General features: G+C 41.2%; 4 protein-coding genes across 10 annotated transcripts; 2 read left to right on the top strand and 2 right to left on the bottom strand.

The window, feature by feature from the left end:
- Positions 1–15,863: 15,863 nt before the first annotated feature.
- On the bottom strand, positions 15,864–29,095 carry ldlrap1a (low density lipoprotein receptor adaptor protein 1a). Of its 7 annotated transcripts, none has more exons than XM_038724221.1 (9): positions 28,910–29,089; positions 22,386–22,528; positions 21,765–21,877; positions 21,486–21,600; positions 20,701–20,773; positions 20,449–20,544; positions 19,531–19,658; positions 19,121–19,155; positions 15,864–16,785 (listed from the first exon to the last, which is right to left on the bottom strand). In XM_038724221.1, the coding sequence occupies exons 1-9, from the start codon at positions 28,992–28,994 to the stop codon at positions 16,641–16,643; spliced, it is 933 nt and encodes a 310-aa protein (XP_038580149.1). In that variant the 5' UTR covers positions 28,995–29,089; the 3' UTR covers positions 15,864–16,640. The 7 variants fall into 7 exon arrangements, with proteins under 7 accessions (XP_038580149.1, XP_038580148.1, XP_038580150.1 ...); XM_038724220.1 differs by having other exon boundaries at positions 19,531–19,661; positions 28,910–29,088; XM_038724222.1 differs by lacking the exon at positions 15,864–16,785 and adding an exon at positions 16,914–18,256 and having other exon boundaries at positions 19,531–19,661; positions 28,910–29,091.
- A 1,117-nt stretch (positions 29,096–30,212) lies between these two features.
- On the bottom strand, positions 30,213–42,668 carry maco1a (macoilin 1a). Its single transcript, XM_038724214.1, has 11 exons — positions 42,589–42,668; positions 41,401–41,542; positions 40,840–40,966; positions 40,553–40,676; positions 40,245–40,423; positions 37,790–38,327; positions 37,336–37,494; positions 36,300–36,482; positions 35,980–36,100; positions 35,445–35,619; positions 30,213–32,387 (listed from the first exon to the last, which is right to left on the bottom strand). Exons 1-11 carry the CDS (start codon positions 42,666–42,668, stop codon positions 32,185–32,187), a joined length of 2,031 nt encoding a protein of 676 aa, XP_038580142.1. The 3' UTR covers positions 30,213–32,184.
- Positions 42,669–42,849: 181 nt separating this feature from the next.
- On the top strand, positions 42,850–46,077 carry srfbp1 (serum response factor binding protein 1). Its single transcript, XM_038724215.1, has 3 exons — positions 42,850–42,971; positions 43,632–44,036; positions 44,202–46,077. Exons 2-3 carry the CDS (start codon positions 43,632–43,634, stop codon positions 45,471–45,473), a joined length of 1,677 nt encoding a protein of 558 aa, XP_038580143.1. The 5' UTR covers positions 42,850–42,971; the 3' UTR covers positions 45,474–46,077.
- A 1,553-nt stretch (positions 46,078–47,630) lies between these two features.
- e2f3 (E2F transcription factor 3) lies at positions 47,631–52,119 on the top strand. The gene is made up of 8 exons (XM_038724288.1): positions 47,631–47,645; positions 47,894–47,938; positions 48,213–48,324; positions 49,172–49,412; positions 49,677–49,808; positions 50,042–50,156; positions 50,383–50,569; positions 50,773–52,119. The coding sequence occupies exons 1-8, from the start codon at positions 47,631–47,633 to the stop codon at positions 51,039–51,041; spliced, it is 1,116 nt and encodes a 371-aa protein (XP_038580216.1). The 3' UTR covers positions 51,042–52,119.
- The last annotated feature ends 19,342 nt before the right edge of the window (positions 52,120–71,461 follow it).

Below are 71,461 nucleotides of genomic sequence, written 5' to 3'. Positions count from 1 at the left end.
TATTTTATACATGAATTTCGTTAGACTCATAACATGAACGTTGTTTTGCATGTTAGAGCTTCCATGGTGACAGCATTATTGTCTCTGATGAAGACTGCACCCCAGAGCCAAGCACAGACCGGGACAGGCCCGGGGGTGAAGCGAAGCAGAGGAGGGAGGGCTGCTGGGGTCCGAGGAAGAAGAGGCAGGACAGGGAGGACCAGGTACAAGCCGAGCGGCACATACCTGCGTCAAGCTGCTTCACATTCCAACAATGGCATATGAACAGGTATATATATTTTAATATTAGTCTATTGTCTCCCAGTGTTATAGCAACAGTGTGTCCTGAAACCTATGCCATTGGTTGTGCTAATGTCTGTGGTGTCCAATATATGTGCATTTGACTCATAACAGTTTAAAATAGCATTATAGCAGCAGGACAGAGGGTCAGTGACCTCCTAAGGGGAGAGCAGTGATTGGTGGTTATGTAGGGACTCAACGCTTCTATAGAATTTGACCTCTAACCCCTTGTTTTGTTACCTCAGAATAGTACTGTACCCTTCTATGAGTTGGAGCTTTATTTTGCAGACTCAAACCCTTCTATGGTACCTAACAGATACCTACACATATCCTATATTAGCTATGTTTGATGTACAGAGAGACAGAGTGGTCATCTGGCTGGGTCACTCTCTAAGCTGCTGCAGAGCTTGTAATTGATGCTGAACTCCTTGATTTAATAAACTTTTATGATCAAGAACAGTGTCAAGCGGATTTCTTCTCAACACATCATCGCAGCATTATTGTTCGACACCACATGTCCATTCAAAAAGCCAAAGCCTAACACTGGGGCAGGATTTGTGAAGCACATCCTAAGGGTTAGCGCAAGTGCCTCAGACATCAAAACAATAATTAGTAACTTGCGTTCTATATAGCCAGTGCAAAAGCAAAATATTTCAGTCAAACAAATGTACTTTTCATGGAGACATTTTCAGTCTTCTCTTCAAAACATACACTTTCTTTTTTATTGTTGCTTCATTAAATCTAGATAATTGTATGGTATCAACAATTATATGGTTATCTAATCAGGATTGCTCTTTTTCAAATAATTCCATTGTCCATGTTTAGATTGATGCCAGTACCATACAACTGATGACAGATGAAGACTTAAAGACTTATTTGCCATCATATGGTGATCGCCTAGCAGCGTTGGAATTTTGTAGGTGGAAGGAAAACAGCCACAACAACACTCGAAAAGCTTTTTGAGTGCCTGAAGACAAAATTGGCCAAAAGAAAACCTTGTGATAAAGCAGGCAGCAGCCCAGACCAAGAGGAGCATGCCCAACCAACTCTGAAAAAATGCGAAAAATGTGATAAATAGAAATTGGATGGATGCATGATGAGAGCTAAATGAGGATGGGGGACAAGAAAAGTCAAAAAAGTAATCTCAAAGGATGCTCAGAAAAAAGATTTGATACAGGAAGCAATTGGCCTGTTCTTTCCAGATGGGAGAAATAATCAGGGACACATAACAGATTTTGATCTAGATCTCAAAGATTATCAAGAGGTTGCAGTTGACAATGTAATCACAGCTGGACAATTGTACACTGACACAAAACTTGCTCTTCTTAGGTTTTATTTAGCCAGACAGAGAAGAAAAGACAGTCCACACAGTCACAGCGCAGGTTTGACTCCATCTTTGGAGAGACAAGAAAGATCTCAGAATCAGCCTTCCACTTCTCCTCTTAGTGTTGCTACATCACAGCCACCTGCTACATTTGAAACAGTCAGCCCTGATGGGATATTTCTTGGGACTTCTCTGAAAATGAGCAACCAAATTTGGATGATCCACTGCCTGTTTCACCACAAACCATGCCATCCAGTGAGAGAGTGAAGAGAATATTAGTTGTTCATAGAGGGCAGGTACTGCCTGAGCTCATAGCACATTTCTGTGATGATGGAATTCACGAGGTTGACATCAAAATTCAGCTTGTACTGCCAGATGGAACATCTGAGATGGGTTATGATGATGGAGGAGTTGTGAGAGACTGTCTCTCAGAATTTTGGAATGAATTCCACGACCACAGAATGACAGGAAATTTTTTCAAAGTGCCTTTCCTAAGGCATGATTTTGGACAGCAGGAGTGGGAGAGTGTAGGACGAATTATTGCATTTGGATGGTCAAAGGAGAAATATCTTCCTCTGAAGAGCGCACCTGTCATATTAGAGCAAGCTTCCTTGGGATATGTGAAGAGCGATGTAGAGGAGATTTTCCTCAAATACATGCCTGAATCTGAGCGTACAGTGTTTGAAGAATGGCGATCAGATTTTAACAGCGTTGAACAAGAAGAATTAATTGAGATCCTTGATAACCACAGCTGCAGAAGGATACCAATAGCCAGCAATGTCAACGAAATCCTTCAGGAGCTTGCCCACAAAACACTCGTCCAAGAGCCTGCCTACGTAATTGAACAATGGGCAAAAATACTCCAGCCTTCAGGACCTCACAGCAGTATGCAAAACCCTGAAGCCAACTGTGAGAAAGGTTGTGAAGTCCCTCACATTCCCAGAAACAATTAATGTCAACTCACAATTCCTCCAAATGAAATTTATGACTGGAAGCATTTTTTTTTTGTTTTGCATGAGAAATGTTACCATATTGTTGCTGTACCTGTTACCATTACAACGTTACCACTTACTGTGTAGTCATGTTCTTTCATTGACAACGTATTGAACAATGTAGCACTGTACTGTTACTGTGTATATGGTGCACACTGTTACAGATGCATCTCTACAAACAGGACATGTGGAAGGCAATCTGGCACTCTGGAAAAAAGCAATTGAAGCAATTGAAAGTAAGATACTTTGTTGGGTTGTATAAGGCTAAATAGACAGAGGGCTACGAAAACATAAGTTTGAGAAACTAGCAAGGAACCGCTGGATTTTGAAACAGAGAAACATCCATGGTGACAGCATTATTGTCTCTGATGAGGACTGCACTCCAGAGCCGAGCACAGACCGGGACAGGACCGGGGTCGAAGCAGAGGAGGGAGGGCTGCCGGGGTCCGAGGAAGAAGAGGCAGGACGGAAAGAATGAGGTGCAAGCCAAGGAGCACATCTTCTAGGACCTGCGTCAAGATTCACACTCCAACAAAGGCATATGAACAGGTATATATATATATATATATATATATATATAAACACATACATATTTTAACACAGTGTACTTGTCTCAAAGTTTCTCTGGTGTTTCCCCCTAAGTCCTTTGAGTGTCAAAAATAAAGTGCTATATAAATGTAATCCATCACTCTTGTTATTACTTTTTTATTATTGTTTACTGATTACAACAACTAACTACAGCTCTGCTTCAGCCATCGGCTCATCTGTGTCATGTACATTGACCTGGTGTGTATTATAGACACAGAAGTCCTGTTAGAGAACAACAAACCCCTGTTCAATAAAAAATATCTGATGTTGAGGAATGTTCTTTCCAATTACACCGATCTTTCCAGTTTGGGGTTTTAACAACTATGTATTCCTTTACAGGCCAGAATCTGAGGACTGTGGACAACATCCAGACTACTGTGTTTCCATGCACCACACATGGCTGACCTTCCAGACCCAGGACAGAGTAACAGGCAGTTCAGTCAGGCAGCATACAGACAGTTTGTAGTGTGGCAGTGTGGAGCACTTGGCCACAGAGTTGTAATACTGAGTTGCTGTGTCTGGAAGATGTGCAACTGTTCTCCTGATCCATTAGGACAATACAGAGGTTTAATCCTAGCAGGAAGTAAGATCTAGTGTCGCTAACTGACACACAAATAATTCCCTCCACTGTGTCGATGAATACCTGTACATTGTTTTTGTTTTATGCCCAGGAGGGTAGAGAAAATACAAAGTATATTTTTCCCTGTTCTGGATAATATTTTCATTCTTTTTTAAATAAAACATTGAAAATGATAAATGCCTTTTCTTTGCACTTGCAGAATAAACAATCAAGCACTACATGTATGTCTTATGTCTGAAATAATGACATCCAAATGTGGTATAACACTTGTTTATTATTAAATACTACTAAAACTACAACCTATATCACAAATAGATATTTTTTAAACATCAATATAAATAAGTATATACAGGAAGAAAGACAAGGTGTGTCCAACTGTATCTTGACTGATTATGAAGACAGTTCAGACTTTACACGTAGCATCGTATCGCTGCTGTGGAGATGATTAAATATATCACAATCACCTCTCTGACATGATTACCACATTTCAAAACCAACCATATTACAACATACTTTTTGATTTATATTTTGTATCTAGCAACACAGTTGGGGAAGGGACACCTGACTGAACCCCATGTTGACGGGGATCATCAGGTCTCCTGGTTCTGCTTCTAGGCCTCTCCTCCGGTCTCCGGAGGAGAGGCCTAGGAGGAGGAGGATGGCACTCTGGAGGTCTGCAATGTAACTGTAGTCCTTCTCCACCTTCAGTGAGTACAAGCTCCACTTCCTGGACTTTTTGTTGTACATCTTGCTGTACCTGATAATACAGAAAGGAGTATCAGCTTAGTGAAAAGTTTCTAACATCTGACGTTGTTCTCTTATAGGGTAGTTAGCATTTCCAATAAAATCAATAACAATAAATCAGCACCATCTATCTGTATTCCTCATACCGTTTAATATTTTGACTCATCACCTATAAATGTATTGAGTAAAACGCACAAGAGTACTCATAATGCAACATAATGAACTGTGTCATCAGCTTTTCTCCTGGCTGGACTGTGGACATTGTGGTTGTAATCCAGTCCAGCCAGCGTGGTCCAATCAGCGCTAGTGAGAAGCACAGGGTTATGGAGGACTCCAAATCTGCAGGTGACCTGAGGGCACAGTATAAATAAAACATACAGGATCTTTTACTTCTGGTAAAATAAGTGATGGTATAACAGCACCAATTACAGTAAAAGGTTTTCACACATTAGGTTCACATTACAGGTAGCTTATATACCAGAAACACAGATATTTGGGAACTTTAGCCATCATTGTTTATGTACCTTGTATGTAACGTTAAAATGTCTTTCTCATAAGGCAAGGCAAGTTTATTTTTGTTTAGCACATTTCAACAACAAGGTAATTCAAAGTGCTTTTCATAAAATATAAGAGCAACAGGGAAATATAAAAAAGTTTAAAAGCAACATAGGGAAATTGAAAAAATACACAATATAAAAATGGTAAAAATAAAAAATAATAAAAGTTACAGTGCAATGTACAGTCAGGGTTAAAAGCAATGGTAAAAAGCTAAAAACAAAGAAAAAGAAAACAGGTCAGTAAAAGTAACAGTGCAGTGTAAGTTATCAATCTACTAGTTAAAGGCAGACGTAAAAAGAAAAATCTTCATTCTTAATTTAAAAGAAGTGACAGTTTCAGCAGACCTGCAGTTATCTGGGAGTTTGTTCCAGATATGCGCAGCATAGTAACTGAACGCTGCTTCTCCTTGTTTAGATTTGAGACCTGCTCCAGACGATCTGAGAGGTCTGAATAATTTGTAACGAAGCAGAAGATCAGAAATGTATTTTGGCCCTAAACCATTTAGTGCTTTATAAACTAACAGCAGGATTTTTAAATCAATTCTTTGACATACAGGAAGCCAATGTAAAGACCTCAGAACTGGAGTGATGTGATCCACCTTTTTGGTCTTAGTGAGCACTCGAGCAGCAGCGTTCTGAATCAGCTGCAGCTGTCTGATGGATTTCTTAGGGAGCCCTGTAAGGACGCTGTTACAGTAGTTGAGTCGACTGAAGATAAATACATGGATAAGTTTTTCCAGGACTTGCTGAGACATAAGTCCTTTAATTCATGATATATTCTTCAGCTGATAGTAGGCTGACTTTGTAATTGTCTTAATGTGGCTCCTCAAATTCAGGTCCGAATCCATGACTACACCAAGATTTCTGGCTTGATTTGTGGTTCTTAACATTACAGATTGAAGTCGAGCACTGACTTTCAATCGTTCCTCCCTGGCTCCAAAAACAAGAACTTCAGTTTTATCTTTGTTCAGTTGAAGAAAGTTCTGGCACATCCAGCCATTGACCTACAGATACTCAGCACTCGTATGGGATCATAGTCCCCTGGTGAAATGGCTATGTAAATCTGTGTGTCATCTGCATAATTATGGTAACATATTTTGTTGTTTTTCATAATCTGAGCCAGCCCCAGAATGGAGCCTTGGGGAACTCCACATGTAATTTTTGTCAGCTCAGATGTGCGATTACCTATAGACACAAAGTAGTCCCTGTCCTTTAAGTAGGATTCAAACCATTTTAGTACTGTGCCAGAAAGTCCAACCCAGTTTTCAAGTCAGTCTAGTAATATTCGACCATGTCAAATGCAGCACTGAGATCCAATAATACTAAGACTGAAATTCTGCCACTGTCAGTGTTTAAATGGATGTCATAAAGAGCCGTCTCAGTGCTGTGGTGTGGTCGAAAACGTGACTGGAAGACACAAACAAACAAACAGTTATTTAGTGCCAAGAAAGCACTAAGCAGTTGAAAAACAGCCTTTTCAATGATTTTACTTAAAAATGGGAGATTTGATATGGGCCTGTAATTTCTCATTAGTGACCTGTCTAGATTGCTCTTTTTTGAGAGTGGCTTAATGACTGCAGTTTTCAGGGCCTGTGGGAAAAAACCTGAGAGGAGAGACATGTTGACAATTTGTAGTAGATCTGAGGCCATGCATTTAAAAAACATTTTTGAAAAATTCTTTTGTCAGAATATCAAGGCAGCATGAGGAGGATTTCAGATGTTGTATTATGTCCTCCAGGTTTTTATGGTTAATAGAATCAAATTGTCTCATGCTATATGAATTGTTTTTAAGTGGACACAGGGACAAGACATATCCTGTTACTGACATGGAGGCACTGATTGCTTGTCTAATTGTTTGAATTTTGTCTGTGAAGAAGGAAGCAAATTCATTGCAGGCCCTGGTGGATAGAAGTTCAGAGGCTACAGACACAGGAGGGTTGGTTATCCTGTCGACAGCAGCAAACAGGGCACGTGCATTATTAGTGTTTTTGGTGATGATGTCAGAGCAGAACAGCCTTGCATTTCTCAGTTCTAAATTATAAATGCGAAGTCTCTCTTTATAGATGTCACAATGAACCTGGAGATTTGTTTTCCGCCACCTGCATTCAGCTTTTCGACACTCTCTTTTTTGAGTTCTAACCAGCGTGGCATGTCTCCATGGACAGCTTCTCTTACCAGAGACCACCTTCACCTTGGCTGGTGCAATGGCATCAATAACATTTGTAATTTTACAACTGAAATTATCTACAAGCTCATTCACTGAGACCCGTGAGAGGGCAGGTGTTGAGGAGAAATCCTCAATAAATTTTTCACTAGTCTTTTCAGTGATATCCCGTTTTGTTATTACCTCTGTTTGTACATTTGTGTGCACGCAGATAGCACTCTCAAAGAAAACACAGGAATGATCAGAGAAAGCAACATCAGTCACCACAACCTTGAAAATGTCCAGACCCTTGGAGATGACTAAGTCCAAAGTGTGCCCCTTATTGTGTGTGGGCTCCGTCACATGTTGGGTCAGTCCATAATTATCAAGAACACAAAACAGTTCTTTAGTCCCTCTGTCCTGGGGGTTGTCAACATGGATGTTAAAATCACCAACAATAATCACACAGTCAAAGTCAACATAGATAATAGACAGCAGTTCACCAAAGTCATCAAAAATGTTTGCACAGTATTTAGGGGGCCTGTAGATATTTAGAAAAATAGCTCGAGAAGAGGAATTCAGCTGAAGAGCCACATATTCAAAAGAAGCTACATTCCCATAAGACATCTTTGCATTGGAGGGAGTCATTAAACAAAATGGCAACTCCACCTCCTCTCTTATGCACTCTAGCTTCACTCATGAAACTGAAGTTGGGAGGGGTAGACTCGATAAGGACAGCTGCACTGTTATCTTGGTCCAACCAAGTTTCAGTTAAAAACATGAAATTAAGATCGTGAGTGATTATAAAATCAGTGATTAAAAATGTTTTTCCTGCCAAAGACCTAATGTTTAACAAAGCTAAATTTAGTGTGTTAAAAACATTATATGGTCCACTTTTTTCGACAGGCTGTGGCTGATGAGGAATTAATACTAAATTTGCAGGATCTGTTGAGTGCTTCCTGTTTCTTAACACATTGACCATGCTTTTTCTGTTACCTATCAAGACAGGGATGGAGAAGACTACCAGCACATTGGGCCCCGGCTTGTCCTGGGAAGAGTCATGAGTGCTATTTTCCTTGTAGCCTGGACCCGGCACATATCAGACAGAGCTTACTGGGCTTTTTCGCCATTGTGGAGCGGTAAGGCAGGTTGTGCGCTGTATTTGTGACACGTGTCAAACCTGGAGGACTTAGAAGCAGTGGTGGAGGTGGACGGTGAGGGGGGTTTAGGGTAGAGAAAATGGGAGTGGAGCGAGGGAAGGTGCGGGGAGTAAATTTGGTCCCAGCTCTAACCAGGTCTTCCATGTGATCAGTGAAGTCCAACAGGCGGGAGAGGGGAGAAAGGGTGTCTGGAGATAAGGGTGACCTAGATGGGGATTGTCTCTTGTCCTTGGCAGAGGGAACAGATGAGTGACGCAGAAAGTAAAACTTACTACTGACTTGTTAAGGCGAAGTCCATCTGCCTTAAAAAGATGTCTGCGGTCCCACAGAAAGTAAAAGTTTTCGATGAAATGCACTGAATGGACAGTACATGCCGTTGAGAGCCACGTGTTCAATGCCATCAATCTGCTGAATCTCTCAGCTCCTCTTCGGACTGGCGGTATAGGGCCACTGATAAACACCTCAGCATTCAAAGAGCTGACTGTGTTCAACAGATTATTAAAGTCCTCTTTCAACACTTCAGACTGTTGCTTCACAACATCATTGGTCCCGATGTGCAGTATGATGTTTTTCACAGTAGGATGTTCAGCCACGATATGCAGGATTCTTTCTGCCAAGTCAGACACCGTATCCTTCGGGAAGCAAAGAAGAGTATTTTGGTGTTCATACTGCACATGTTTCTTACATTGTTTACAGCAGAGTCACCCACAATCACAGTTTGAGGCCCAGTCGTTAGCTTTCCCTGCAGCCTTTTACTTTATGATTTACTCTCAGTCCTTACCCTTCTGTGTGAGGACGGGAGGTTATCCAGGTCATCAGACGGAGATCCAGGGTCCTGCAATAGTGGTGAAAATCTGTTCTGCTGTTGCACACGCGGTTGTTGGGGAGGTTTGTTGCTAACTCTCCCTTTCGCAGCTGTCCACAGCTGTGTCCTACCAAGAACAGGGGTTGAAGAGGCGCTCTGCCTGGATGATAATGCAGGCCAGCCAGTCGCATCACAAATCTCAGGGTGCTGGGTTCTGCCTGTTACTCGTCCTCCCATTTCCCCAGGAAATGATTTACTCTTAGGCTTTGCACCAAGAGTGTTCCAGGGAAGACTCACACTTTCAGATTTATTACCCAGTACACAGGCCTCCTGCTTCTTGGTAGTCTTGTTGGTGTTAATTAGCCGTGTGTTAGCATGCTCTTGTCCACTGTTTTGAGTCCACGGTAAGGTGATGTCTTTCCCACATTGTCCATTCACTTCCACATTCACTTCTAACCTGTGGATCTTGGTTTCCAGCACTGCAATTTTCTGTAGAAGTTTGTAGAAGTCGTCCGTGGAGAAGGGGGGCATCTTGTTGCTAATTAGCATTAGCTATAACTTCAGTCACTGCAGTACAGGCTAGTGCTATTGATAGGCCGCACTCGCATAGCACTAAGATCATAAAAGTTTTTAAAGTATGGTAAGAGCCAACTTTATCGGACAGTCCCAATGATTTAAAAGTATCCAAGAGCTGCTGATTTCTAGCAGAAAAAAAGAGAGTTTAAGCAAAAGAATGCAAGCAGAGGCAAGAGCAAGCAGCAAAGCGTCTGCACTGTAAGAACTACAAACACACAGCTACATCACCACATTTGTAAAAGAGTAACATACAGTCAAACAACGCTTGCAAGCACAAGATAATCACACAAACAGATTAGATACAAGGTAAATATAGGTGTAAACATAGTATAATGATAAAAGCCTGATTACTTGTCCAACAGAAATAAAGCCACCACGGTGTTACTTTTCAGCCCCTTCGTGTTCCTAAGTTGTCAATCACTATCGTTGAAAAGCCATGCAGATATCACCAACCGGTCTGACCGCTTTGCATGTCGGGTCCGGGTCTAAGAGAGCTGACCGGGTGCGCGCATGGGGGCAGCGACGGAGAGTGACAATCAAGTCAGCCAGCCAATCATTGCATTCGGTCCAAATGGAACGAGTATCTGTGTATACGGCAGTTCTGTGTTGACAAGCAATAGATATTTAGGATTCTGTATCTGTATCTTATTTTGGAAGCAAAACTGGATCAGTGATTTATCAGCTGTCAACAAAATAGCCATCTGCTCTCAGCTGGTTGAAATGGTCCATCCAAAACTGGGTGCATTCTGTCCTCAAGGTGCACCACCAACGTTCAGTCCTTTGATTGCCAGTACTTGGACCTAAAGTGACACACTGTGTACCATTCTCATCCTCACTGTTGTGCAGAAACTTTATTACTGCAACATGGGTATTCTCAGTAGCATGATCTAACCTGACTTTTTGTGGACATCCATTGTTTTTGGTCACAGCATCTATAAAATAACCTGCAATAATACGAGGGTCATTGTTGGTTTTGTATGCTTCTAGCCATATCATTTTCCTTGACAAGTCATCTATGCAACCACTGATACAAATGCCATAAGGCTTTAATTTGTCATACCCATCTACATGCCATACATAGTTTGGCCCATGACTGACATACATATGCCATCTCAAACAGTTGCGAGCACGCAGATCTACCCCATTCTTATCCATCAGTCGCATCGGTTGACGCAGTTTCTCTGTCGGTAATTATCCCGGCCATCCAACACTTCTGGTGCATCCATCTGTAGCCGCGCTGTTTGCCGGACATTTGTAGTTGTTGGTCAATAAAGAATGCCACTTCAACTTCATCTGTCTTATTTTTTCTCTGCCAAAGCTGGTTCTTTTGCAGCTTTCTCTCTAGGGTCCGGAGGCTTAGTTTGATATCATGGAATTCCTCCAAAACCACTAAAATTTCACGATTTGTACATCTACGTCTAAAGTACTTTTCAATTATGGTATCCATTTGTGTCTACTAAGCTTTGTCTCACCCACTTGCTTCTGTTGCTTTGGCACATGTGAGGAAGCAGCATGTGCCCTAGGCAAATTCTGAGTTTTCTCAATATTTTGAGATTCTAACTCATTAGATTGAGATACTAACTCATTATTTTCAGATACTAAGTCAATATTTAGAGATGCTAAGTCAATATTTTGAGATGCTAAGTCAAAGTCAAGTCTCATTATAATGACTTATAAGCAACTTTTTTTACATGAAGTGGCGGAAATGGGCTTCCATAGGGAAGAGGGACTATCCTTCTAGGCACGAGGAGAGAAAAACTCAGAGTAAAGTTCGGGAACAGCAGTCATGTAAACTTGTTCTCTCCTCTACAAGTCTGATGTAAGCAGATAGCTTAACAGTAACATTAATGTACAGCTGCAGTGAATCTGTCTGTCTTTCCTGCTAACCAGCTGAACAGGGCAGCTCTTGTCTGTCTGTGTCTTGGTTGCTTGCCAGACTGTGACTGAACAATGTTAGAGTGAAATACAACTATTTATTACGTTTTATAAACGCCGACGGGCCACGGTGTTTATAAACTGGAAAGATGACCACGTTGTGCGTGTGTTCATAAATGCATGTGCACAACATTAAACTCATCCAGTCATCCAGACTCATCAAACATCCAGACAGGATGTGAAGGCACTCCTCATACATCATTTTAAAACAAGACTGTAAAGTTTAGTTACAACTCTGCACTAATGCACGATGGGAAGCAGTGGATTCACATCTTAACATGCAGACTAGCTGGATAGACTGGGCAATATGGGTGCACATCTCAGTAAATAATGAGCATCAAATATCCAGCCCAGTCATTTTATAAATGGTATTTTATATTCGAAATTGTATTGAAGGAAACCTGGAGGAGCCTGATGGAGCTGATAACATTAATATATAGAACATTTCTATAATTACAGGGGCTATGCTTAAGTTTGTCAGTTTGTGGGACTATAAGCCAGTACAAGCACAGCTGATCCACATCCAGCCTCAGCCAATACGAGCACAGCCAAACAGCAGGGTGTCCAATACCAGCGCTTTCAGAAAAAGTGACTAAACGTAGTTATTTGAGCGTTGTGTGAAAAACGTCTGTGTGTAACCCTACAGGTGCCTCACGGCCGATGTGCTAACAGGTAGGGTTAGCTTCCCTTGTGTTGCTGCAACGTAGCAAAGCGTTTCATATAGACGTTGAAGGTGTGACGGCTCTGTTTTTGCACTGTGAGTCCCAGCCAGTTTGTGACCGAGTGGTAACGTAGCTGGTAGAGTTTTGGAATATAAACATCTAAAAACTGAAGCCAACCTTGCTCTGTTTGGGACTGTGAGCTGCACTTTATGAGAGTTGCTGAAGTTAACATGTGTGGATTTTTGGTGAGATTGTGAATTGAAAAGTGTTTCAGTTAGTTTTGGTTTCTGCCTCCTTGTCTCATCTTAACATACCCAAAGTCCCAAATGGGGTTCTGTGTCTGTCAGAAAGGGATACTGCCACAACAGCAGAGCAATAACGCAGACTTATCCCCCCACAGTATAGGAACTTATACACTTGTCCTCTTGCAACTCAGTTTTCCTTATTGTGATTCACTATAACTTATAATGCTGTATTCAAAGCTGTCTCAAGTGAATTTAAAAAGATTGATTGTGTTTTGTAAGATCAATAGATTTTGATGTGTAGTACTTTTACTTTTGATTACTTAAGTATTTTTAAAAGCCTACCTAAGTATGAAAATTGAGTACTTCTTCTGCCCTGAAAGGTGTTGATTTCAATAATGGGAGTTAAAAAATTACACATATATAACTCATCTCGTACTTTTACCTCTTAAAAATACCTTTAAGTGGCCAATACAACCCATAAAATGCAGAATTCCACTTGCCAGAAAGTGACTGAGGCCTCTACTCTGACTGAAAGGTTATTTATGCCTGGTTGAGTTATAATTCTCATGGATGAAATCAAGTCATTTCAGGGCAGAAACTACATTTCCTTTAAAGCACTCCGGCAGTAGAAGTCTGATGGCCGTCCTCAGGTCACTGGTATTTGTATGGATGGATCTTCACACCTTTACTGACACTGAGGTGCCGCATGGACATTTAAAGTCATTGCTTAATTCAGTCATGCTTACCTGTGTGTTGACTCAGCAGGGATGATATTAAATGAGAAAAAATGAAAGAGTTTTGGGCTGGGCTAAGCCCCTAATGTTTCAGGAATCTAACAACACCCCTGGTTAACATAACTATAACACATTGTTTGTGGCAAATATATAGCCTACAATCCAGTGGTCAAATGTAGGCATATAATGTTGTTGTTGTTTTGGCTGTTTGGCTGATGTTTTTCAGAGCCAGACCCTAATTCCAGTCTTCAGTGCAAAGCTAAGCTTATGTTCTCCTGGCCCAAGCTTCAAATTTATAGAACAGATATGAATGTAGTCCAAATATTCTCATCTAAGTCTTTGCCTTTTTCCCAAATTGTCAGATTTCTCCATTTTAGCCACAGGCTACAGAGATTTCATATTCACATTTTATTTTTCTTCCACTCTGCCTCAGACAAGATGAGAAACAATCCTGCTGGGATGTTTTTTGGGAGGTTATTTGTTTTCTGGTTTATATAGCAAAGACAGTTTTTATTCACAAGTTTCATTCACAAGTTTCACAAAAATGTTCAGGAAAAGTAGGGGAAAGAAAAGTAATACACTTTGTCAACAGAAATATACCAACAAGACGACGAAACCCAGCTTGTTTAAAATGGGACTTGGACCACTGTTTGCTGCTTTTATCCATCTTGCATCACTTGACCTTGATGCACCACACACTTTGAATCTTTAGCCCTTTGTGCCATTTAAATGTAGACGTGCCTTCACTATCTGACTGAGAGGAGACATTTGCCTGGCTGTATCTCACTGTTCACGCTTTCATCAAACGCATATAGAGTGAGAGCTGGAGCTCCCTTTGAGGAAACACTGTTAAATAATGCAGGTGGTTAAGTAAGCTTGTCGGGACGAATTGTAAAAAAGCTCCTGCTTCACTGAGCCAGAGCCTGTTAGAGAGAGGATGGAGGGGGGAGGGGACTGCGTGACTTTCAGCCCTCCAGAGGGTCGAATACAGAACATGGTAAGGAACGTGTGTGTGTTGGGCAGCTATGATGAAGAAGCCAAACAGGTTGAAGTCCCTGTGTGCTCTTCCTCTACCATCATGTCCTCTCGCTGGTGGTTTAGTGATTTGGTTTCTCCTCCTTATTACAACCTCTCTCAGAGCTAATAAAGTTGAATTTACTGACCTACACAGTCACTTAGAATTTAGGACAACGGAGCAGGAAGAGGATAGGCTTATGTTATAACGTCATCGTTTGGCATTAGAGAGTACAAATGACGGTCTTGGTCCAGAGCTTAAGATGTGACCAGCATCAAATACTACTACTGACTCAATTAGCAGTCACCTCCACTTGATCAGATAGTACAGGGCTGCCCCCTGCTGCTGGTAATAACAAACTGCACCTTTGGTTCCTTGGGCCTACACTGTCAGTTGTCAGGATGTCATTCATGCCTAGGGAGGCCCAAAGGTAAGTAATCACACAGAAAGGACCAAATATACAAATATGTACATTTGTTAGATGTACACTGTCAGACACTGGAGACTCCGAAAACAAGAGCAAACTGAGACTATACACAGTAACCTTATACCTGTGACCACAGGGTGGAGACAAGGGAGGGACTTGCACAGGGAAAATGACAGTGACCATAACACCATCAAACTGCAGGTGGTCTGTCTTCATGAAACATTTTGGGAAATCTTTACAGTAAAGAACAAAGAAAAACGACAGACAGGCTCGCTCTATTTCAGTTTCATGCATTGATTCATTTTAACCTGAATTATCTCGCAAACTCGCACCACACGCATTAGCTTCCTCCCTTTTAGACTGCATTTTTTATTTTCATGCCTCTGCGCTGGAGATGTTTTCAGGACACAAGGATGAACTGATTAGAATTTGGTTGTCAAAGGTCACTGTGACCTCACAAAACACGTTTTTGGCCATAACTCAAGAGCTGATGATGACCATATTTCACAGTTGGTCAGACACTGAATAGTTTACAATTTCGACTCAAAGGTCACCGTGACTTCAAAATAGGTTATTAGGGTTAGGCAATTCTGGTTACTACTAGTTTACAATGCTTTGAACGGTCTTCCATGCTTGCTTCCTCTTTACTGCCTTAGTTCATCTAAACATATGGACCTCTGGAACAGCCTGCCCAATAAAGATTCAATATGCAACTTATGTAAATCCCTATTCTAATTTCCACTATGTTTTATTTAAATTTAGCTAGAGACCTTTTAATCTGTTTTCTCATGTAAAGCACTTTCAGGAGCAGTCTACAGTTTCAAACGTGTTGTACAAATAGTTTGTTATCTTCATTTCCAGTTAGAGTTTGCCAGTTGTTGTGGAAATCAAACACTTCTCTTCCATGTTGGCTTAAAAGCTGAGATTCAAAACTCATTCTCAACTTTGGAGATGACAAAGCTCCAGAATAGCTACTAAATTGACCTTGTGGTAAAACTGTCAAGATACATTCCTTATTCCTTCTGTACATAAAGCCGGTATGTAAATGTAGTCACTGTATTGTTAATAAATTACATTCATATACCAGAAAGAGATGATTTCTTATTCGTGAATATATTTTAATTCTGTATAATGCTGGTAGGTTACAGTGTACATGAAATGGCCATAATGGAATCTGATAACCTTGAAAACACCTGGGCTTCCGTCAAGAAAACAGTTACACTGCAAGTACTGCCTGTAATGTCATGTCTTGAATGAGCCACTGCTACAAAGAGTTCATATAAATACAAAAACTAGATTGATTTCACACATAAAACGATCTGCTGTTTACCCCCCCCCCCATATGGTGAAAGGCCAAATCCTCACATGTAACTAAATCCACTGAAACTTGAGCAGACATTCATGGTGTTAACCTTAAAGACACAGTGTGGCTGATTGTCCTGCTGTTAATAAGGCCTGTTGAAACAGTCTTAACACCGGTCTGAATTAAATACTATTAAATCCTAATCTTCATCCATAAAAAAATAATTATACAACTATAAATTATAACTAAACACATATACATAACACTGATTATGGATGACTTGTACGGATGTTTGCAGTGAAGAGGACACATGTAGTAACCATAATGTGATATTATTATTGCTTTGGTGTGTTTCCACAGAGAAGGGAAGAATTGTCCATGTGAAGAGTGCAACAACAAGGTGAAGAGGCCAAACATTATCTCACAGTTCTACACTTATTCCCTTATGGACTTACTGTAGCCTCATCTTAAATACACAGTGATGCCCTGTTCATTTATAGCCAGACATGAAGACACCCCCCTCCTCCCCTCAGCTGTTGTCTCTCTCTCCCTCTCTGCTGTGTTGTGGTGGTCAGAAGCCAAAGAAATTATCCCCAAACGGGCTGAGACCGTTGGGAGTGTTTCCATTGGCACTATCCCAGTCGGGTTCAGTAAGCCAGTCTTGGGGCGTCACCCCAATGTCCAGGACCTGGGGGTTAGTACGTGACACTGCCAGGCTGAGGAGACAGAGGAGAAAAGATGAATAGAAAAACTATTCAAAAAAATAATATAAAAAAATAAATAAAAGAACAAAACTCAAAAAGCTCTGCTCCAGTCTAAACAACCTTTATTAAAAAAAAAAAAAAAAAAAAAAAAAATAAGAAGAGGATAAAGCTGGTGTTATTCATCCATCTCTCAGTAGCTAACCACTTTGAAAGCCCATCTGTGGCACCCTCCCACAAAGTCCATTGGCTCCTGCTAAAGATGCCAATCTTTAAAATCAGCTCATATATACACACACTGCCTTGTAGTTTGAGAAAAATGTTACTAAACAAGAGTGAATAGTGCATTTTAGCTACACTTGACTATTTAGGATTCAAAAAGGTTTATATGTCGCATACACATACTTTTTAAAAAAAGTCCAATGTGTAGGGCAGTGCAAAGGATTCGCTGAACACAAAGTTTCTAGACAGGAATACACATTCAGTAAGAGGTCTGAACCAGTGACTGTAAGGTAGGCTACCTTTACAGCACCATGATGATGTGCGTGGGACTAACTCAAAATTAACTACTAGCTGTTCGTAGCAATGAAGGAAGATATCAGTGCAACTAAATGACGTTTTTGGACAACAATGGAGCTCGATGGCACAGAGGAATAAAACCAAACTTTAGATACAGACGATGTATCTAAATAGGATACAGTCATTGAAGGTTTTAATCTTTTTGCGGAAGTTGAAAATAAAAATAGACCATCACCAGCTTTATCCTTTAAGACAGCAGAATGAATAAAGTCATTACATAAGACTTAACACTAGCCTAAATGGTGCAAGATGAAATTGTAATACACTGAGCAAGAGCTAAATCTTTCCTCTCTTCTTTTTCACTGGACTTCAGGCCTAATATCACTTAGCCAGTATAGCTGATGATACGTAGCTCCTCCCTTTAAAGTTTGGGTCAAACAGCTCAGCCTCCCAGACCCCGTTTCTATAACGGAAGGCTAAACGTCTTCTAATTAAGATCCCTCATTTTGGCTACAAACTGCCTTTTATTCCTGGGATACTATAATATACAAAGTCTGGGTGGAAGTGAACAGGATTACTTCAAGATATTCAGTTCACTAGAGCCATGGAATAAACCGTTTGATCTGTCGCTATGTCAAGTGACCCACAGCTCCCCTTTTACAGCAGAGGCCACAAAGAGAATAACTGCACAGTAAAGCCCTCGGTGTGTAGAGAAGGCACAATATTTCCATATTCAACAAATATTCCATCTGGAAGGAAATAAAAAACAGACACAGGAAGCTATTTCACGTTTCTACTGACTAACAGTACTGACCAGTGAACAGTGGTATTGGGTTTGGCGGCGATTTAATGGAATGGATTAGGGTTTGGTTAGTAATTAGGACTAATACACTAAAGTAAGGCTTGTAACAGCTGACAGTGGTGCTCAACTTTACCTGGAAATGAACCATAGCTATCCAGAGCACCGCTGAAGACACAAAACACACAATAGATTGAGGACAGTTTAGTTTCTTTCTCATTGATTGTATAGTTTCTCTAGAGATTTCCTCACTTTCTATATAATCATAGACTGAAGGATTTGTATTCTGCAGTACACGGAAATCATCAGTAAGAGGCGCTGTGAAGTCGAGCAGTGTGAGAATGAACTACAGTATGCTGAAAGACATGACAAGGCAGAGTTTGGTTAGGGGGCAATTTATTTCAACAAGCAGCAGAGAGAAGCAACTAGGATTGATTGATGTATTCCTATGGCAACTGGCAGCGCATGTAGATGCATTAGCCAGTAGATCTTTCAAACTTTAATACACTCAGCTTTTTTGCTGAAATACACGTTACCTATGACAGAAATACAGTCACTGGAAAAGGAAGAGGGGGGTTTTGGATTAAAGAGCAGCGGGCCTTAGAACCTGGACCAGGCACCACGGCGGGTGCGGTGATCGCTCAGAGGACAGGAAAGAGAGCTGGGATAGTAGCCATGTTGGCCCAGCTTTGACTTAAAGCTGCTCCTAAAAAGGTCCAGTCTGAACAAAACGAGAACCATGTTGGCCAAGTAACAGAAATCAGAGACTGTTGTGCCCACATCTTGAGCCGTCAGTGCTAGACTCCTGCAAGATGAGAGGAGGTGAACTCTGTTTTACATAGACGATGCTTGGTGCTCAACAGCAGTCAAGATGGCCACAATTTCCTAGATGTCAGACTTTTTAACGTGAAGATGAAAACATATTATCTTGTTGTTGGCGTTTACATTCTCCCCAGATGCAAAAATAAATAAAGAAATGCACTGCAGAATGTTCTGGGTGTATATGTACGTAAACTAAGACAAATCTCTCACCTGGAGAAGGCTTCATCCAAACCATCTTCTAGTTCCTGGAGAAGAGACAGAAGAAGAAAGAAGGAAGAATCTCGGTTTAATATTCACCCTGTGAATATTACACACACACACACACACACACACACACACACACACACAGATGGTGTCTGTATTTAACTAACTACATGTAAGACCTTTTTTAAAGACTCCATCTAACCCCTTTTAACTGTATTTTAAAAGTTTTGAAGCTTTATAATTTGAGATATTCTTAAGATATTTCCAGGATCTGCAGACATAAATCAATTATAAACACGGAGAACTTGAGTCACATGAGATCCAAATTTAAAAGCAATGATAAAGTTTAAAATTTAGGTGAGTTGCAACTGCCTGGCTTTCCATAGGTGCAACATAGAGCCAGAGGAGGATCTTACCCAGGCAGGGTTGTTATTGGTCTCAGAGGGCCTGTGGTCAACCAGATGATCGTCCGCTACATTCCCGTTGGTCTCCACCACCTTGTTCACATTGTCCTCAAAGTCCAATAGGTTGTCTGTGGCGACATCTGCTAAAGAGGAGAAGGAAGGACAAGTCATTAATGTTGAAGTATACACAGGAAATCTGTGTTTAATGAATTTCAGTGATTTACGGGCATTCGGTTTTCTTTTAATTGTCTCCCTGTGTCCCCACCAAAGTAGCGCAGACAAAACAACAACAACTGAAAATTCTATCTACAGTGTCGAATTCAGGACATTTCAGACTCAACTTGTCAGGCTCAGTTTCTAATTGTAAGAGCTCTACTTTTATCACTCAGCTGCACTTTGATTCAGCTTTCCGTGAATGCTAACATTTAGGGCTGCAGCCAACAATGATTTTAGCGCTTGAAGCTTCTACAGATTATTTCATCGATTCATCGTTTAAGAAGTACTTTTGCATGGCGGCGGCGCCACCCGGTAATGGCGACATAAGTTTCGTTTTACAGTGGACAGACTGAAACATTAGAGTTGTTTTCTTTTAGCTTGAAATAATCCCATACTTTGGAAACTTTCTTTTTCATCCCTCACTATTTTCTCTCTTCCTCCACTTTGCAAACAGCGGCATCATAAACACGTTGTGTTCACAGCGTAAGCGAGACAGTAATAAATGTCTGTACGAAACAGTGTGCTATATAGTTATATGGATTGCATCAATGCTTTTTAGTAATCAAATTAATCGATCAATGAATCGTTTCAGCCCTACTAACAATGGTATGGTACTGTAGCATAAAAAAATAAAAAATAAAAAGTTTAAAAAACAAAATAAACCCAAACACCACACTTTTGAGATGGCTCCATGGTGTGTGTGTGTTTTTAAACCTGTCCCTTTCAGGCTCCCCAAGCTGTTAGATCTCTCTGAATGGGAACTACTGCTGGCCTCTCCAGCTGAACCCGACTTCGCTCTTTTCCCTTTTTCTAGAACAGAAAGCGACATAAAACAAAGGCAGGTCAAAACTTGTTTACTACAACCTTACAGCAGAAAACATCATTGGAGCACCAAGGCTGATTCAGTGCAATTGTCATCGTGTGTGTCATTTCAAGAACTTCAAGGGTAAGGAGCGTGGTGCCTACCTTCTTTGGCCACTTGCCAGAGTTCAAAAGCTACTGTGAAGGCCTGGGCTACTGTCAAAGCCACTGCCTGAGCCTGGAGAACAGGAGAAACATACACTTTGTTACAGACCACAGCTGAAAAAGATGAGTTGAGATAAAGCTTTTCTTTCATTGAGACTAGAGGTGGGGCTACTCACACAGATGGAGAAACCACTTTACATCAGAAAGCAAATATACATAACATACGCGGAGGGCATACAGAGGTCATCACCACTATTCCCATAACCACGATAAGGGAGGAGTAAGTATTTAGGAAGTAGGGTATTATCATGTTATCCTGGGAGAGAGGGGGATGAGTGTAGAAGCAGGTAAGATGAGAGAAAAAGTGCCCTTCTGTTTTTCAACACACAGGGAGATTACAGGCAGCTCGAGGGACCGAGACTTCTACAGTTTCCTCGTAAGAATGGAGGATGAGTTGAAAGAAGAGCTACGGTGTCAGAAAGGCATTGAGGAAGAGCAGGATAAATTGTGTCTATTCCAAAAAAATGCTTCAATTCACTCAACTTTGATCAAAAAATAAAAAATAAAAAAAATTGGATGCATTTAAAAAAAAAAAAAAAAAACAACAAACAAACAAAACAAAACAAAAAAACACACACCCACACACCAAACATATCATTGCTTTTAAAATGAAAGAAAAGGAGGTACACTTAACTCTTGGTGGTTGTAATTTATAACAAGATGATGCAGACCTTCATCTTAAAATTTAACATAAAACACATACTGTAGTCAAACAAACAACTCACCACTTTCCTCTTGGAGCAGAGATAGGCATGGCACTCCAGGGTGCCATTGAGGGTGTTCTGAGCGATATAAGCAAACACTTTTTCATGCAGTTTGTCCACTGTGCAGTAGGATATTCTGCAGGCCAGAAGGGACAGGTTAGAGAAAACAGTCAAGGAGAGTTCACAGGGTTAGCCATGTGCCAGATCAACTACATGGCAGCTGCATTTAGCAGCTCCAGAACCGTAACAACGCCGTTAATTGGACATTTGTCTGTAAAACCTATGCTGCTCTGCACATACCTGTATATGGAGACATTTTCCAGGAGTTTATTGGTCAAGCTGTCATGTAGGACGATTCCCTGAGGGGAAACCTTGAGAGCAACCTTCTGAGGCTTCTTCCCACTGGCTTTAGCCTATTACAGAAACAATCATCAAGAGGGTAGTTTGTTTAAGGGTGTGAGTGTGTTGGACTATGGATCGGGTACACACAGTGGCTTTAAAACCATTTTGATTCACAAAGTTCTCCAAGTGAAATTTAAGAAATGTATCTGAAATGAAAATTCTTTTTTAATAATCAACTTCATTAACTGTTTCACTTGCCAAAACATACCATACCTTAGTGATGTGACATGTTTAGTGTGTTTCCATACATATTTTTCAATTTACACATACATTTTGTTTTTAACAAAAAAAAAAAAAAAAAAAAAAAAAGGGGACACAATTGGGAATTCCTCCAAGCAGTCAGCCTTAACGTCTGAAAACATAACGGACGAGCTTTCAGATGTGACTGACAAGGTTAATACAAGCTGATCCAGATAAGTACAGATTTTGTAGAGACACAATGTTCCAACAACAGTAATGCTGTTGACTGTATAATACAGACATCCTGAATGAGATTGTCAGAGTTACTGCAGCTCTCACCGTGGCAACGATCCTCTTTACTGCGGCGGCTGACAAGTCCTCTCCTTTGGGCTGGTCCACTAGTGTCATGCCGAGGTGACGGAGGTTAAAGGTCATGCCCTCTAAGATGGTCTCCCGTGTGTCAGTCCAGTTCTCCGGAAGCTCTACAGAGGAAAAAACACATCATCAGGGAATAAGTGGGTCAGTAAATGCATCAACAGGAAACTGTGTCATAATCGTTATCTTGTTGTACCCATTCATAAAGTTTAAAAACATTAAATTTTTTACCGGTTGCAGCATCACAGACGCTATGACTCGCCTGCTTTCCCCTTCCATTTCATGTTCCAAAATAAATAACATTAATCGTGAGAACGTTCAAAGAACTTGAGGAAAACACAAATTAGACGAAATGTAAACAGCCCGTGTTCAACTTCAAGTCGTTGAATCGTTTCATCTACTCTCTCCCTCAAGTGGAAAGGCAAAACAGGGTATCTAGGTCAGAGGTACCATCAATGTAAAGTAAATATTTTAACTCTAAACAACTTATTGGGCCCGACAATAAAAAGAGTTGGGAGCAAGTATACATGGACTCTGACATACTGTGATAAGAGGAGTGGTTTATCTTTCTGCAAGTAACATAACAGATCTCTCCCAAACTAGGCCATAGATGTCTCTCTAAAAAGTGCACTACTGTCTAGAACTTTGTGTTAACTTTCAGATCATTAAAACAAAAACAGAAAAAATATATATAAAATAAAGAGCACAATGATCTGCTGATTAAAGGAAGAACAAGGAGGACTGTAAAAATTGTAACTGCTGAAGGAACAGCTGTGATCTCCATGTGGTTTCTTATCAGTTTTTGCGCGGTGCCGGCTGGCCCTGAACCTCTGGCTGTGTTTACACAGATTTCCTCTGAGAAAGAGGGGAGGGGAGAGGGGTTAGTGAAGGCAAGAGCAGAAAAACATCACCATTACCTAGAAATTCATCCTCCTAGCATTTACCTCCTCGGGGATGTAGTGCATACCACACACTCATGCAGACGCATGTTCTCTCTCACACACACATCTCTAAATTAAAGATTTACTGCAGCTGGGCCAGAATTTGTTATACTGAAATATGACAATTTTCATGCCAACATCCGTCCAACAATTTCAGGATGCCACGGATTCATATTCTTTATAATGAATACATTCCAGCTTAACACACACAAGATGTCCTTCTGCGCTCTATTGTGACAGACTCGAGGAACAGGCACATGCTCACACTGACAATGCCAACTCACTGATGTTTAGCAGGTGTTTACTTTACTTGCCATCGTAGACTAGTGTGCTAGCATGCTAACATGTGCAAATTAGTACTAAAACACAAAGTACAGTGGAGGCTGGTGGGGAAACAGACGTTTTGCAGGTATTTGCTTATAATCTTAAGACATTTCAACTGATGATCATCCCGAGGGGAACATGAATCTGTACATGTGTACCAAATCTCATGACACTCCCAACAGCTGCAACGAAATATCACTTAAAACTACAAATGTGAACCTCATGATGACGCTAGAGGAAGAGGCAGGAGATCAATAAAGCCACTGCGCTTCATCCTCTGGGGACCTTGAATGACAGTGCAACATCCTTAAAAATAGTCGTTGAGCTATATTTCAGTTTGGACCAAAGTGGTGAACCAACTGATCGACCGGCATTGCAGTCTGTAGCATCACACTACTAGCATAAATAAAATAATGAAAACTGTTTTGTGAATAGGCTAATCATGACATAAGTTTTAAGCTTAACACAATCATATTTTTATGCACTCTAAAGCCTTGAGGGATAGACCCCGGGAGAAATTCTTTAAAAAAAAGCTCCAGTGACAGAGGTTGCAGCTAGAATCACTGTGTCTTAGGAAAAGGTTTCCCACAAGTTAACATTCCAAACAACGCCACACTTTGAAAGATTTAATGTGTACAGTGATGTCTGCCTACTAGCTTTCATCATTGCTGTGGTGATTTGACAAACCACTGACTACAGTGAAATATAATTACTTGTCTTTTGACCCTAAAGCTGATGTTTTGTTTTCAGGTTGAACCATCATCCAAGTAGTTAATTACTCTGAAGCAGCACTGAACATCACAGACCAACAAAAAATTCCATCTAAACCCAAAAGAACTTCATTCTTTTAGTATTTCATTGCAGGTTTTACAGACACTAAGAGTCTCTCATACTATTCTGGACTAACTGTGGTCAGGTTAAAACCATCATATTGGAAGGACAGCACTGGATGGTCGACGTCATGAAGCCAGCAACAGTTTAACAGGTACCAGGCACCAGCTCAGCCAGAGATTTTGGAGGGCTTTCTGATTCGAGGTCAGCTACAGCGACACCTGAAAGGAAACAGCTGTGTGCATGTGTGAACAGAGACCAAGTGAAACCAGCTCATGCTGCTGTAAATACCCACCAATCTCAACATCTGTTAGTTTTAGAGTTGATTTACTGGGTGTGGGGGGGGGTGAGGGCAGGGGAAGAGTGTTAGATGTCAGAGAGAGACAGTGACAGAGAGATGGGGACATTTAAAAGAAAGATAAAACAATAACCAAGTCCTCAGTTCATCAGTCAACTATCAAGTCCAACACTAATGGATGTGCATCCATTTCATGAACCAAAGTGCAAAAAAAAATGAAATACAAACTTTGAGAGCCATGACAACAATCGTGCTGATCCAAAACCTTACAACTGACAGGCAATTCACGTCCTGGCTGATTTGTGTCTACACCAAATACTGAATCACTGTGGAAACCACTAACTGTGGCTCTACTACTTAGGACCACTCCAGGAATCCGAGCCAAAAGCTTCTGCCACCATTTAACTTTCAGCATTTCTTTCAGCTCCACTGATCTGTATCCATGCAGCCGAATCAGGTTTCAAGGAATCCAAATTTATCTGAGTTGATGTCAGGGTTTCTACTCATGCAGAACCACACACAAAAGACAAGTGACAACGTGCTTGTTTAGTCTCTGCAGATGCAAAGTTAAACAAACATTTCTGGTGTTGGTGGGACAAACAGACAGGGCAGAAATCCAAGAAGGCTGTCTTCCATGTGTGTTATAATAAAAGGGATGCACCGAATGTTCGGCCACTGTAATTAATCAGCCGCAAATAGCAAAACAAAAAGAAGCACTTTCGGTGTTTGGCGGGCCTAATAAATCAAAAGACCGAATAAGTTTTACCAAACAATTACGTCGACATGACGGCAGTGGGGAAGCATTTTAAGGTGTCTGAGAAAGACACAAAAATTGCCATTTGCAGACACCGTTCCGCTGAACTGTCACCTAGCACATCCACTCCATCTGTGGCTGACTTCTTAGAAAAGGCAACAGTTTGACCCGCTCTGAGTGTTTCAGCTACTCGTTTGTGAGAAGGCGATTAAGCTAAGCTAACCTACATTTGGAGTGCACGCGTATTAAAGCCTTTATGGTAAAACCATTGTAACGGACCAGTGCAAGCTGACAGGCAGGTTAGCAACTTTATCCTGTCAGTGTGTCTCTTTACAAAGACAAGTGTTGCAGTGTGAGTCCGACCTGAAGAGAGGCTGTGAAGTCTTCATGTTACGCGGTACGAGAACCACATAACACTATTTATCAAATTGTCCATTTATAAAAATAAATTAATAAAAAATGGACAGATGTAAATTTACTTTGCCAGTCCCTCATGGGCCTCGGACCCACCCACCGTAGTCTCTCCAAATCATGTGGGGAAAGACTGAATAAAAGCACATTTTGACTATTTAATTTATGCAGTGGTAAAAAAAAAAAAAAAAAGGCAAAATAAATGGAAAAAATGTGAATGTACTTGTTTGGTATTTGGCAAATTTTTTCCATTATATTCGGTTTTGGCCTCGGCCAAGAATTTTCCTTTCGGTGCATCCCTAGTTACAATACAGAACAAAACAGACCCATCTTAGGTCACATGACCTACAAGTAACCAAACAGGGGTCCTTAAACAAGGGGAAATTTGTCAATCAGGTGATTATTTTTACTCTCCCCCACAGAGGTTACTTTAACTGATGCATTTTGTGTTTGTTTTTATTTTACGAAAACAAATGAAACCAAACTTGAGGACTTTCCTACGAATGGCATAGTTTGTTCAACTTTGATAAAAACAAAAACCTGTCAAACATAATCTACTCTGTCACTTCTGCCAGTCAAACCTCAATAAGTTTTCAGTTTCTCTCATATTATGGCAGCAGTGTGTTCTTTCCTAATAATGTACTCACAGTGTAGGCTAACCTGGTAGTTAGCCTTGCTGTCTTTGTGTCTGATTGGTGACCTTCGATCACTTCTAATAAAAAAATAAACTAAAAAACAAAAACTTGGTTTGCATCTTCTGACCTGAGTTTGAATCTTACACATCAGATACCATCTTCTGGAAACAGAAAGGGAAAAAGCCTCATCCACAAGCAGACTCCTCACTGAAGTAGAAGAGCTAACTGTAGATAATCATAAGCTTCCATTTGTGAAGGTGCCTTAAAAAAAGCTCTTTCCCGCAGACATGCACCCTCTGGCTGGGCCCTGACACCGGCAGTTTGCTGGTGCGGGTCGTCCAGAGTGACCAAGCCAGGGCAACAAGAGCAGAGAAGTGGATAAGGACCGGAGAGGCATTTGCCATTTATAAAATGGGGATGTCTCCATGCTGTTAGGTAGGTTTCTCCTCAATGCAAACTTACTCACAGTGGGCTATATGAAAATGAGCGGCTAAACCTATAGAGACCCATTAATGACAATATCTGTGTGAAACGCAGGTCCTCAGGTGCTGTAAACCTGCTGGTTTTCTGTCCTGTCAGTTAGCTGCATTAACAGGATATCCCAAAGTTTAAATAAGCTTCTGAAAAGGTTAAAACTTAGGCTGATCCTGACTTTGTCCCATAGGCCAGAGTCAGACTTGATAATCTGGCATGGGAAATATGGGTCAGCACGGGTGAGGAACATGTACCCTGCAGCCTAGAGAATACTTGGTATTCTATACTTCAATAAACTACTTCTGTAACAAGTGGGTCACTTGCTCCATTCACAGGAAGCTTTTAATTCCACTAATAATCAGCCACATTACAGTAAAAGCCAAATAAACCAGTTCACTATGTAGGTAGGAATGTCATTGTGAGCTAAATACAGCTGTAGTATTTTCTGATAAGTGTTGCTTCACAATAAAAGTGACAGAACAGGTTGTGCATGTCGGAAATGTAGAGTCTCATTGTTTATTGTGGGGCATTTTTAAACAGGATGCGTTACAAATCCTTATCAGTTTTATTTACGGGTCACGGACTGTGAATATTTTCCAAGAGGAACTGTCAGTTAATAGATTGACCCACACAAAAATGTGCTGGCAAGATATGTGTTAGCATGTAACAGTGTATCTCAAATTTCCAAGCCATTGCTACTACGGTTACATTTAGTAATGGGGGTTATTTATGTAATCCACCCCGTATTTTCTAAAAATCAGCTTCAGCTCAGCCGTGCACTGACTGACTTGCCGCATTCCTGGCTTGTCCTCATGGTTACAAGCAAGGGGAGCTTTCAGGCTGCCACAGTCATTCCCCAAGAACTTTACAGGCAGGATCAAGTGAGATTTAGTTTACAAAGTGGCCCTTGAGTGCTACAATGGGCACCGGAGTGCTTTAAAAGAGTTTCATGTTAATGTTGCAGTGTGGGCAAGCTCCTGACCTGCTGTAGGGCCCTTGACACAAAATCACTTTAAGTTCTAACAATGACCCTGACCTCCGCACTTCCTCTGTTAGTGTGCATGGGAAGAGTAGGGTGTCCAGAGAGGTTGGGATTATCCACAAATCCAAAAACAATGCTGTATTAAGTAAAATAACAGTCAAATATTGTACTAGCCACAGAAGGAAAACAAGTTGAAAATATTGTTCTTACTGCCTTGAAATCTTTTCTTAAAACATGTGAATACAGTTGACCATTGAGTGGGAGATCATTTTGAATATGACATTTGGACTTTTCCTCCATGAAGTCATGTTCTGTGTGCTTTGGTCTATTTTCTTATGCCTAGTCTCAAAATAACATTAATTCCAGAAAACTGCTGAAACGTGATAAACCCGCCTTACAAACAAACAGACTTGACTCTACCCAATGGCCATCTGTGATAAAATAGCAACGTATTTTCCCCCCAAACCATTTACCAGAACACAATCGCTTCCTAAAGTGTCCGTCTGCACTGTAATCAAAACCAAATGAGACGTGTCTTGGTAAGCTCAAAAGACGTCAAACTTCTACTTTGTAACTTTGTTGCGTCAGCACAAAACGGCAAAAATAATAGCATTTTGGCGTGTCTCGCGTCTGAAACAAACAGCTGAACTTTCGTAAAGTTAGCTTACACAAGTAACGTTGACTAGGCTATCCGTCATTGTGGCAATTAAGGTAAAATGGGCACAGCGGTAAGCAAAAGTCAACTTCGGCACGGTGAAACTGGGAGATGTAGCTAACAGTTAAAACCCGTATTTTGTTTTTTTTACGTTTTACTCTAAAGCCGACAATAATTTCTTACTTTTGTGTCTGCCGGCAATCCAGGACTGTTTCGCCATACTTGGGCTCCGGATAATAGCTCTCCCGGCCGACTTGAGGGCATCCATGTCGGTGTTTTAAAATGCAGTCTGTGAAGTTTGCTGGTGAGTCTTGAGGAGAAATGTTGTTGACCAGACTGCTGATGGGGAGGATGGACTTGTGCTGCCTTCCAGTGCTGTCAGAAATCCCGCTATTTACGAGGTCAGCGCACGTGAACGAGCCCAACAGAGATGCAATGCTGCATTTGCGTCAAATGGGACATTAGAGACCGTTAAGGTTCAGGTAGTGAATACACACAAGAAATGACCAGATCTAATCCATCTTCATTATGTTAGTCAGTTATATTCTGTTCATGTGGAGGGTTTTTAATCAGTTGCATTTCAGTTAACATTAGTTGTGAAATAACGCTGCTCAGAAATTATTTAGCCAAATCTAGAAAACTTTATAACTATACCAGCTTGGTATCTTCATGAGCGCAGCCTGAGCAAACGTTTCTGCTTTTGTAACCTACTTTGTTTTTATATGCAGTCTATGTTTTGTTTACATGAATGCAGCATACTGGTAATTGTTGAGATGTGACATTTATAGTGACAACCATAAAAGCTCTATCAGCAACTTAAAAGGCATTTTCTGATTTTAATTTGTATTAAATTGGTTTCTATTTTCTCTCTTCAAGTTTCAGATGCCATACAATTGTGTCAATAGGCGTTGTATTGCGTTATCTTCCTGGAATTGGGAAGCGTGACAGCTGAAAATATTTACCTAAAATTAATTTAAGCCCATTACGACACACAGACACATACTTAAAACCTTTTTGCCTGCCCTAAAGCAACTGAATGCAATTTGTCTTTGTATGTTTTTACTACGAAATATATATTTACAAGGAGCACCTGAAGGCAACATCAAACCACAGAGCAACCCCATTTTTCTAACCACTGCTAGAAGAAACACGGGTTTAGCAGAGGATGTCAACAATATTCATCTAGCTGGCTCGCAGGTCTGGGAGGTGAGAAAAGATAAACTAAATGCTTGAAATGCATATGAATTGTTAGCTAAATGGAAATTCATGTAACTTCTGAATTGAGAAGTTTTGTTTGTCAATAAATGCAAAATCAGACTCCCAGGGTTCTTTTAATTTGTCCTCTGGTATTAAGTTTCTTTGTTGTGACATCCCAAACGTTATGGATCACACGGTCACCATCTCCTGGCTGATTCTGGGTAAAAAGTTTGGCCTCTTGCTGTTGTCATATAAAGGAAAACTAGACATACAGATCTTGACACGTACGCAGACTGAAGAGCTTGCATTGCCACCAGCAAGACTTTCTTTAATAGTGATGGCCAAAGTGAAAAGTGTGACACAGACACCGTCACTTTGGGTAAAGAAAATAAACATGGTGGAACAATGAGAAAAAGAAACCAGAGAACTTTTTTTATAACCTTTTCTTCCTTCTACACAAACCTATAAAAAGCAACTTGAGAACTGATTTCACAACACCAGAGCGATCCACAAAAAATACTTTTTTTTCCCCCCCAGGGAGGCAACATGACATCACAACATGGTCAAATGGTTCAGGGGTAACCTTTTCCCAACACAACACATTCACAGAATCCTTCCTGGTTAAGAAAATATAGGAAATCAACTGAATATGATGGGAACTATCAAGGAGGTGCCACTCAACAAAAGTCTGTAACAAATAAATAAATGTGTCAATAACACAATCAGTCCAACCGCCTGCTGCTCCATCATGATCAGCCCAGAACCTTGTAAACACAACACTATATGAATATGTTCCAATGACAAAAAATTATAATAATAATAATAACAGCACTCTTCTGCAAACATTATGCTAGCTACATCAATCAAAGTATGGATGGAAACCAAACATCAACACTTGGCACTTAAAAAATTAAATTAAATAAACAAAGAAAACATTCCTCAGTAAGTTAATGTACATTGCTGTAAACAACTAAATGCCAACTCTCGGGCATAATAATGAAGTTCAGTTTGGTTGGTGTCTGGCATACCAAGACCGTGTCACCATGAAATGACTTTTTGTACTTTTTCCCTTTAAGCCTGTAACATTGTGATCTAAAGATTGAATGCGTCTGAGGTGACACTTTGAATGCTGCATTGAAACGATCAGAATGTGAGAAATTTTTTAACTCCTACGAATGAAAATCTGGCAAATCTGAGCTAGAGTGAGAAACATGGCCATGAGGCTTGATGCTTTTAGATCCCAGGATTGCAAAGTATGTGGTTTTTGCAAGATAAAAAGACAAACTGCAAGGCACTGTAAAATCTGCAAATAAGGGTAACGACCAGTTACCTCGACATCATTAAATCCAGTGAATAATATGGCGGGTTCTAATTTGGTCCAGAAGGAGAGGCAAGGCGTCCGCAGCAAACAGGTGAATGTTAATGCAACATTTTGGCAGTGCCAGGTCGAATCTAGCAGTAGCATTCTTTTAGGGCAAAACTACATCTGCGTTGTCCACTTACTGATAATCCTGGAGAGCATTAAGAGAACAAATTGTATTGGAATATCTGAAGAACACAGCAAACGTTTATCTGTTAAATATTACTATTTTCGAAGAAATGTACATTGTCATAACTGAAATGAACTGTTACAAAACGAACAATCACTGATTTAAGTTAATGGTGATAGCAAAACATGGATAGTTATACATTCATGTAACTCTCACAGGGCTTTACTTTACAGGCGAGTTTCAGACTCAAACTGAAAACATGTCTTCTGTCTTAATATAAACCATCACAAAAAGCCAGTTGTTGTTTTTTTTAATTAAAAGCCTGAATGTCAGTTCACTATAGAAGAAAATATCACTTTAGAAGAAGCTGTAGGTGTGGGGGTTATACTGACACCAAAAGAAGACTGACATAAAGCGATGCATGATGGCGCTTCTGTGGACATTTGGCCAAAAAAGTGTGTGTTCCTTTCTCCCCCTTCACCCAGACCTCGCTGTCTAATGGCTAAATCCCGAAAATCAACAAACCGCGCCCCCCCCTCAAAATAATAGTTTTCATAATAGAACCCAAAAAAAGGAACCTAAAACTCAGATGTATGGAGGGGCTGTGTGCACTGTGTGTCTGTGTGTGTGTATGTGTGTGTGTGTCATTATGTGGAGTGCAAAAACTGTCAGGGGCTGGTAAATTCAAAAATAACCCAAACTGGAACAGAGAGCTTCAACAAAACAAAGAAAGAGACAAAGTTCTGTCTGACAACAGTGTTGGCGTCAGAGTCATTTTTTGAGGGGCTGGTACACTGAGGCGTTGGGGTCCAGGGAGGAGGGACTATTGTCCATGAACTTGGAGGAGTAGTGAGGGGTGACGGGGCTGAGGTTGCTGCCGTCTGATGAGTAGGACAGGCTGGGCATCACTGCCATCACCTCTGCTATCTTCTGCTTCAGCTCTGCGATCTCCTGCTCCCTCTGGTGGATCTGGCCTGGGTGAGACGAAGGAAACAAAGACATTTCGTATCACAGCGCTGAGAGCAGAGTAAGGGGACATTTGTTCCAAAGTGACCTTACAAATTGAATCCCTGACAGATCTAGGAATGCTCGGCCGAGGAGATACAGTGCCAGCATACAACACGTGAACACATTAAATGCCAACACCAAATCTGAAGGATGACAACTTTTGGTCCCTTTTATGCTTCGCTCTTCCCCGTAGTTCCTGTAGATTTCCCTTTTAGGTCATCTTTAGTTGGCCGTAACCTGGAACAACAAATCTATCAGCTGTTTAGACTCCAATGCTACGTCATATTGGACTCCAATCTGTGGAGCTACTAAGTTCCTGTAAACATCCTTAAGACTCAAACTTGTAAGATTCCCATGAGAACGCCTGAGCTACTGTCTCTCCCTAATCAGTCTAACTGTGGTCTCCCAAACAAGGACCGTTACATGAGGGAAATAACTAGAGCAGGAAGAACAGTGAACACTTATGGGCACAGCTAATGACTCCAAAGGCGCTTTTCAATCAAAAGTACCAGGGACTATTAAGTCCCCAGGTCTATTTTCAAGGAACTAAAAGGTTCCTTCAGCCCATTGTTGTGTGCGTTTCCAACGTGGCCTAAAGACCAGCGAAGATTAGGCAAATTAACCAGCTGACGTAGGCTGTATGCCTGGCTGTACACAGCGATGCACAGGTTTATTATTTGTAACCACTATCCATGAGCAACATTTATAAATAAACATCAGATTTGAATGGAATATAATGACAAACTACAGGCTATGCTTGACCATTAAAGCAGCTTTTTTGTGTGGGAGCTATAATGAGCAGACACGCGATAAAGTTTGTTACACATTTAATAACAAACTGGATAAAGCCATCTAGTTCTTAAAATAACCCCAGCAGATAAAACAACACAAAAATAAAATTGCGACAGTTTGGAAGGTTATTAAAACATTTCCAGCCAAGAGCTGCAGATCAGCTGCAGGACTCACGTCTGTCTCTACTCGCTCATTCCGAAATTCACTGCAAGGCAAGCTCCACCCCCCCAAAGTACCCGGTACTTTCGGAAAGTACTACCCCCCCCGAGCAGGGTCTTTTTAGGGGCTAAAATAAAGACCCCAGAACTACATTTAGACCCTGGTCAGTTCCTCCAAAGGTTCCTAGTTCCGGGGTATAGTTCCTTTGGTTGAAAAGCAGCTCAAGCTTGACCTGGCTTACCTTTCCCCTGTCACATCAGTTAAGCCCCCTATGAATATTAACATGGATATTTATCTTGACTGGGTCTAGAACTTTGAATCCGCCCACTCCACCGAGTTGACTAATTCTGGTCCGGCATCATGACATGAAACATCGGCTATCTCAACTGAAAAAGTAAGTAACCCAGTGAGCTCCGCAGGGGGCACTACTGATAAGCCAATGAGCACCACGAGCAGGACTAACGCTGTTGTTGAGCGTTGTCAAGCTGTGCAGTGGAACCAAAGAGGAGTAATAACAGCAACGGCGACCGCCACAGAAAAGACAGACACGTCAAATTTATTTTACACAGACGTCTTCTCAACGTCACCCAACATCGTAGTTCGTTTTTAATTTGCTCTGCTCCACTCTTAAAACCCCAGCAAAACCATTATGTTGGCATGGCTACGCATCAGCGTTGACTTGACGTAAAATTTAGGCAGATTTGATGGTCTCTAGTGATTGGTTAGGGGAAATGGAATCCCCCTCCCCCACTGCAACATTGCCTACAAAGAGCGAATACACCTAGATAAGTTAAATAAGTTGGCAACACCGTATAAACAGTATGGCTACATCTCTGTTTGTAGACAAATGTACATCGTCTCACAGTATTGTTATATTGCTTAACCCTGGGCTGTTGTGAATTTCACACTTCATCTTTTCATGCCATATGCTGCATAGTAAGTTGCTCTTTTACAAGCTAATGAGGCCGAGTGGAGTGGTAATATTAATTGACAGCTTACAGACATTTGACATGTCCCAGCCATAGACTGTATATAAAGATAGACTATATATCCAGTAACAGCAGGGAACATGTGTAGCTTATAATATTAATAACAACTGCATTCCCTTTGTATGCTTATTGTCATGATTTGACACTTAATGGAGCTGAGCCATCATTAAAGAGATTAATGTGATGTGATTTTATTCACTGTATATTCTGAAGAGGGCTGTGGGAGAAGTGTATGAAAATCTATGGCTGAGATGAGAAGATGCATAGCCAATATTTAAGTTTTACAACATAATGTAATATTCATATTCAGCAGAACAGGTGTCTGTTCTAATGTAACACAATAGTGTACAATTCAAGCAATAACAAAAGGGGTCATTTATTTTTAAAACACTAGTTGGGAGAAATCATATGACTTGTTTTTTCATATTTTTTACTACTCTTGTTTTGTTTTTAAATAAACAAAGCAAGCAAACAAGCAGACACGTTAGTCCTGTCGTAGACATTAAAATACGATGGGGAAAAGTAGTGAATAGTAATCACTTGATCCCATGGGGCAGTGGCACAGAGAGCGGCCGAGAATAGGGAAGAAAGCCCTGTAAAATGTCCGGAACAAGCTATTAAATGGTTAGAGAAACAGCACCATAGTGGTAGGGGTCTTGTGGTGTAATGTTTGGGGGTTATTGATTCTATTTCCAGAAGCAGAAAAATATATGTTCAGACATTAGGTTGCAGATGGTTAGGGTACAAGTTTAGAAATGGTTTACTTTAGGTATGGTTTGATGTTTTTCATTCGCTGATAACATAATGAAGTTTAACAAAGGCAAGCTCTTTTATTTATCATGCCACGTATCATTTGCATGTCTTGCTAATCAGTTATATTCTATCTTCTTCAACAAACCTCTGGTTGTTTTTCGTGTTTCCAAGCACTATTGATTTAAGACACTTTTAGACAGATGCATGGGTCGAGTTTCATCGTCTGTCTTTTAGATCATTTATTGCAAATGAGTGAGTTTTATGCTGATAACAAAACAGTAAGCAGCAGTAACATCAGGAAATCACTGCGTCCCTACAGTCAGCATATACCTTGTGCTATCTCCAGCTGCCTTTTGGCGTCCCCCAGTGCAGAAAAGAGGTCCAGTTTGATCCTGGTCTCAGCACTCAGGCTGTTCTCCAGGTGCTGGGTCTTCTCCTGCATGGCTGACAACGCTGACATCAACACCTCTGTGTCCTTCTCGTTCTCTTTATACTTCCGCAGCTCCTGTATGCGACAGGATAGGAAAGAGAAATTAAATTGGAAATGAGATAAAGATGGTTACGCTACAATTTTTTCTTTGTATATTTTACAAAAATAAAAATTATTATGAGCAACTAAATGGTCTTATTTTCTAAACAAAGCTTTCACTATGCTGAATGGTTGATGCAATCAAAAGGCACAGTCTATTTACTAAATTACATGAATTACTCAAACAGTGAGTGATCACATTTGTTGTTGTTCAGATTAAATACATTCAGAGCATTTCCATCAAGTATTTAATAGTAGTCTCTTTAATGACCTAGGAAACACACATTCACTAACCTGAAGCATTATCATATCAGAAAAGGAGCCATTCCTTCTCACCTGACACTTGCCCTCCAGATCCCTAATCTGCTCCTCTTTAAGTTTCATGTCCATGCTGAGCTTCTTACACTCTGTCTCCAGCTCTCTGATACGACCACGCAGAGAGTCGGTCGACTCCACTCTGTCGGACAGAAGAGGAAAACAGCACGTTTAAGAGTGGAAAAAACAAATATGTCCAAGAGTCAACCGATAAAAGGAACAAAGACTAATCGTTGACTCCCTGTGTTGATATCTACTGATCTGCTTGTTTATACGAGGTGAAATTACAAGTTCATTTTGATTACACAAAGCTGGGCTAAATACGCTAATCTAATGAGTACCTAGTCGCAGCAGCCAATGCTACAGCCCTGGCCGCAGAGGCCTCTTCTATCTTCTTCCTCTTCCTCTCCTCAGCCAGCTGTTTCTCAGCTAGGGCGCGAGCCTCCTGCTCAGCCTTTAGCCTCTTCTCCAGCTGGGAGATGGTCTGCTTATCCTTCTGTTTGGCCTGGACGGCACTGTGGAGCCTGAAGTACAAAGAAGAACACAGTCAACCTGGCTGGATCAGAAGATGAAACGCACTTTTGAAACGTAGAGTATTTGGGTTGTTTCCTTAGACAGGAACGGGGGAAACAATGTTTGTGTAACAAGTCTTAGCCAGACACGTGGGGTGAACACAGACAATCTTTCAGAGGTAGAAATGACAAACTTCAAACTACTTTGCTACTTCAAAACGTTTTGCACACGTGAATTGTTTACCTTTTTACTAAGCGCTGTGATCGCATCTCTGTTGAAATGCAGTCACCAAGTGAGGGGAGCTCAACTGGTGACACCTGATTCGTCAGGTGATTCAGTACAGTCAATTGAGTTTGAAGATATTGTGTTCAGGATTTGGCCAATGAAGTGGACGTGCTAGACAGATTGCCACATTTCTGACTGACAGGAAAGGTGTGGGGGGGAGGGGGCTTTCAGACGCTGTTCGACCAATCAACACATGAAATGAGTAATGACACACAAGCTATACCTTGGATTAAATATGTAAATCAAATACTCTCATTACAGTTACAACCACTGAGATCTAAACAATTGGCCATGAACAATAGCCAATTCAAGCTGGCATTTCAAGGAAAAAACACAGGAAGAGTGTAAAATAAAATGCCCCCCCTGTTCTGGTTGAATGCATTTGTAGAAATCATGATTTTGGCAGACAGGTTACACACATAAAAATCTTTAAAACCCAGTACCTGACTCCTGCTTCATATATGAAACCCCACAGAGACCGCACAGTCCTTAACTAACCAGCTACTTACCTCAACATACTGTGAAGGAAAAAGTAAGATAAGATTGTTGTCAGAGTTTAGGTGTACTACATGTACCCACTTGTTCTGCAGCAGCTCATTGTCCTGGCGGAGCTGGCCCAGCTCAGAGCGAAGGCTGCGGTCCTGGCTGCTCAGAGAGGAAAGCTGACTCCGCAGCTCTGACTCCAACTGCCTGTTGGCCTGAAGATCTGCCTTTAGACGCTTCACGTCCTGCTCCAACCTTTCAGAAGGGAAACAAAAAAGGGCCACCAGACCATCAAAGGGAAGCCAAAGGAAACCACACAAAACACATGCAAACAGTACAGAAAGAATCAGTAAAGATGTATTGGCTTGTATCCTTCAATCAAGAGTAAAAGTGAAACAGAAAGTAAGAAAAGACACAAAAAAACTGTAGGATGTTTGCTAATGTGTCATCAGCAATGACAAAATACAATGACAACCTCAGACCTTAGCAACAAAATGCACAGGAAGATGAAGAACAGCTATTTGAAACAGCAGGACAGTGTGTGTCTTACCGTACGAGAGCGTCCGGCTTGCCCAGCTGGTTGTTGGGGATGCAGTTCTCCACTGGATCCTTCTGGCCCTTCCCCGTCCCCTTCTGCTTCTTCTCATTCTTTGAGGAACCTGGCGGCACGCTGCCATTTGAAGTACTGTGATTCCGTGGAGACGAGTTGGAGATGTTACCCCCGCCTCCGATGGCATTTTTGTAGTTCTTCCCCGTGCCCCCCATATCCTCTTTAGAAGTAGTGTGTGTGTTGGTGTCGGTATGTGTGTTTTCTCCTGCCAGGTCGTTATTCAGTCTCTTTGCCCCGACGTAGTTCTCTATATACTCTGTCTCCTGTAGTTTGGAGTCCAGTGGGTGTATAATACTGTTGTTATTGATTCCAAATGTATTTTGTTTTTTTCCCTCACGCTCTTTTGCAGTACTGTCCTTCCCTTTTTCCCGGTACTCCAGTTCTGGTAACAGGACTGGGGTGCTTTTCTTTCCAGGAGGGGCTCCGTTTTGGGATATTACTGAGGGTTCTACCTCTGAGATCCCTTTAGCCAAAGCAGCTGGAGGAGAACAAATGTAGGCAGTGTTAAAAAACATATAAAAACATACTGGACAGAATGAACCAAATTCCAAAGCAAAATGGAAACATATTTGAACATAAACACAGATTGAATTACGTCATTTGTGACTGATACAAAACAGAGAAAGTACTTTTTTCTTTTGCAAATAACTTAACTGCAAATATCTTTGCTATAAAATAAAAGGACAAATAAAGTTACACAAATATATACACTCCCTGGCCACTTTAGTAGGTACACTACTGTATACAATATAATGCTATCCAGTGCAAGTGCTCTGCCACATATCCTACCTTTTTAATGAGGCTTTTTGTGTCTTTGCGAGAGGGGTTAAATCAACGATGTGTTTATAACAGAGGCTCTAGTTAGTGGTGGTCTTGCACTGGACTGAGTTATATTGAAATGTGTTTCTAGTATTCTTCCTCTCTCGTGTAAATGGGGAGGGAAAAACATTAGAAACACTTCTCTCAATATGATGCAGTCCAGTTCAACACCACTGCAAACTATAACCGTAATAAATGTTTAATTAACTTAATACCTCTCTGACAGTGTCAATTAAAACTGAACGTAAAGGTAGAATTTATGTTACCTGTTGTATTGGATTGCATTGGATATCACAGGTGTACCATTTTCACTGAGTATGTATGTGAATGTCAGTCTTAAGAACACTGAGAAAACAAAAAACTGTATAGCCCTGGATAAATGTGGCAATGGAATTTGTTAAGGGTGCCGTACAATTCTCTCAGGTTCATACTTGTTGTTAGGGTTTCTACTAGAAAATGTTCACATGCTTTAATGTTCAAAAAACACATATTTCTCATACTGTCCACTGCTTCAGCACCTCTTTTCATTCTGTCTGAACACTCAGTTTTAGCTCCTGTCTCTTTAACACCCTTCTCCCTGAAAGCCCACTTGCATCTGATTGGCCAACCTCTCCAAGCACAGAAGAGGGGCGTGGCTTAGCTAAATCAAGGCTTGGTATAGGAGACTAGGATCTCTGATGTCTTTCGGCTGCTTTGCCTCCACTTTTGCCAATTTATGGAGTTTATATGTTACTGGTTACTTTAGCAGCTAACTACTGCAATCAGCAGCGGCTACTCAGTTAGCCGTGCAGCTAGCCTATTGCTGATTCTCCCTGGACTGAAAGATTGGTGCTTCGAGGTGTGTTGGTGTTTACACCTCTTACATTACAGTACAGAAGCTTTGGACCGCTGGTTCAGAGCCAACTGATAACAGGAGCTACTGTTACGAACAGCTAGCGGTTAGAAACCTGTAGCGTTAGCAATCAGTATAGCTATCTGTCCATGAGGAAACTTTAAAAATCAGAGTTAAGGCAGAGCAGCCAGAGGACATCAGAGGGAAAACCAGAAAATAAAAGCATGTTAAAAGCACTTTCTGTGAGACATGCTGCACTGCGCTGCACAACCTCCAGCTGCTAACTCTGGAACGTAGGCTGGCCTATGTCACTTTGGGGGCGTAAACATCCCAGATGTTACTTAACATCTACCGCTTGTTGGCTTTTGCCCGTTTTTCAGGAGTGGGTGAGCGAGATTTTCATATGGAGGAAACAATGGAGACTGAGGCTCATGGTACGTCAGTTACATGCACTGAACTCTTTTTATTCAACTATGCCAAGGTAAATACAGTTTTTCATTCTAGGGAACCTTTAATTCAGTAAACACTAATTCCATGCGTGTTACAGCACCTGGTAGTTACATCCCACAATACCGACAGTGAACACCGCAGTCTTCCTTGTTTCCTGCCCCGGAGTGTCCTCACATTACAGTGTTGATGGAGTGTTATTCTACTGCCAGTTTTGCGTCTTCAGTCTATTGTGTTTTACTTTGTTAATAAGTATTGTAATAAGTGTTGTATTTTGTGTGCGTGCATGTGTCTCACCCTCCTCTGCCTCCCTCTCCTGCCTCTGCAGCATCTGTTGCTCTGGAGGTAAAGCCTGCTGTAGAAGCTGCATATAGAATTCATTCTCCTTCTGCACTTCCTTCTGTTTCCTCAGTCGCATTTTGTAGCTGACGTAACTCTTAAAGCCGAAGCCCAGAGTCACCACTGGATAGCCGATACTGGAAGGTGATAGAGTCAAAAAAAAAAATTTGTGTATGTTTTCGTTTTTACTATTAATCAAGGCCATAAATTAAATAAAAAATGTTTACTTATATTATAGGGCATTGTCAAAAGACTCAGATGTTTACCAGTGAGCAGCAAATGGTCGACACAGATCTACATGAAAGTTCTTAAGATCTTTAAACCGTATGGCGGCTTCGATGTACACAAACAGGATCCACAGCGATACAGTGGGTAAACAGACTCCTCTCTCTATGCAAAAGTAAAGGACAAGAAAAAATAATTATAAATCAGCACTCTTGCTGCACTGAAAAAAATTGGCAGCTATGAATTTCTTGTGCACCAAGTGTTTAAGGTGAAAGTAGCTGTTTGGCTGGCGGAGATGAAAAGGAGCCTGCAGGAAACTTGGACTGACCTGTGTGCCAGACATACTGGACCCATACGTAAGTGCTGGCAGCAAAAAACAGCCACTGGACGGGGATGAAGAGGAGGCAGATGATGTCTGACGTAAACGCCACACATACGAAGAAGACAGAGAACGCCTAAGTGTAGGAGGCAGACAAAGACAATTAAATACGCCATAGCAACTGTGCAGAAAACATGTCCATACACACATGCACTAATATAGAGGTATGTGTGCACATGCATGACTCCATTACACTTACACATCAACATGTACACTATAAAACAAACTCAAAAAAGCATATGTTGCTGCTTCCCCATCCAGCACTACCATGTTTAACAAGTATGAACTTAGCTACCTTTATCCAATTTGATTTGAGTGTTTCTTTGTTGCACCCCTGTACAGTTGGTTATTTCCACTGCATATTTGCCTTGTGGATTGGAGCTGCACAGCATTTAATCGTTGTTGTTTATTTATGCGCTGTAGAGTCTACACCACCTCCAGCTGGGGTAAAAGCATGCAAGTTAATGTCAGGTGGAAAGGGACATCAGGGTTATATAAACAAGCTCTTACCAGTCCCTGATATCTAAAGGAGTCGTAGACACTTCGAATGAAAAGCCAGAAGGGCCACAGGTACTCAAACCTGAACTCCAGCACAAAGTCGGCCAGCAGCACTAGCACCCACACCACCAGGAACTTCAGGTACAGAAATGTGCTGTAGGAGAAGACAAGATAAAGAAGTAAAAAAAAGAAAAACACAAGAAAGAGACAAAGAGCATTAACAGGTTTACTGTGGATTTAGATGGTATCATAACAAGCCTTTGGACGTCAGGTTTATACAACAGTCCTGTGTTTATAATGACATCTCCAGTGTGACTGCAGACAGAGGTACCTCAAAATCTTACTAGATTTGAGGGTAGATAAATGCCAATTCAACAGTGAGCATGAATGCAAATCTAGATATTCAAGTCTAATCATGTGTTTTTATTTTTAGAGAAAATTAAATAAAAAATTGTTGAGAGGCATCCAAATAGGTAACAGACAGGGGTTGGAAATAGATAGAGATCTAGTACTTATACAGTGTCATGTCTGGACATGTGCTTAAAGCACAGCTGGTATCCTATTCCTGGCTTGCCATCAATCAATCTATAGGAGAAGGCATGCTATTTTGACATGTCTCCTTAAATTATATTTGCGCGTTAGATATTGCAGTCAGACCTGATTGCTTGAGGTGGTTATTGTTTCATTGGTGTTTTTCCAAATTTAGATATCTGCCAGACAAAGCACAAGTGAGAGTGAGACCACCCCGCCAGCGGCGTCACCCCGGACTTCAAAACGAGCGCCTCTGACTTTGCTGCTGACATCTCACACTACAGCATGATTATTCTCACTTCACGTTATCTTTGTTTTAGCAGAAAACATTTCCATTGAGCCCGATGTGTTACAATTCATGCTAAATGCCCGCAGAGTCACGCCGCCACATTTCATTTTAATTTGGTCAGAAAATGAATTGAACTAACGCAGCTGTACCGTTAATGTTACATTGCCAGGGACAAATCATGAACGAGATGTCTCACAGTTCACGTTAACGTTAGGCCTATAAATTTTACAATACACGAGCATGTTAGTTTAGCTCTTTCTGTAGGTAATAACCCAAGCATGTCTGAATATGAATGTTGCAGAGGTTGGCAGCCCTGTCTTGACATATGAACAGAGGCGCCATTGTTATACAATAACGTCCCTCCAGCCCCTTTTTTGTACCTGCTATATATACCGTCGGTGATTCGGTTCCGTTTTAACGGCCGTCGGAGTTTGCTGCAGTCCGCATTGCGCCGCTTCATCCTCCCCCTGTTGATTCACTTGTGATATCGGTCTGGTAACTGTAACTGGAAATGTCATTCGCTCATCCTAATATTCCCACTTCTTCAATTATCCACCATTGTTGTTGTTTTATGCACATGAAACAAAGAAATAAATAAAAACAGTCCGCGGAAGGCCCTCCCCTTTTCACGACACGCTGCGTCCCCTTGCTAACGGTTGACGTCATGCCGCCATCAGAGGCGTACGAAACATGGCTGCTCCCTGCGAGTCCAGACCGAGACGTTTTTCCTCAATTTTAAATATTTAATAGTCACTTCTGAACGGTAAGTGGGATAATAACGGGTTGCAGTGATTTTACTTTACTTTATGCGCTGCAGTTTGTTATGTAAACCCTACAGGTGCGTAAAATAAGGATGTTACATCACAGGGTAAAAGTATCCATGCTGACTCTACCACGTTTGTTTGGCAGTCTTGATCTGGCATTTAAGCACATTGTTGCTCTTTCGACAGGAAAGTATTTGGTTTATTGAGCTGCGACGTGACGTTACAAAATTGCATATAGTTTCGAGAAATCAGTCCATGCTGTTATACGAATGCATTTTGTGGAGTTTTGATGGGAAAAAGCAGCGTGAGTGGGTCACGCTGCTTTTTCCCATCAAAACTGCAATGTTGAAAATTTATGAACAAATATGTCAAGTTTTGAATAAATATCAGCTTTATTTATATAGCACACTTAAAACAACCAAGGCTGACCAAGGTGCTTTGTTGGTTAAAAATATAACAATAAAACAGTAATTACAAAGTAAAAGTACAGCACGAACTTTGACATTCTGGTCTCCTGATGAAAATGGAAACTTTTCACCTATATATCATGTTAAGTTTTTGTATTTCTGTTGTTTTTGCTATTTTATGTTAAATAATGTTAGTGCCAGTGAGAATAAGTGGGCTGCAGTCAGAAATAAGATGGGTTTATGTTTCAACAGATGATGAATACCACAGACAAGGTAGAGAAAATGGTGCCATCTGCTGAGGAAGAAGAGGAGGAGGAGGAGGAAGAAGGAGAAGAGGAAGATGGAGATGATGAAGAACAGGAAGGTGGAGGTGATGAGGAAAAGGAGGTAGAAGCAGATAAAACTGGGGAAAATATTCAATTGCCCGCTCAACCCAGTGAGAAAAAGCAGGCTGAGGGCCTGAACCTGAACAATGAGGTGGTGAAGATGAGGAAGGAGGTAAAGAGGTTGAGGGCGTTGATCATCAGGAAGCTGACCCGACAGATTGGCGGCCTGAAGAAGAAGAAGGGGACAGATACCGAAGTTGAGAGGAATCAGAGGAGAGCTGCCAGACTGCTGGAGGAGATCCACGCCATGAAGGTCCTCGTACCAGACCTGGTAGGTTTTGGAATTACTTCTTTTAATTCACTATTTTTGGCATACATTATTCAATATTTTTTTATTAAGTTAGTTAAAAAGTTACTCAAATTAATGATGCTTTTCCAAAATGGTGAGACACTAATGGAAGTGTATAATTGGATAAACTATTTTCCCTGTTGCTAGGTGACAAAGACAGCCTTGCAAAAGAATCTCAACTTTGAACAGGTGTGTAAAAACCCAAAGTCTACTATTTCGGACCGGGCCGTAGCACGCATCGCCACACACCCACAGTTCAACAAGAAGATTGAGGACATCAAAGCTGCTGTGAAAGCCTTTAAAGAAGAGCGGATGAAGGGTGGAAAGCAGGGAGGGAATGAAAAAGTGCAAAGTAAAGCTGGAAAGGTGACTCCACAGTCATCAGGAAAAAAGATAGAAAGAATGAGTGAAGAGGAGGACATAACAGTGGAGCAAGAGGAAATAATAGACAATGAGGAAGGAGATGGCATCATTAAAGATACTAAAGATGCAACTGTTGCCAAACCTGAAAAGGAGCCAAGGAAAGCAACTCCTTCAGCTGATGATAGTCAGAGGAAAGAAATACCAGAGCCTAAGAATGTAAGACCAGCATCAATAAAAAGTAGTGAAGTAAAGGACATTGTGAAAAATAAACCTCAAAGTAAAGAAGCAGAAAAGAAACCTGCTCTTAAGTCTGCACCTGAAGCGCTTCAGAAAAAGACAGATGAGGAAGAGAGTGATATAGAGCCATCTGATGATGAAGAAGAGAAAGAGTACTTTGATGACAGCACAGAAGAACGTTTCCGCAAGCAGTCCTCTCAGTCTGAGGAGAGTGACGATGACGACTTCTTTGTTGGAAAAGTGAGCAAATACAAGAAGAAGAAGCAGAAAAGTGTAGAAGTTGAGAAGGGGCATGAAGTGAAAGCGGACCCAGCAAACCAGCTCCAGAGTAGACTTGATGAGCTTGAGTCCAGGCTTAAGTCTAAAGCGACCTCGCTTCAGTCTGTTTTTTGTTCTTCCCTCTCTGCGTCTAAGCCTGGTGGGGGCAGAGGTGCAGGCAGAGGGAGAGGTGGGGATACATTTAGGGGCCCAGGGAAACCAAAGGGTGGCAGCGGTCTAAATAGAGATTTTAGTAAACAATCCAAGTTCAAAAATCAGGACAAAGGAACAGAAAGAAATCCCGAGTCAAAGTACAGCAGGCCCCGCCCTGAGGGCAGACATCCTGAGTCGTCAGAGAAGGGCTCTGCCGGCCGAGGTAGAGGGCGAGGCAGAGGTGACGTTTTTAGGCAGATTGATCGCAGGGGTGGAGGTGCCTTTTCCTATCAGGCACCACAGCAGGCACTGCATCCATCCTGGGAGGCCAGTAAGAAAAGGAAGGAGCAGCAAGGGCAAATCCTGGCCTTCAAGGGGAAGAAGATCAAGTTTGAAGATGATGACTGAAACTATCTTTCTTTCTTTTTTAATGCTGAATACATATCTTTGGTTGAGTGTCTCACATGCCATATTTGAATAAGTTTTGTTATCCGGCACACTAGTGAAGTGTAAAGGTTGTCACTTATTCTGTATCTCCAGTGTAATTCATTGACAGTGTTTTTTCATCTTTATGGCTAGCAAAAGACAAAAAGATATTTGTTTAAAGCATCGTAAATGCTTTTCATAGGAAGGGTTTACCAGTTAACAGTTTGAGGAACATGTAATTTGTATGAATGCCAGTTATGTGGGAAATGTAACGGGGGGGGGGGGCTTGGGAAGTAATATTGTTAGGTTCTTATGTTTTGACCTGTACACAATTTCATGCTTTGTCCAAAATGGTAATTAGGGCCCAGTTATTGTATAGTACATATTCTCTGAACTTGGTGTATGGTGATACACATTATCTGCAGTGAGATCTTAAACCAAGTGACTTTTCCCTGTTTTTGTTACTTGTCTCTAACCAGCTATGTTTAAACTATATAAAGTTTATATTATATTTACGGTTTTAATGTACTTTGCTGTTGGATCTTCATGTCAAGAAAACTTCATTAAAAGCATTTTAAAAATATTATTTCAATCATAAAAAACGCAATTGATCAAAAACAATACTTGAAATCCAGTTGTTGCAGGGCTCTGCAGCCATTGGACGGCTACAGCTGCGTCAGACGTACACGGCGCTGCGTACACAGTGATGGCCAATAGTAATTTACATGCAAATGTGGTTCAAACCTGTCCCGGGGAGTCTGAGTTTCGTGCGTGGAAGAACCTCGTTCAGAATCAGCACGAGTCACGTGATATGTTGTACGAGCGATAGACTTGATAAGTTGGCAGAGAGGCAGCTGGGACAAGATGAGAAAAGGGGCTCCTCGGTGGCAGTGTGCACTCTGGACAGCAACCAGGCAATGCGGGGCGTTCCGAGAATAGGTCGACTGTACTCCAGCCCTCCGTCCTGCGTTATACAGGGCCGTTAATGTCTGGTCCTCCGAGCTGACTGACGGTCTCTAACGTTACACCCCCCGGATCCTCAACAGCCGGGACAGGGCGGAAATTTAAGCTCGAACGAGTTCAGGTCATAGGCTGTATATAAAGATGGCTCAGGCACGTAAAGCTAAATTAACCAGGCGCAGAGCTAACAGTGACATTAACACCATTGGTAACCCGAAATGCAACTTCACTTAGCTGGCTGAAGTACGCAACGGTTACCGTGGTTGTTAACGGAAGCTCTAGATTTGTCTTCAGAATAAAGTAAAAGTAGCTGGTGCTTTTGTTTTGGACGATTGAAGTGCAGTACAAAGTTAGTAATACGTGGAGCCATCTTGTATTAGTTTGCTTGACAGAGAGAAGGACATGAAACTTTATTGTGAGAAAATCAGCTCCTAATGAAAGCGAAACATTTATTGTGGAAGGTGCTTACACACGTTGGGCTGGTCTATATTTATAAATGTATTTATTTTATTATTTCCACACCATGCCACTACCTCCTGCAGCGACCTGTGCAATGTTCATATCAATCGCATCTGTATATGGCGTATATCTAAATTCTTATTATTTTTTCTATTTCTTTCTACTCTATTATATTTTTTTATTCAATTTTTTAAATCTAATGTGTATTTTATTAATGTCTGCTGTGTGTACCTGGAGCTGTTGTAATAACACAATTTCCCCAGTGTGGGATCAATAAAGTCTTATCTTACTGAAAAACAAGTGGGCTCCTTTAAAATAAAACATTACTACTCTAGCAGTAGTTAAATGTTAGCGTGCTACTACCTGGAGTTGGGCCAGATCTATCTAGAATTGGGACAGAAAAAGTATATTAATGGTTCATTGAAACACAGTAGCACTGCACTACAACACTAAAGATCACTGCATGTGTCTGATTTTTATGGTATATATATATAATTATGTCGTGTGAAAAAAGGACACGTCTGCTTAAATTGCATGCTTTTACGACATCTATTGAATGTCTCTCCTTCCTTGGATACGAATCCTAGTCCAGTCGAAGGTCTAAAAACAGAGGGTATCGTAAATATTGTAAAGCTCAAATTTATGATGTTGGGCTATATAAATAAAACTTGACTAAGACTTGATTTTATTTTGAAAGTAAATTCGCGAGGCTTCGGCTACATGCGTGTCTTTCCGGTAACTTTACGCTTGTTTTACCTTGGGTTGAGGCATCACACCGCGCCTTATCGGGACATACTTTTACACACTTTGGTCTTCGAGTGCCGCATACGCTGACAACGCTCTGTAACAAACGAGTTTCTGTGAGAATACATTGGTAAGGAGGCAACTATAAACTGCAATGCGTTCATTACTGCTTGAAGCAAACTACAGTGTAGGCCTCTGGTACGCATGGGAGGGGGATGGGGAGATGTTGCTTCAACTAGCAAAACACACTGGTGAGGGAAGCTAGCCTCTGTCTCAACCCCCAGGTATTGACAATCCTCAATTACGATGAATAACCAGCTCCAGATGACAAGATGAACTAAATATGTAACGCAGAGACACATTCCTTGCTTCTAATTCCATGCAGCTTAAGTCACAAGTGCATACAATGGATTCATGATAACTTTATATTGTATTATTGCCCAAAATGGCTGCCCTGTGAACAAGAGGATTTAATAAGATAATTGCAAACTAAAAGCCTAAGTTGTATGATATTGTAATACCACAATTTAGATATACACGATGATTTCTTTAACTCAGGAAAAAAGAAGGCTGGAGCTGGAAGCCGGCGGCCCCCAAGTCCTTCAGGATGGTGGCACGACTGCCAAAGCCAACAATCCACTGGTGCCTCTGCCCCACACTGGAGGAGAGAGTAAGATATGTAATGTTTCAATAGCCAGTTTTGCCTGGCAAGAGAAGTGGGAGAGCTTGTGCTTCTGCAGTTTTTTGTGTCTAAACTGTCAAACCTGATGTAACCAGTTCACACATTCTTTTCAGTCTGTGAGCAAACAAGCACTTTGTCAAGTTAACTGGTTAACTTGCAATGCTGTAAATGGTGTTTGCTGGTGTAAGCGCCCCCCCAAAACAAATTCAAGGATGGTGGTAATTGAGTTTAATGGCCTGGTGGGCTGGTTTGTGTTTTTGCAAAGATTCCAACAGCTTAAAATTAACCACTTTTTAGGGTTGTTTTTGACATACTTGTAATCTTTAGGAAGTTTCCAAAGTTGCTTGTAGTTTGCTCTGCTTTTCCAGAGAACCCCCCTCCATTGTCAGTGAAACGTTAGTCCCCTTGATGGACTGCTGAATCATGGTTCTGCTGTTCATTTTCATAACTTTTCCTGAAGGCTAAAAATCAAACTTTCTGCTGCTCGATGGCACTTTCACCACACGCTCGACCAGAATTGAATGACTCCAAACTCCACCATATTGTCATTTGGAGCATTCAGTTTAAAATGAAATTTGATAATTTATGATGACGAAATAGTGTCTAATGTCTTATTACAGGGATGTCAGATTGTATCATAGTGTAGCCTATAGTGGTGCATGTCAGCCGCCCCGTCACCCACTCCTTGTCCTGCTTAGTCGCAACCAAATAATGGCTGGCAAATGTTTGAAGAGATAGAATCAAAATAAACACACTACAATATGACACATCAGGACGGCTATAGGAATCCGTAAAGAAATCATGACTAATTCTCAATCCTCAACCGTTTTTCTAGCTCCCGCCTCCTATCCCATAGCGCACAAGATCTTGTTTGAGAAGTCGCGCAATGACACATCGCTTGGGTTCTTAACGCAGAGGTTTGCGGAGCTGCTTAGGAGCTCTGCTGACGGGGTGTTGGACCTTAACATAGTGTCCCAGCAGCTCAATGCCCCTAAGAGACGTGTCTACGACGTCACCAATGTCCTGGAAGGGATCCAGCTCATCAAGAAGAAGTCTAAAAACTGCATCGAGTGGTTGTAAGTATGAGTGGATGTAGCAGGTAGCTTGTACAGCCCATATATGCACATTATGGCTGCTTTAGCTTTCTTAGCGTGTTTTAAGGACAATTCAATGTTTATCAGCCTTAACAAATTATGACCAATACTACTGTTCAGATCTCAGACTTAATTTGTTGTTTTCCTCAGTTCTTATTATTTTTGTTTCTCTTGTGAGTTTGATGTGTTGAGCGATGTTTGTTGTGGCGTTAATCCTGTTTTGCTGCTCGGATGTGTTGTGCACAGGGGCGGTCCAGTGAACTTTAACATAGATCAAGAGCTGACGGCTCTCATTGAGGAGGAGAGGAAGCTGGACGAGTTGATCCAAAGCTGTACGTGGCAGGTTCACCAGCTGTGTGAGAACAGTCACAGTCAGAGATATCCTTTGATCGCAATATCCGCTTACTTTTTTGTTCGGCGTTGTGTGAAAAGAATTGTTGATGCTAGGTTCTAAATGCCAATCTGAACCAACAGTGTTCTTGTTTTAGTGTGGGTTGGTCGGAAGAATGTGTCACTTATGATGTAAATTGGGGGTTTAGTCATTGATTGCATCCCCAGCTGTACACCAACACTGGTCTAGCTTCATTGTATTCCTTAACGTTGAGGATCACATTTGCGTATTTGACTTACGAGGACGTCCAAAGAATTCCCAGCCTGAAAGGACAGACTGTGATTGTGATCAAAGCCCCGGCAGAGACAAAACTGGAAGTGCCACACCCAGACGAGGTACATTCTTCAGCATAATTAGTTAATTATTATTATTTTTATAATGAAACTCAATATTCTGTCTTGAAACCCCGGTCATTCAACACAGGGTGGTTAATTGCAGCACTGGCTGAATCATTTTCTTGCTACATCCTCACAGGACATTTGTTTTTGTAAGTGTCTGCTGTCCGCTCATATTCAGAGACCATTTCCTAAAAGCACTCTTGTCTGCTTCGCCTGTGCTCAGAGCCTCCAGGTCCACCTCAGCAGCACACAGGGACCCATTGAAGTGTTCCTCTGCTCCGATGACCCCATCCCTATGGAAGCCACAGACAGCTCTGTGGCCAATTGCAGCCACTTAAACTCATCCCCCAATGGGAACGTCTCTGGCTCCCCTTTGCCTTACTCGTCCTTCGTCCAGGTGTCTTCCAATGGTGAGTCTTGCACTTAAGATCCCATTGTGCTTTGTTGCCACAGAGAAGGAGGCACCTACCCATAGGCTTTTCCCATACATACATACATACATACATACATACCTTTATAAAATACTTTACTTAGTTTGACCCTACTGGCAGAATGTTGGCTTCTTTTTCCTTCCCCCCATGTCTCCTTATCCGCACTCCTGTTATCTTTCCAGACAATGCAAACTGCACTTCTGGAATCAATAGTATCTCCAACCCGCCGTTCGAACCGAGACAGCACTCCTCACCAGCTACCGTCTCTCCCATGCCCACCTCCCTCCAACCCCCCTCTGAAGATCAACAGAGCTTTGTCACCCTCACCCCACCACTGGCCTTCTCTCTTGATGGGAAGGAGTACCTCCTGAGCCTTGCTGAGGACGAGGGCATCACCGACCTCTTCTCCTCTGTGGACCTGGACCAGTTGTCCCTGGATATGCCCCTCTGAACAGCCGTTTTGGAAATACAATAACTTTGGAGGCAATGGCCACCTTCCCACAAACAGGATATCACGCGGATGCAATAAAAGAACAAAGTGCTCATTCTTTTATATTTACATTTGCTTGTCCTGGAGGATGTGACTGCGATTTGCTGACACACGGGTTTGTGGAGGAGGTTACCCAAAAGTATCACATTGGAGTGGTCTTGGAATAGCTATGTATTTCGAAAAACCCAAGTGAGATCTTTTTGATGGCTTCCTTGTTGTCTTTAGGACTTGGACTCGCATGCATGATAGACAGAAGGTTTCAGACTTTTTAATCTGTTACATTTCTTTGTGTCCTTCCGAAGTGTCCTTTTCAAAAGTCAGAGCTTTGCTGTCTCAACACGGGACATATTCTTGACCATTAATGTCTTGACATGATGTGAAGACTATTTGTATCACAATCACCAAAGAGCCTTCACAACAAAGCTTAAAAATTTAGACACCTATTTAACATAAAGAGGTGTTGATTAAAAGCATTAAAAATGCAAATAACCCACATGTCTTGTGTTGGCTCTGCTACAAGGGATGATTGTTTCTCACCTCATACTGATTGACTGATTACTAACTACCTAAACTCACAGTATCTGCTGATATTGAGCACCGATCTTATTCCAGTGCTATTTTGCAAAAATCTGTGTAACTCACTGGAATTCCCTGGAATAATTTTTTTATGTAAGGTGACGTGGGGCCAGGGAGTTGGCGGCCCAGCATGACATTGGACACTGAATTTTATTATCACATTGACAACACGATTATAAGATTTAATGTCTATAGGTTGTGTTGTGGCTGATACACGATCCATTGATTAAAGTCCGTATCGGGCCAGTACCGATCATGGCGTATCATCACTGTTTCTGTCTGGATCCAGTTTGGGCTTGATAGTTTTTCAAGACCTGAGTATTTTTGTTTTTTTTACTAGAAGTGCAGTTTGTATATTCAGAGGTGATTCACACAAAACATTAATGGGCTTTTGACACTCAAATTCCTCTGTTGTTGGGGGAGGTTTGTATAGCTTGTTCATTATAAATCTTGCAGCTTCTGATCAAGATTACTTGTTAAAGCTGCCTGACATTAAGGCCTGTAACTTGTTTACTGTCAACACACAACAACTGAAAGCATTTGCATAGGAGAAACCTTTAGCTTCTCTGGATAAAACCTGTCCTTGATTGCAAAGAAACTGAAAGTGTGACTATCCATATCAGGTCAGCACAGCTCTGGTATAGTGTCAATTTAGGTGGGTGTATATTAAGGACATGTTCAGGTGTTTGCTCTCAAACTGAAACCTTGCTTGCTCCATTGACTAGCTCAAATGAATGCTCTCCACAGTCAGTGTTTAGAAAACTGTAAAATAAGCTCAAAACCAAACATGGACAGTGTCAGACGTGAAGTAGAGCCTTACACTTCTGGATTTCTGTCATTTTTGCTCTTCTTAGCAATTTAAAATCCAGTACGAGTAGTTGAACAGCTAACTGTTGAAATCTGCGCTATATTAACAATGGCTTCATCTACCCCAGTATAGTCCCATTTAGCCACAAGCCAGCCCTGGACTTTGACCTGTTTGTGGGGGGAGGAGTTGGGAATAACATTGCTGTAAAAATGAATGTATGAAGACTGAGCCTTTTTAGAAGTGTGACACTAAGGTCTAATCTAGGCTTGTGATAGAGTGTGTGTGTGTGTGTGTGTGTGTGTGTGTGTGTGTTTTTTAATCTTCTGTTAGGAGCTTCATGTCACGGATTTTCCTATTGTATTCAATGACCTCAGATTATTCCTTACTTGACAAACCACTTACTGTAGCAAATGCTATGCACCAAATTTGTGCCATATGCACCTTTTTTGTACCCAGAAGACAAATTTTACAAGTTTGATTTATCATTTTACAACGCAGGGTTGTTTAAGAAGATTCATTTGTATTTCCCTTTATGATCCTCACACAAGCAAACCTTATATATACAAAAATCATACAATGTAGATGGGTGGTGATGAATTTAAAAGTTTCTCAGCCTGGGAAAAGCAGCTGCTCTGCAGTCTGGTGGTGCAACAGCGGAGACTTCTGTATCTTTTGCCAGACAGCAGCAGGATGAAAAGGGTGCGGCAGGGTGGGTACTGTTTTTTTAGTATCCTTTAGACTCTGGCAGGCACCTTACCAATATCACTGATGCTCGGTAGATGGGTACCAAAGATCTTCTGAGTAATTAAATCACCTGTTGCAGAGCTCTGGTCCTGGGCTGTGCACATGCCAGTTTGTGATGATTGCAGTCAGGATGCTTTCTTTTGCTCCTCTGTATAAGCTGACAAGAACTTGGCACGGGAATTTGGCCTTCTTAAGCTTCCTCAAGAAATACAGTCATTTCTGAGCTTTCTTCACCAGCGTGGAAATGTGAGATGACCATGTCAGGTTCTCTGTGATGCTGATTCCTCAGCTCCACTGATGTAGACAGGAGGGTGTGTCTTCATCTCTTGTTTCCTGACATCAATGATCAGCTCCTTAGTTTTGCTGACGTTGAGCAGTAGGTTATTCTCTGTGCACCACTCTGCAAGTTTTTCGATTTCATCCCGATATGGAGTCTCACCGTAGTTTAAAGTCTTGCAGATGATGGTGGTTATTATGCAGCCCACATTCTCAGTTCTGCTGAAAGAAAGTACTGTATCAAGCTGTGATAAACAGAGGTGTGCCTGGTTACATGTTCTCAAACTGTATGTGTTGCTTTGATCATTTGTCCATTATTTTGAAATGCACTCCAAAGCAAATCATTAAGTTTTCAAACTACCCATGAAGACATTTTAATTGTTGTATATTAAGTTTTTTTAAAATAATAGTTTTTATGGAATTTGCATCTTTTAATGGCAGTCATGAAGTAATTTTTTTAATAATAAAGATTTGTTCTTTTATGTTACATTGCAGCTTTTATGTAGTATTTGACTGCTACATTGACTTCCAAGATATTTGACTTTTGCTTCACTTATTTTTAAAAAAAGGACTTCACTTGCTGAAATGTTCGGTGTTAAAGTCATGACTAATGTCCATAAACAATGAGGACATTTCTTACTTAGCTGGGCAAGCAGTGAATAAAATAACATATTCCACACAGGAAACATTGGCAGTTGTTTTTATACATTATACATTGAGCAGGCAAATTTATTAATTATTTTAAAAATGGTATAACTGGCTAACTAATTTTGTATGAATAATTAATTGACTTATTTCAGTAGTCAATATTGTCATTACAAAGCTGAAAGTCCATTACAAGAACTCCAAACAGTATTCACTTAGTTAAATATCTTGGGTCACTGAAATTCATTTTAAATGGTAATTATGACAGTTCATACATGTTGGAAAATAATTAGACTAATAATAACTTGCATCAATAAATTATAACTTTATAATAATTTATTAACTAGATGTTGGTTTTTCTCCATATAGTATTCTTAAAACAACTGGAAATGTGTTTTCCCAATGTATCCCATTAACTAATGAGTACAACCTTCCAGAGCCATACAGGTGCAGGTGAACCACTTGCTACATGAATGTGTCCAAAGCATGTGACATGACTAGATGTTACAGCTAGAAGAGGTGAGTTGTTTTGCTTTGTTTTAGTAACAATATGTGCTGCATGCCAAAATGTAGCAGTGTGAGGTTTCCTCTTTCACTGGCCTGCTACATGAAAAGAACGGTCATCATGTTCTGTGCTTCATAAGGGTGTTCACTCAGTCCACCATGCAGTACTAAGTCAGTGAATATCTCACTTTTTAACCTGTTTACCACCAACCTTACCCATTGTTAAATCAAGCTGACTCTATTGCAATATATACGGAGACACTAGGAGTCAGTGTGATCCCACAGCATCCCTGCCATAGTCACATGGCTGTGATGTTTTGAAACGATGTGACAAAGTGTTACCCATCTCTGTTACCCAAACTCAGTGGAAGCCTGTTGTCTGTCATGCCAAGACATGGCAATGGAAATGTTTAACGTTAAAATTAATTAGTGGAGAAAGTTTTAGAAAAAAGGAATAGGAACGCCCACGTCTAGGATGTGGTCAGCTGCAAAACATCACCTCCAAGGTCGGACAGGAACAAGCTGACACAGTCATGTGACAGTTTGTCCTCTGTCCTCCTGAACTTTTTAGGGGTTACCGCTGATGAATTACATTTTGAAATGGCAGATCTGGTCTACCTGCTGACTGAAAAATGCCTTTTATACACGTTATCTAACGAAATTGTGTCAATATGCATACCGCCTATTAAACAGCAATAGAGAACCCAGGTTTGACTGACATCACTGGCTGACCTGATTACTGTTCATTTAGGCTATTTTATGGTACATTGATAGGAAACAAGACTTTGGTGACTTAACTGGGTATCAGGTAGATTATTTATCAATTTATCTTTATATTTCAGTGAGTACACATTACTCAGATAAATCAAATCAGATATGTTTTAAGTCATTGTTTTATGTGAAATATTCTTCCACATATACTCCTTTTTAAACTTTCTCCAGTATTTCTTTCCTGTGTAGAATACAACTGTCCCTGTTTCTCTTTGTCTGAGCCACAGCTTCTTAGAAAAACACATCAGTGCCCTCAACATGATGATGTAATCTATCGGGAGCCTGCAGCATCCAGACCTGTCCATAGGTGGCAGTGTTGTACCTTAAAACCCCACTTGAACCCTGTCAACCCAGTTCCCCACAAACAGGGGCGCACACACTTTGAGTTCACGGAGAGTCACTGGATCACTGCTGTTATTGATTCATGTGCGTCTCTGTTGTTTTTTTTTTTGTCTCCTCTGTGCCACAAAGATTTGCCCATGAAAATAAAAACCCAAAGTGAATATTGAATTGGGCCATATTGAATTAGGCCTGACGTCAGCCTCCTCCCATCTCTAGAGTGCTCCGTTAAAGATCAGTCAATATAGCTGTCAATCAGATGATCAATCGGTCAATAAAGTTTCATTTTTAAAGTGCTTTTCCCTGTAACCTACAAGCAAATGACGTACAGTAGGTTGTTTTAAAGCGCTGGACAAAATACACAGATGGCTGGGCTTAAAGGGCGAGACAGGACTAAATCGTCACTTAAGACTTGGTCCCTCGGGGTGTTTATGAGTGACTCGGAGCAAGTGCAATTCACTCTGAAATTGTCGGTTGATAGTCTTGTGCAGCTGTCCTCTCTACCTAAAATATACCACTTGTTTCCACACTGTGCTCTCTTTAGCCAGACTGTTGTTTTGACTGGTGTAATGCACTGGGGGAGAGAGAGAGAGAGAGAACCAAAATGAGAGAGGGTTAAAGAGGGAGCATGAAAGCAAGAGAGAGCGAGGGAGAGAGCATACTACTCGCCTCTCATTGGTGACTCAGAGCATTCTGTCTTTTTGCGTAGCGTGCTCCCAGCCTATCGGCTGCCTTAACAATATTTTGGGTTTATGAATGAAATGAATAGTGAGAGAGCAGGACAGGAGTAGTTTGATTCATCACCCATAGCCCGTGGTGTGGAGAGTATACCAAAGAGATAGGTGCGCTTCTTTGCTGTGCAGTCTGACTTGGAGGGCCACTGGATTTAATGGCAGAGATCAACAGATGAATAAGCACCTGCAAACACCTCCTCTTGGCTTTAATGTCTCATACAGGAGTGACTACAATCTACACAGTAGATGTTTCGGTGCAAACTTGTGGCCTGATTAGCACTGATGGACGGGGATATAGAAGAGCAGCCTCTTCAGTTACGTTTAGTTACATAATTTGTTTAGTTAACTTTAGGTATGTATGTCATTTTATTATACAATCAATTGATTCTGCCTCCAGTCATATTTATTGCAGCAGCAGTTCTTTTGTCTTTTTTCCAGAAAATAATGGAGTAAAGCTGCACTTCAGACAAAACAGTGACATTGCCTTGTCCTCCACACGCCCAAAATGTCACATTCTCTCCAACCAAGATAACAACCCTCCATTAAGATGAATCGAATGGAAATTTACTTAAGATGTGGAAAGCTTAAAAGTTGTAAATTACAGGGAACTTAAACGTGCAGCAGACAGTACGAGAGGGTATTAAATTAGTACTTTACATTGTTGAACTAAAAGGGTTAGTGCGCTTTAAGGGGAGTGGTTGTTTCAAATGGCGTCTGAGACCCCCTCCCCACACCCTTTCCACCATTGGAATAGGGAGGGCTGCGTCGCTGTGACTTTCTGAAGGGGACAATCACACAGACTTTACTTGGAGACTGACTGGTGTGTAAAGGAATGAAAGTATGTGCAAGTGGAACTTCCCTCTCAAGCTCTCCTTATTCATTCTCCCATGCAACTATGTCCCTCACTTTTCATCTGTACAACACCATGAATGATATTGAGGAAACTGTCAAAGTGTGCACTGTCATACCCTTTTGAACAACTATGGCGTCTCAGTCTACTCTGTGGCGGCAGGCTTTCTTAGTGGCTGTTCAGAACAGCTATAAACACTTGCATTCAGACGCTGTCAGACAACATGGCGTATGACGTTGTTTATTTAAAGCATATACGAGCCTTAAATGGCTGCACCAAACATACTACTCCCCCGGCCCGTCACACTCCATTTTTACATCTGCTGAAGCCTCACTATCATTAGCTTGAAGTTCAAAAGTACGGTTCTGGACAACATCTTGGCCATCTGCGAAGTAGGGAGATTCGGGGGAGTTAAAGTCACTGTCACTACTTTGGGTTGCAGCTGTATTGATTGAAACTGAAATGTCTCTGTTCCTTCAGACGAGTCTGAGCTGCACTGAAAAATGTGTCTGAAACACAAAGACACAGGGAAATGGGGGTGGGGGGGGACGGGACGCTGAATGACGATCTGTCAGAGCTGCGAGGAGCGATGTTAAGTCGCACTGTCCATGTGTCGTCCATGTGTCGTCCATGTGGCCTGATGGTCAAGAACACATTCCTTGTGGTTGTGGCATCACTGATTCATTTCCGCCTTGGAGCCTTTGTTGCATGTCATCCCCTTTGCTCTCTCACCATGTTTGTTGTTTTTCTTTACTGTCAAACATTCTAATTATGGAAAAACGTCCTAAAAGTATCCTTTAGAAATGTTGCTCTTTAAAGGACCAGCCACTCCAGAAAGTGGCATCCGTGCGTCCTTTGCCAGCCAGTCAGTTCTGAAGGTGTGGTGATGTAAAGTCTACTCACAGGTTGGTGATCTATTATAGCTGGCAAACTAATGGCAAATCCCCAGGGCAGGAAGAGAACACATTAGTGTTAGTCGGTCGCAATAGTTCACCAGGCTTCTTTTATTTTCTCTGTACTGTGTTTTTTACATCCTCCAGGAATTAATTTGTTTTCAAGATTGTACACTATTTCATTCAATAATGAATACTCAACACTGAAGCAGGGGAAATGCTATGCTCAGTTAGCAAGTGTGTTAGCTTGGTCACTAATGAATCGACAAGTTCACACAGTTCATACAGGAGACTTAATTGTGCCATCCAACCCTGTATCACAACTACCTGCAAACCATTCCTCTTTTGTGGGGCAGTTTATACTCTAACAGGAGGGTTTAATAAATGTGAATGCAACACAGCTAATAAGCGACTATAGCTTCCTCCATTTTGGACTCTCCGTTCCCTCAAAGGTCAGCACTGTCAACACGGTTTGCTATTGATTAACGGCGTGAATTTGCATGTCAAAGTTCACATGACTCATTCTTTAGCTGTACCACTTCAGGCTATGGAGAACTGAAAGCTAGCAGGCTTGAGACTGCACCTCATGCCTAAATGAGTTAACAGTGGATTCACTATAATGTGACTGCACGTTCCCTCCCCTAGCCTCACAGATACAATTAACCAATGGATCTAAGGGTACTAGTGAGCTTTGGGCTGCTGAAAACCTGGTCTGCGTCCTCTAAAATCATATATACGAAGACTGCAGTATTCGGTGGTTCTTTTGGATTGGGATATACTTGGAAACCTGTCTATTTGCTGTTGAAATTTAGGCTTCCAACCTGCAATGGGAAGCACTCAAATTAAATGTGGAACAGTAAAACATTAGTGGGTATAGAGCTTAAAGTATGAGGAAAGTGCAGGATTTAAATATACGTAAAAAAGAAAAGCAGCCGTTCCTCTGAAAATGTGCATCGCAGAAGCTGCCACTAGTTAGTTGCTACGCCTGTGGATGGTTGAGAGAAATTGGAGAGAGATCAATTAACTTCTCCTGTCTGCAGGAATCCATACTGTGTATGGACTGAGCATTAGGGAAGGTGATTGTCTTCTGTCTCATGGTCTTTAGGGGCTTGTCTGCACAAAGGTTTCACCTCTTCACAGGGAGCTTTGGCTTTTGATACACCCTCTGTCAAGTGTTAATACGACTGACCAGATTGCCATATTTTTGTGAGGGCTTTATGGGGCTCGTTCTCAGAAGTGAATATATGAGGCATGGCTCCAGATGATGTAGGAGTTGGCTGCATCACACACAGCTGGGTCCTGGCTTTGGTAAATGTGGAGCGGTTGAAATGTAATGTCTACTTCCCTCTTGTTCTCTGGTTTGAGGTCTGTATTTTTCCTCTCTTGCACTGGGCCGCACGACGTGGGTGTATAATGCTTCAGCTGTTGTGATGACAGCTTCCTGACCTGTTGTGAACCTCCACCCGTCCCTCCAGTGGGTATTGACTTTCTTGAGTTCCACTTGGATACATCAAATATTTGCATAGACAAAACCAGACGTGAACCCGAACCCATAGGTTCCTACCCTTCAGCCAATAGAGACAAAGACCGTGAGTTGTCATTTGCATGTCATTTGCATTGGATCCCCCCGTGACTGTTTGCAGTGTCAGGAGGCCAAATTAACCAGTGTTCCGTTTTAGCCACATTTGCATCTCATTTGCATTAGAGTTGCTTAACGAGGGTTACTTAGCCGAGTGACCCCCGTGAAAACTCCTTACCTCACGCACAGAGGAGGAAGATGGTGTGATCGGCTAATTTCATTAAGGGAAACAGCCGTTTGACTGAGAGAGCGCCTTTGGATGTAATCATTAAAAGGGACGAGGGCTTGCAAGCTGTTTGTAATCAGGCTGTTTTCGAGTGCATATGGACATTGTGTCATATTTACTGTAAGGATGAAAGATTAGGCATGGAGGGGATAGCGGGCAGCATCAATCTCACTCTGCATGTAAGAGCAGGCACATTAATCATCCCATCTACGGAAAGTCATCCTCATCAGACTCGGGGCCACTGTGAGCACACATGGTGATGATCACTGGATGCACGAATGGACATAAGGAGAGTTGGTGGCTGACTGAGCAGAAGCACCACAGCCAATACTTCTTCATTGATCCTAGGGCCTGGGACTGTATGCTACATAGTGTTTTGTCCTGCTAATGTATTCATATGGTGGTGCCTGGCTGCGTAAACATCCCAGCGCGCGGAGCGGCGTCACACGCGGGCCAAATCGTTTAAGTTCTGCATCCTCCCAGGTTGATCAGTGCTTCCTCTCCCAGAGGGTGCTCCTGTTTTCCCTCTTCCTTTCTCCACTCTCCTTTTTCATCACATTCTCTTTTTGATCCTATTTTATTTATAGAGAACAAGAAAGCAAGGGCTTTGTTTGTGGAATCAGTCCACACTACAGACTAATACAGAGACATCAACCAGGGCAATATATCATCCACTGAAATTTCATCATGTTGTTTGTTTGCTTTGAAAAGCAAAAGGCAAGGAATGGAAGTCAGAAATCAGGCCCATATTCCACGAGGAATTGTTGCACCGTTGTTGCTCAGTAGTGTTTTTCAATAAGTATTACCACCAGTCCTACCTTGTTTTTTTCATGAAAAGCATGCTACATCCAGAAAATGTGATTTAATCTTTTTTCTCTCTTATACAGAAGGATTTATCAAATGCTTTCATACATATTATATACACTCTTTGGGCATGGTTCCAACCGCATTTTCTCTCCTGTTGAGTGGTTTTATTAGGAAAATGTGACTCCTGTTTTCTATATGTGCTCTAATCCTATCTGATTCAGGGGAATGAAAATGCCCTTGTTGGCTAAATCTGCAATTATTCCCTCTGTAAGCGGACTAGCCAGCACTCACACTCTCATTACCAGTGTTTAAGTGTTTAGTGTTGTATGAGGTGCTTAGGCGTGAACATGTACTTGCACACGCGCACATACACACACACTGCAAAGCTGGTGGTAGGTCTAATGAGGGAGAAGGCCTTGAATGGTTCCTATGCTGTGATGCATTAAAGCTTAATAACCTGTCCTTTCAGCTTGCTCTTAAGAACATGCTCCAGAGCTGATAATTGGAAAGATATTTGCCTCTTTCTCTTGCTCTCTCTTGTCTCTTTTGTCTAATGGCTGCTTTCAGTCTAGTAGGGGTCTATTATTTGTCCTTGAAAGATTATTATTTTTCCAAGCCATATTTTGGCTCTTTACCCAGAGCTTAGTTTATGGATGAAGTAAAAGTTGCCTGTTCACATTTAGCCTTAAAGCAACATTATGTCGTATTTTTATCTCAAAATAACAGCTTTAAAATCGTTTTGATGGTACACTGACTTGTAATAGGGAGAATGGAGTCTCTGTCACTCTGGGCTCGGTGCACCAGCTACTACGTATGTAACATTGGAATCCATGACAGGACATTTGTAACGGCAATAGCATAATGGTTTACGGCACCAAGACAATTCCAAAAAGTAGAAAGGGAAGCAAGGAAGGGGAGCAAGGAAGAGAAAAGGAGAGGGGCGACAGCAAGTGACTGGACAAGAGTAAATATCGGACTGGCTGTTACTAGTTGGCGTGAGCTAAACGAGCTGAAAGTATGCAGGACAGATGAAGAGCGGGCTTTCTTTATGTTAGACTAGTCAGTAATAACTTATTAGCTGGCTCACTAAGCCTTGTGTTGTTGTGCTTGCTTGATGTTTGGCTGTGTTAGCAAAGTCAGCAAAATCAACCATAGGTTTCACAGACAACAAATATGGAGTTGGTGTTAGCAAACTTACTAATTAACACTCAGACATCGGTACCATAAGTGCATCAGTTGCTGTCTAGCTTTGTTGGCTAATTTGCCACCCTAGATTCAAGCAGCATTATTCTGCTGCCGGTGGAGAGCCCGGTTCCGGCTGGACAGCCGACAACATAACCTGGCTCAGCAGCCTCTATTGACATAAGAGCTAATGGCAGAGGGGAATAGATAGAAGACATTAATGGAGGAAGCTAAGAAGATAAAAAGTGACCTACCTAGCAAGAGGTTTCTGGACGTTGGCAAGAGCTTGTGAAATAAACGGCTGCGAGACAGATGCAGAGCCGGTATTCTTTCTGTTTATACAGTTGGACTAAGTAATATTGCTATGTCTTGTCGCACTTGACGTTTGGCTGTGTTAGCAAAGTTGGCAACTTGCTAGTTTTTGATAGTAATGTAATCATAATAAATGCGCATGTTCAGCTGTCCATATTTACCACAGCAGTGTATTACATTTTGAAACTCAAATTAAATATAAGTATAAAGTAGTTTAATAAAACAATCCCAGCTCAAGATCAACTTACTGACTTTTTCCAGGGCTTTCAACCCTAACCCTTATTTAAGCTACCAAGCTTGCATGTCAACAGATGCATCTCTATAACAACTGGTTAAAGTCCATCGCTGGTGAAGACCATGTGAAATAATCTCTGGAAATAGAATAATAATTGTCATTGTACAGTAAAACCATACAACGGAATTTGTTTGTGCAACCTCTAAAACAATACTCACATTTATAAGCACACTCATACAATAAATAAAATTAAAATAATAAAATCCCTATCTAAAAAATACGGCTGTGCTGACTGGGGGGGTCTTAACAACAAAGAATAATACAAACAGCAGCCACATACTGCATTGTTTTAGAGAGCACTGAGCCACTGCGACTATGCGCGCCGCCATATCTGCGTAGCTGTAACTAGCAGGTAGTAAAAGGTAGTTAGTGGACTGTGAGTTGGGATTGGTAAAACTAAAAGAGCAAACACCACTGACTGCAATGTGTGCCACTTTGGAGCTTTTGAATCCTCACACACTGGCCAGTTTGTTATGAAAGTATTCAAAAAATATATGTTCATGCGTTTTTATCTCCGCAGATCTCCGCTGATGCAAAGAGATTTGGTAGTTGTACCCATCGATCCTCTGCCACCCACAATAACATCTTTCTCTGTATAGACCAATAGAGATGTTTTTGTTTATCTTGTGTATGTATGTAAGTAACAATAATTCCAACCAAAGGCATTTGAAGGGGGAAGTCCACCACTTGTACAAATCAGGATCAGTTTTCTTGTCATGGAAAGTCAGCCTGGGAAAACAGTCAGCCAGTCAGTTGGATAATGCCTAGTGGAGTTTTGTCAAAATGACCCATATTGTTATGCAATGCCTGCAAAAATAACAGGGGGGCAGAGTCTATCAGTCAGGGATGGCCTGACAAAAAGGTTCATCAGGTTGCATCATTAGGAACTGCAGCATTGGAGCGTGACCCACACTGTGGACTAAGGCTCATGATATCTCAACCTCTCCCAGCTTTCTATAGCTATCTGTCTGTCTCTCACAAGTTCCCCTACTTCATGGTGGTGCAGTAAATAATCTCTAGAATACCACTGCAAACCATCAACAGCACTTTGTTTAATGTCAAATGGGGATGATTTGGCAAGAACCTTCAACACGTCATTCTTTCCTGCGTGATTGTCCTCCACTGAGTATCAGCACGGTTGGGCCAAAAACTGAATGGCAAAGTTCCAAAAATGCTTCTCAGAGTAGTCGCAGGGTAAACAAACTTAGGGACTTGACATGAAAAGAAACTAGTTCATGCACTGTTGACAACTCTGTTACTTGCAACTCACTTTTGTGTCATATATATATATTCCATACCATGTCCTGTATGTGTTACCTCCCAATGTTTACGCCTCCAGCTGTGTTCCTGGGAACATTACTGATGAGAGTTAAGGTTAACATTTGTGTCACTCAGCGCACACACCCCACTGCTGGCTGATGTCCCTTTATGCTGTGGATTACAATAAAGGGCAACTTTATGTGTTGATGCCCTTAGCAGTATCTGTATGGCTTGCAGTAAGTGCCTAATGTGTGGTCACAGTCAGTAGAAGTCTGTCCACATTGCTGTGTCGCCACGAGGCTGTGGAAGACGGCTCAGCGTGGCTGCTTGTTTAATGCGCTCTGACCCAGAAACTAACAGTCTGACCTCTTTAGCTTCTGCTTATAGAAAATCTCCCTCCCTCTCTCCTTTACACGTCTTCCTCTCTCTCTGTGTTGGCCTTCTGTCCTCTGGTGATCTGACGTTACACCCTCCACCCCTCCTCTGTAAACTGTCTTTCTAAATCAGTCTTGGACTTTCCAGATTCTGTATGTTTTTTCATAACACCTTTCCTGCAACCCAAATGTGAGTGTCTTAAGTCCTGTCTCTCCATCCTATTGAGTTTCTTTCACAACAGCAATGTTGTGGCTTTTTGTGGTAATTAACTCACATAATTAATTTGAGAAACTTTTCTGTTTCAACAAATTAGTCCAAAAATGGTTTGTGGCAGTATCATTAAAGTTTGTACTTTCTTACACACAAGGTGGAGAGAATTCAAATTTCAGCTTGCCTTTTAAACCTCATTGTTATTTAGTTAAGTTCTCGGGAGAGTACAGGAGAGGATAAATATTTTTAAAGTAAGTGATTTTATTTTTTTAAGATAAAACATGATGTAATGATGGTGTGGAAGAAGCAACATGGGTTTCTTGGTGTAATAACCTTCCAATTTAAGTGATTATTGAGACAATTCAGTTGCTACTCTGAAAATATATTTCTGCACACACAGAGATTCACACACCCACATCCCTCTTGCCCTCTCTCCCCCCTGCTCCTGTTATTGTGACTTATATAAGCTGTGTTACTGTTTCTGTTTGACCTCTCACTGTGGTGACAGTTAGTGCTGTGAGAACGCCGCCCAGTCCCGTTCAATCAGGCTCAACAGATATGTGTGTGTTATGTGTGTGTGTTTGTTCAAGTTGGAAGGCCTTCTGAAATATTCAGCTGAAATAGAGCTAAAAAATAAAATTTAAGTTGACCAGAAGTGTGAGTGTTCCTATGGGAAGAACATCATCCATTAAAAATTCTGAAATATTGAAGTAAAAGCATATAACTTTGTAAACGCTCCAAGCCTATAAATCTAAATGAGAGAAGCTTTGTTGGTGCCACGTTCTTGTGGGTGTTTGCATATGTTATATATGCTATGAATACTGTGAATATGAATTGTGCATGAGTAGGAAGTGTAGATAAAACCCACTCAAGTTATACAGTCTTAGCTAAAGGGAGAGGATAGACGTCTGAGTATGAATGGGAAATGGTATGTAAGCAAAAGAGGAAATTCTGCAACAATATTACAAATACTGCAGGTTTATTGAAATGTAATTAATCAGAGGAACTTTACTAAAAAGTCTCAGTGCTTATATTGTGTGTGCGGAGTCATGTGTGTGCTTGTCAACATGTGTTTGTGGCCACTCTGGACCCCCCGTCTGGCCGATGTCATCTAAATGTCATCCCCCCTTTTGTGCAGGGCTGGAGATGTTATGCAACTTTATCCCGACGAACACAGCTTTCGTGGCGTCAACAAAGCCTGCTGGCTGCAGATCTGTCCGCGACAGCCTGTTGTTTTTGTTATTTTCCTCTCTCTGTGTAATTACCGACTACATTAGCAAGTTAATTATATGACCTGACATGTACCACTTGGTGAGAATCGCGTCAGGAACGCCGACACTCGATAGCCAGAGAGGCCATCTTGCACGGCTCTGATAAACAAGTGAAAAGAAGCAGGTTAAATGATGGATGTCCGTCTGTTTGCTTGTGTGTGTCTGGTGTGACCAAAACTTGTTTGTGATTTGTCCTCATTCTAGTTGAGCTCTCACATGGCCGGGATGGGGATTGGACTAGATGATGCCTTTCAAGGCCCACTTCTCTTAGTTCTCTCTCTCTGTTCATAGCTATGTAACCAGTGGCCTGGTTGTTGGGTTCTTGTGCACTGAGTTCACCTCTCTCTCTCCCTGGATGAGTCATCACAGGATAATCAGGCCCAGAGCTTTACGAGGATAACTCAGCCCGACAGCATAGACACGCTCTAACCACCATCACCACCCCGTCAAACACAGAAACGATAGATAGAAAGAGGAACGCGAGAAAAAGAGATTGATTAAGAAGCACAGAGGAGGCAGATGAGTTTATTTTGTCTGTGTACACAAAATTTCTTTTCTCCTCGACTGACTTTGTGTATGCATGCATGTCTTTGCATAAATAAGCCTGTGCATGGGCATATATGCATGTGTGTATGTGTGTGTGTGTGACAGTGTGTTCCTCCCCTGCTGGTTTTGGTAGGTCACCGGGTGCAGTGAGTTGGCACATCAGGGTTTTCCCCAGGTTAGTGCCAAGGCCAGTGCCCAGGATAATTATGGTATTATTGCGTGTGTGTGTGTGTGTGTGTGTGTGTGTGTGTGTGTGTTTATTTTACCAGAACATTCTCTTCTTCCCTTCATTCCCCTCACATTCCCGCTCTGCACTGTGTCTGAAGCCAGTGGTGCCATCTGTCAGTCCTGTGTATGTGTGTGTGTGTGTGCATCTTGAGCTTTAGAAGGGGAGAGTATATTATGCAAATTAGAGAGCCAACGAGGAAAAAAAGCAGAGGGTGGCAGTGAGCGGAAGGGCGTAGAAGGGGGAGAAGTGGAATGGAAATGATTCTATGTGTGTATGTGTGTGTGTGTGTATGTGTGACTGCAAGTGTGTATTTGTGTGTTTTGAGAGTCTGCCCGAGAGCTGCAAAGTCAGCCATTAATTTGACCCCTTCCTGGCAACGTGAGTGTGTTGTGGTTTGACACTGTGTGTGAGGGAGAGAGAGAGAGAACTGGAAAGCAGCTTGCACCACCAGTTCCTTTACTGGAAGCGCACTGTGAAGCTGGAGCCCTCCAAGTGTTATTTGGTGTGCAGGGGTGGAAAGAGCACCGGCAACAGTTCCAAAATGTCCCGCTCCTGTAGAAGGAATTCTTTATTGACCTCAAAAAAAGTAGGATGCAGTTATTGGAAATGTACTCTACCGATTTAGCATTGTACTCTTATAACATAGTCAGACATATAGGCAGTTTTTAAAAGAAACATAAAAATCAGTGCAGCAGAATAACGGGGGAGATATCAAGTGTTTTATTCCACGAGTTCTTATTCATATCAAAAGATGGCGCCTACTAGGTTTGAAACAAGTAAAAAAAATTGTTCTCTTACTATTGTAATCAAAACCAGTGTTCCAAAGCTCAGTTCTGAGGCTGTTCTGTAAATAGTGTAAATAAGTGAAAATTGTATCCAGATCTTCTTTAACAAAGCAGGAATAAACTGTTTTGCAAAAAAGGAAATTGTTTATTGCCACACAGAAACTCATGGAGAACGTCAAACAAGTCAAATTACCGTGACACAGGCTGTTGCGTCCTTGTCAATTGCAAGCACTGAAAGAATCGAGGTAAGCTGGTTTAAATATGCAAGGTTAGGGTTAGGTCCCCGAAATCTTTGAGGGACTGATTTAATGATTCAACTATTCAACTGTAATTAAAAAATAACATCTACCATTGTAGTTTTCACTTATTCGTACAATTTCATCGCAAAAAAATGCCCTAAAACATCACAACTTTCATAGGAATTATTTAGAAAGCTGCCACAGGCATTTTAGGCCGCAACAATTACAAAAGAGGCCCGCGAAATCCTGTAGGGACTGGCAGAAATTAGGAGCAAGTCACCGAGGTCTGGTGAGCTCACTTGTTTTTTACTCCGCACATGTGTGTTTCAAGATCTACATGTAAGAACAACACTTACAAATGTGTATCAGTATGTGTTAATCAGTAATATATGGTGTTCACAAATGCATTGTCCAATCCACAAACAAATACTAGTTTATTTACAGTACTAGCGGTACTATTACTGTACTTAATTAAATATTGTCTTATTGTGAGTGACAGGCTACTGTTTTATCTTTTAGAAAAAATGCCTTTCCCAATTGTGTGTGTTCTGAAAAGCCAGATGTCCAAGATTTCCACTAGCGCTTAAAATCAACATGTATTTGTGGATCAGAGGTTTTGAAGAGTCTCAAAACTCCTCACACACATATGTAACCTAATCCACATGTGTCAGGTGATCTCACATTTAACAATCTATGAATAATCTTCTTCTTCTTCTTCCATGTCCTTACACCTTTCTTGTGTTAATTTCACTTTTAGTTAACTCTGATGTCTTTCCCTAGGCATTTTCCCCATTGAGGCCATACACAGTAATAGCTCTTACTAGCATTTATTGCTGCTCTTACTAGTGTCTATTGGCACTTGTAGATCTCTTACTTTATTGATGTTTTTTGATGCTTTTATTGATGCTTGTATGTTGTTCCTCAAATGTAAATTGGTTTGGATAAAAGCGTCTGCCAAATGAGTAAATGTAAATATTTATATATGCACAGGAGGCCTTTCGGAACCAAATGTTATTAGATCAATGAAGTTGAGGGTGGAAATACATATGTAAAATATTGATGTTTATTCTGATTGGGGTGTACTTTATTTATTTGTAAAATTGTTTTACATGTGTTCAAATTGGTAGGTATGTGTGAGTGTTTTTTCACATAGGCAGCAGTTAAGACCTGCCAAAAGAATTTGATGTGTAAAATCAGTGGAGTTTCCTTTTAAATGTTCTCTTTACATAGAATGAACATTGTTTTATATCACATTTGGCAAAAAAAAGAACTTATTTATTTATTTGGTGGTGGTGATGGCGCAATGGATAAGATGCCTGCCTTTGGTGTCAGCAACCTGGGCTCAATTCCCCACTGTGACCCACTCACCATTGTGTCCCTGAGCAAGACACTTAACCCCTAGTTGCTCCGGAGACGTGTGACCTCTGACATGTATCACAATTGTAAGTCGCTTTGGATAAAAGCGTCAGCTAAATGTAATGTAATTTTTATGTTTTTTACATTTCAACGATCAGATCAATTGAGGGCACCGTAACAACCTTCAGAACACAGTCAATACTGTCTTCCCAACACAGTGCAACAACGACAACAGGGCTGAGTTTAAAGTAGCTGACTTTCAATAAAAAACACTTAAACTGAATAAACAACAAAAACTGGAATCAGCAGAATTGATTCAATATGATTGCAGCTGGTCAGTTAATGGCGTGTATGAAGAACCTGCAAGCAATTTGAAATGTAGCAAAGACAAAATACTTTGGTTAAAACATACCTGGGAGCAAAATTACAAACTTCAAGTACAAAAAAAACAAACAAAGCCAGTCGGTTGCAGTTGAGGAGAGTAATTGAAATTTATTACTTCCAGCTTTGGGTCGGGCTCCGGCTAAATCACCGCAGCACAAGCTCTGTTTGTTGCTCCCAGTGGCAAAATGTGGTTTCAGCTTTGGTCATGTCAAACTGAAAACATCTTACAGTAAGAACTACTCAGTTTGCCACATCGTGTTGTTTTGACTGAACCGGACTTTGTTGCCTCACATTCTGCTTTTAGACCTGAAGGGTAATTACATGAAATGCAAAAGCTTTTCCTACTGACATGTGATGTCACACATCCTTTACTTAAGCATGTGCACACTAAGCAGCTGTAACTGGATGTTGGAGGGTGTAGATAACTTTACATCCCATATTATATACCGGCATTATGGCCATGGTAAAAGCAGCTTCTCTACAGCCTGCTGCTGTTTGGTCATCATTCATTTGACCAGTTTTCCCCGCCCCCGCTGCTACGTAACAACCGGCATGCCGCTTTGTTGACCTATCCAGCCACCTCCTGTCTCTGTGAGTCTACAACAGCGTCACATGAATTTGACGAACAGACAGTCACAATTCCTGCAGCTGCTAGAGGTCTTTGTCACTTGGATGTAAACAGATGTTGTTATTTGTGAAAACACTGGATGATCTTGTTTTTCTTGGAGGACAGTCTCATTCCATCCCTCCAGTAGAGTTTCAGAGACCTGGAGAATCTATGCCAAGGAAATAATTAAGTTGTTCTGGAAGATGGCCTGACACCTTACTCAGACACAGCCTCAATGACAACATCAGTAATCTGTGATTACATAGCAAATTCAGCTGCACAAGGTTTTTTTTTTTTTACATTCAGTTGAAAATTACCTTGAAAAACTAACTGCAAAAAGTCGGTGACAGCAAGTAAGGAATGACGAAAGTAAGGAAACAGCAATGAAAGCAAGGTCAAAGATAATTAAAAAGATAATTACATGAAAGCTACTGTATAAAAATGATTTGGAGCGCTAATCTGAAATGATGGTCCACATTTAACATCCTCAGCTCCTCAGATAGGTCAATCTAAAGTTGGACAGCCCAACACCCTTTATTTCAATCTGAACTTTATGTGCTCAGAAAGTGGAAATAAGAATATTGAACTTCAGGCAACACAAGTCTAATTACATCACAGCACCTTTTGTGTTTCTTTGGAATGTGAAGTCATATTTAATTTCTACAGTGGAAATAAGAAATAAATCGGCTGTGAGCAGATGTGGGGAAAATATATGCGGTTGCAGAGGTCTAATGAAACATTCATTCTGTCGCACAAAAGAGCAAAAGTACAGAAAATAGAGCATTGTAATGACAATAAGGTTGGCTTAAGGGATGTCAGCCTATGGGGACATCATTAGATGAGATTAGCGGCAACAGAGGTTATTTTTTTTGGCCTGTGGTTCAAAGTTGTCATCTGTCTGCCCTTTGACACTGGTATTCTCCCATGGTTGTGGCTTATTAGTTGGATGTTGCATGTCAGTGTCCACAACTTTCTTGCTTTTTCAGTGACAATAAAAAATGGTGATTATGTTCACTCTGCACGCGATCTTTGTGCAGCAGTCAGCCTCGGTAGACTGTCCTGCAGAAGAACAAATCCAGTGAAGTGTGGTGGGTGGACAGACACAGATAATGAGCTGGAATCTGAAAGGCTTTTCCTAGTACAAAAAAAAAACAAAAAACCCTCATGGAACAATATCATTTTATATGTTTCACCTCTACCTTCCCTGCTATCAAGATAATGTCACTTGGGGCGCCCCGGTTGTTCAGCTAGTGGGGTCTTTACCACAGCGGCCCAGGTTGAAGTCCGGCCCAGGCCCTTTACTGCATGTCATCCCATCTCTGTCTTTCCCCTGCCTGTCCTATTTCTCCTTACTGTCACTGTCAAAATGGAAAAAATCTTTAATGAAATTAAATTGTCACTCGATCAAAGAGAGAAAAAGCTATAAACTCAACTTTAGGAGCTCAATCTCAGTGGCAATTTTTTCACTTGTCTTTAGCAGAAACAAGATTTTAAGATGACCCCAGACAAAATGACTTTTAGCTCTCTGCAGTACACAGACAGATTAGGATCACTTTAACCACCAAGACATTGGAGATG

Source organism: Micropterus salmoides, unplaced genomic scaffold (assembly GCF_014851395.1).
Source record: "Micropterus salmoides isolate LMB-PRFRI ecotype aquatic unplaced genomic scaffold, ASM1485139v1 Ms_hic_scaffold_17, whole genome shotgun sequence".
Classification (NCBI taxonomy): Eukaryota; Metazoa; Chordata; class Actinopteri; order Centrarchiformes; family Centrarchidae; genus Micropterus; species Micropterus salmoides.
Note: the sequence above shows the minus strand (reverse complement) of the source record. Positions and strands in the feature narration are given on the sequence as shown.

Coding starts and splice junctions, on each gene's coding strand:
- maco1a (XM_038724214.1), bottom strand. CDS start 42,668: ATGAAGCGGCGCAATGCGGACTGCAGCAAACTCCGACGGCCGTTAAAA. Junction 41,543..42,588: donor ACCGACGGTATATATAGCAG/GTACAAAAAAGG, acceptor CTTCTCCTACAG/CACATTTCTGTACCTGAAGT. Junction 36,101..36,299: donor GCATTGGCTGCTGCGACTAG/GTACTCATTAGA, acceptor TCTGTCCGACAG/AGTGGAGTCGACCGACTCTC.
- e2f3 (XM_038724288.1), top strand. Junction 49,413..49,676: donor AAAAACTGCATCGAGTGGTT/GTAAGTATGAGT, acceptor TGTTGTGCACAG/GGGCGGTCCAGTGAACTTTA. Junction 50,157..50,382: donor AAGTGCCACACCCAGACGAG/GTACATTCTTCA, acceptor GCCTGTGCTCAG/AGCCTCCAGGTCCACCTCAG.
- ldlrap1a (XM_038724216.1), bottom strand. CDS start 28,994: ATGGATGCCCTCAAGTCGGCCGGGAGAGCTATTATCCGGAGCCCAAGT. Junction 22,529..28,909: donor GATTGCCGGCAGACACAAAA/GTAAGAAATTAT, acceptor TTTCCTCTGTAG/AGCTTCCGGAGAACTGGACT. Junction 20,545..20,700: donor CTGGCAAGTGGCCAAAGAAG/GTAGGCACCACG, acceptor TTTCTGTTCTAG/AAAAAGGGAAAAGAGCGAAG.
- srfbp1 (XM_038724215.1), top strand. CDS start 43,632: ATGATGAATACCACAGACAAGGTAGAGAAAATGGTGCCATCTGCTGAG. Junction 44,037..44,201: donor AGGTCCTCGTACCAGACCTG/GTAGGTTTTGGA, acceptor CCCTGTTGCTAG/GTGACAAAGACAGCCTTGCA.